We start from the raw sequence: 72,089 nt of genomic DNA on the forward strand, positions 1-72,089 counted from the left end.
CGGGCCTTATGTGACATCAATGGGAGGAGAGGCCTTTGGTCCTATGGAGGCTTGATGCCCCAGTGTCGGGGGATGCTAGAGCAGTGACACGGGATTAGAGCACCCTTATAGAGGCAAAGGGAAGGGGAGAGAGAATTGGGGGGGGGGGGGGCGTGGAGGAAAGGGGGATATTATTGGAAATGTAAAAGAATAAAATGATTAATAAAAGGTAAGGGAAAATAAAGAAGGGGAGGGGGGAGGGGTATGTTTGCCCGGAAACCGGGAAAGGGACTAACACTCGAAATGTATATAAGAAATACTCAAGTTAATAAAAAAAAAAAAAAAGGGTAAGGGAAAAAACCTGTTCTCTAGAACCTACTTTAATGAAAACTACCTGTCTAAATCAGAAGTTCTCAACTTGAACATGTTGGCTACAACTCCTTTTGGCAAACCACCATCTCGAAAAACATTTACATTATGATTCATAACTGACAAAGTTATAATTATAAAGTAGAAACAAAAATTATAATTAAGGGTCACCACAATGTAAGGAACTGTATTAAAGGGTCGCAGCATTAGGGACGTTGAGAACCACTTGTCTAAAGTCTGTTTGGAAAGAGCATGAGTATAATATTTTAATGTGGACATCCATGCCGGAGGTTTTCCGTGGCCATCTCTGGCCTCACTAGTGGCGTGGGTTTGGATGAGGGGGAAGAGAACTCAGGCAGGATGGGGGAATAGCTTTCACTGCCGCTGCCGCTAGTCCTTCTCCTTTCTATCACTTCAGTTGCTTGGGCAGGGCTGAGCCAGCAGGGGACTGACTAGGAAGGGGTGCAGGAGGGATCCTGGCAGTGATTTGAGGAGAGCAGATCTCTTCCCCAAGTGGTGGTGTTACAGCTCTTATGACAGAAGCCCTCAGACGATAAATAATTCCTGCACACTTTTAATCCTGAACGTGATTCTTAAATACAGTTTCTGGATGGGTCAGTGTCTGACAGCAGGTTCTTCCTATTGGTTTGGCCTGAGAGCTTGAGAGGACCTCATCTACATATTCAGGGGCGTGGTCCCGTTTCTACAACTGATCTGTCTTGAGCCTCCACGATATGTGGTCACATCCTCCCCTGTGTGAAGGAGGGATTTGGGGCATTGTCCTACATGACTGGTCTGTCTCAAACCTCTCTACAGAGGTTTTTGGGGGCGAGGTGCAGCTACATGCAGCCTTGATCTCCTGGGCGACTGGGAATGCGACTGCCATCCCTTTTAGGATCTCCAGGGACTCAACCTATCTCAACCAGGAACCTTTCATAGCCTGTCACCCCACATTTTAAAGCACAGAAAATTGTTTTAAAATACCAAGGTTGTTGGCATTTTCCCATCTAGAACATCAGTAACACAGCACAAGTGAGAGAGAAAATAAGCTAAATCACCAAACCCTGCTGACGTACCCAAACAAGTGTGGAGGAATAAACACTTCTCACACACATTGTTTCAGGGACTTAGGGCTGATCATGCCTAAAGCTTATTATAGAAAATATCTAGAATCTTGGCCTGATATTAGTAAATGTTTTGTTTCTGTTGCCCCTGATGGTGGTGGTAGCAGTGATGGAGGAGGTGATGATGAAGGCGATGTGTGTAAGCCAAGGGTTGATGTGCTTCAGACAAGGTCTTTCACAGGAGCTTCCTGATTAGTTACACTGGCTGTCCAGCAAGTCAGCACAGTATAGTTACTTCTAATACAGTTGAAATTAATTCACCATTTTTAATCTAACAAAGGATTAAACTTTGCTCCATGTTCCCAAATCCTTGAAGAGTAGTAAACATTGCTCTGCCATGAAACACGTTCATGAACCCCGAAAAACCAGTCAGAAGCCAAATCAACGCAATCGCGTAAGGTTCTATATTCCTAGCCCAAGCTTGGGCTCCTTGCCTCCGGGCCACAGGACAGTATGGTGGACAAGAGTCCTAAACACTCACAGGCAAGGTTTTATAGAAAGCAGCAAGGGCGAGGTGAGTGTTTCTATCTGACAAGCACACACATACACTGGAGAGCTACTGTGGTCTTTAGCATAATTGGCTGGTGCTGGGAGCCAAACGGTAAACTTCTAATTTCTTCCTAATTTGTGGTTGTTAGGCAGTAGTGGGCTTGTAACCTGGATACTGGTGCTAGATACAGGTTTGTTGGAGGAGATTAACCCGGAGACCCAAGTCTTAGCCTAGGAACTGGAGCTAGGCTCAGGTTTTGTTGGAGGGGAACTTGGAAACTTAGAGAGAAGACAACTTGGTTTCCCAGTACCCATAGTGGACAGCTCAAAATGTAAGACTCGAGAAAAGCCCTCTGAGCCCTACGTTTGGGATGTCCTACTCACAGAGACACAGAGACTGAGATGGATGTAACAAGCAAGAGGTTTAATAATCCAGTACATTGGGGTGACCCTGTAACCAGGACAGAGGTGACCCTGATTACAAGACCCACACCCTTTATACTGTTTCAGGGTATAGGCTCTAGGTTACACTATGAGCTGATTGTTTCTCATTGGTGGGCCTTCCACCTTTTGAATTCATTGATGGCTGCCTATTGTTCTTTGAATTCATTGGAGGCCCTTGGTAGGGAAATATCTTTGGCACACAGAGTGGGTGGTGACAGAGGGGGTGGTAAAGGGTCCCTGCTAAGGGGCGGTTAGCTCATTTCCTGGAACAGGGTGTTATCCTAAATTCTACCTGGTATTTGCCTAAGGTGGCCTTTGTCCTTAAGTTTGAATCTTACAGCAACTGGCTATAAGTCCAGCTTTATAGAGATCTGACAGCTCTGGCTTCAAAAGCACGTTCACCCATATGGACAGGCCAATACGTACACACACACTCACACACACACACACACACACACACACACAAACACACACACACTCACACACACACACACACCACGTACACTTTAAAGCAATGGAAAAAAATCTATTCTAAGAAGAAAACTGGAAAACTAATAAATAACCATAACAAAGAATCAAAAGATTTATATATTTATACGTAGCACAAATGTTGACCCCTGTCCTATCTAAAGAAAGACCACTAAGCAAAGAATAAAGTTGCCCTTAAAGTTCTGAGAAGTCTTACTAATACTTTTCAATTCAGAAACCAACTGACTTGTGTTTATAAAAAGATGGGAGAAGGAATATGTCTGATGGATGTGTGGTGAGGTGTGGGGTAAGGGAAGTGCCTCCACAGACCTATGTTGAGGTATCCCTTCCCCCAGAGGGACCAGCCACAGGACAATATAGTAAAGAGTGGAGTTTATTTAGGGCATAGGGAGGGGAGTTGAGAAGTTAGTAGAACCAGAGAAAGGCTGGGAGAAAGAGCAGAGTACAGAGTAGTGGAGAAGTAGAGGCCAGCCATGAGCACGTGGAGAAAGGGGGGAGGGGAATGGTGAGAGAGGGGGAAGGGACAAGAGGACAGATCAGGAGCAGGAAGGCAAGAGCAAGAGAGAATGGCGGGGTCAAGCAGCCCCTTTTATAGTGAGTCAGACACACCTGCCTGTTGCCAGGTAACTTAGACAACATGTGTGCAAGGGGTTGTGTAAGGGGAAAGACTCCGAGAATAATAATAATTTAAAAAATCATTGAGGGCTCTAGGTCCCTGGGTTCAGCTTGAGAAGGATAACACACAACCTTTGACCTTCCCCAGCCCTGAGCTAAGCACAGCATCTGCACCCACAAGAGTGAAAGCCCCTGATGCTTACACTTATGCCACTTATTTTTTTCACGATACTTTTCTTTACATCATGTACTTAATAGTAAGCAGGTATTTTATTATAATGATATTTAAATATAAGCTCATAACTGTAAATATTTATGAAATACAGGCCTAATGATGTCATATTATTAAGCAGTTATTGATTGGCATGGATATTGACATTCTGGTACAATATTCTAGGCAGTTAAGACCCAAAGAAGTTCATTTCTCTCTAATGACTAACCTTGTTTCATCGTTTTTAAAAGTCCCTTAAAAGTTTCCAGTTGACATACTCTCTCTGTGTTGTTTTTGTTGTTATTGAAGACCAGCCATAGTCCATGGACATCTAATAGAATCTATGAAATTATTTCAATCTTCTTGTATCTGTTGAGGCCTATTTTATATGGTCAGTTTTGGAGAAGGTATCATGAGGTGCTGGAAAGAAGATATATCCTTTTGTTTTAGGATGGAATGTTCTATCAATATCTGTTAAGTCCATTTGGTTCATAACTTCTGTTAGTTTCACTGTGTCACTATTCAGTTTCTGTTTCCATGATCTGCCCATTGATGAGAGTGGGGTGTTGAAGTCTCCCACTATTATTGTGTGAGGTGCAATATATGCTTTGAGCTTTACTAAGGTTTCTTTTATGAATGTAGATGCCCTTACATTTGGAGCATAGATATTTAGGATTGAGAGTTCATCTTGGTGGATTTTTCCCTTGATGAATATGAGGTGTCCTTCCTTATCCTTTTTGATAACTTTTGGTTGAAAGTCAATTTTATTCTACATTAGAACGGCTACTCCTGCTTGTCTCTTGGAACCATTTGCTTGGAACATTTTATTCCAGCCTTTAACTGTGAGGTAGTGTCTGTTTTTGTCACTGAAGTGTGCTTCCTGTAAGCAGCAAAATGCTAGGTCCTCTTTAATTTTTCCAGTCTGTTAGTCTATGCCTTTTTATTAGGGACTTGAGTCCACTGATAATTGAGAGATATTAAGGAACAGTGATTGTTGTTTCCTGTTATTTTGGGGTTAGAGGTGGAATTATGTTTGTGTGTCTCTCTTCTTTTGGGTTTGTTGCAAGGAGATTACTTTCTTGCTTTTCCTAGGGTCTAGTTTCCCTCCTTGTGTTGGAGATTACCATCTATTATCCTTTGTATGGCTGGATTTATGGAAAGATATTATGTAAATTTTGTTTTGTTGGTAATATTTTGGTTTCTCCATCTATGGGAATTGAGAGTTTTGCTGGGTATAGTAGCCTGGGCTGGCATTTGTGTTCTCTTATGGTCTGAATGACATCTGTCTAGGATTTTCTATTTTTCATGGTCTCTGTTGAAAAATCTGGTATAATTCTGATAGGTCTGCCTTTATACGTTACTGGCCTTTTCCCCTTACTGCTTTTAATGTTCTTTCTTTGTTTTGTGCATTTGGTGTTTTGACTATTATGTGACGGGAGGAATTTCTTTTCTGGTCCAGTCTATTTGGAGTTCTGTAGGCTTTTGTATGTTTGTGGGCATCTCTTTCTTTAGGTTAGGGAAGTTTTCTTCTATAATTTTATTGAAGATATTTATTAGCCCTTTAAGTTGGGAATCTTTGCTCTCTTCTATACCTATTATCCTTAGGTATATGTCTTCTCATTGTGTCCTGAATTTCCTGGATATTTGGGATTAGGAGCTTTTTGCATTTTGAATTTTCTTTGACTTGTTTTGTCAATGTTTTTTATGGTATCTTCTGCACCTGAGATTTCTTCTATCTCTTGTATTCTGTTGGCGATGCTTACATCTATGATTCTTGATCTCTTCCTAGGTTTTCTATCTCCAGGGTTGTCTCCCTTCATGATTTCTTTATTGTTTCTACTTCCATTTTTAGATCCTGGGTGATTTTCCTTTACCTGTTTGGTTGTGTTTTCCTGTATTTCTTTTAGGGGATTATTCATCTCCTTCTTAAAGTCCTCTATCATTATCATGATATATGATTTTTACTCTGAATCTTGCTTTTTAGGTATGATAGGGTATCCAGGACTTGCTGTAGTGGGCGAACTGAGTTCTGCTGATGCCAAGTAGCCCTGGTTTCTGTTGATTATATGCTTGTGCTTTCCTCTCACCATCTGGTTATCTCTAGTGCCTGCTCTAGTCTCTGACTGGAGCCTGTCTTTCTTGTGATCCTGGTTGTGTCAGAACTCCTCAGAGTCCAGGTGTCTTTGTGATCCTATTATTCTGGGATCCTGAGTGTGTCAGAGCTCCTGGGAGTCACGCTGCCTCTGAGATACTGAATTCCTATTGTGACCAAACTCCTGAGGTCCTGTTGTATCCGAGCTCCTAGGAGTCAAGCTTTCTCATGGTGCTGCAGAAGTGGGTGGTGTTAGGAGGCCAGAGCCTTGGTTTTACTCTGGGAACAGATACAAACTGGAAGGAATCCGCTCCTCTGGGTGGGCAGGGATTTGTGTTTCCCTGGTTCCTATGTGGGTCCCAGTTATGCTTGGTGTTGGGGAAGATGTTGTGGCCGCAACTGTGACCTTGAATGTGCCAGAGCCCCAATGCTCATGGGTGTGTCCAAGCTTCTGGAGTTGAGCTTCCTCTGTGATCCTGTGCTCCTGTGCTCCTGTGCTCCTGTGCTCCTGTGCTCCTGTGATCCTGGCCCTGTTAGCACACCTGTAGTCCTGTGATCCTGGGTATGTTAGAGTACCTGGCTTCCTCTGGGTGTTTGGGAATAGGTGCGGGACCAGCGCCAATCTGCTCATGGCACAAGTTCAGACCAGAAGGATCACATTCTCTCAAAATGACCCGTTTTTTCTCAGCAATCCTATTACTACAAACTTTTACTACAAATTAACTAAGCACTTTTTAGTTAATTGAAAAGGGAATTGGAAGTAAAACCCAACCTTTCAGACCTATTCTGAGGATATTTTATAATTACAAGATTAAGTTAATTAAATCAACATGATTTTGAAAATTACCTTCACAAAGACAGCTTCGATGTCCACACACTGCAGTTAATCAGAAGAAATGATGTCATTTCTTTTAAGTGAAAAAATATAAGAAATCCCTAAAATTAATGCTTTGAATGAAGACAAATTATTTTATATTGTGTATAAGAAACAGAAAAAGAGTATCATGTGCTAAATTGAAAGCAAGTAACTTTCGACTTGAAGGAAGAAGAGTGACAAATCAGATAGCCGATAGAGCTTTAGATAGACAAAGCCATTAACAGATTCCACAGGGAAGTTGACTCTAACCTCTTAAGAGTTTCTATAGAAATATTGCTACAACAAGAAGCATTGTATAAATAGTTTCCAAAAGCAAATGCTACTATTGACCCCGAATCTTTAGGATTTAATCTTACCTATGAGTCAAAGAAAAAATACTAGACTTTTGGATTAAACAATGCAAACGTTTGATGTTTTTTATTTCCTAACATATCTTTTCTAACATAAAATGCCAGAAGATGGGTAAAAGCTTGGAAAATGAATTGTTTGACTAGTTAAGAATTCTGTGGAATCTGTCAGCAAAGTAGTAAACTACAGAACTGCAAATGGTCCCTCCTTCAGAAACACTGAGAAGGCCAATCCTTCTAAACAATTTACTGGGAGCTTCAAAAACAAAGATTTACAGGACTCAGGGAAACCCCAAACCAAGAAGAAACCATCTCCAAAATGATAGCAGTGCAAGGTGGTATTTAACTGCCTCAAGCCCTCCCCTGTCCAGTTACCTTCTTGGCTTTCCACAATGCTAGTCCAGTTCTCTTTTTCCTGGGAGTCAGTAGAACAAAACATATTGTTATAGCTTAAACATAAACAGTCCTTTGCAAGCTCTTGTGTTGGCCTTGTGGCCTCCAGGATACTGGTGCTATTTTGGGAAAGTTGGTGTAGACTTCAACCATGGGATTTATCTGGAAGAACTAAATTACTGCAACTATGCCCAGGAAGGTTGCCCCTCAGCCCTGTGCCGTCTCTTTCATATGGGCTGTGAGGTAAATAATTTCTCCACATGGCTCCACTGTAATGAAGCTCTGTCCAAGGGCGGGGCCAAGCAACCATAAACTGGGTCTTCTGAAAACACAAAAACCAAAAAAGATCACCCCTCCATTAAAGTGTTCTGCTAGAATTTGTTCACAGTAATGAGAAAAGCTAATGAATACAAATACCTCATTTGAATTAAGTGTGTGTGTGCGTGCGTGCGTGTGTGTGTGTGTGTGTGTGTGTGTGTGTGTGTGTGTGTGTCTGTTTGTCAGTCAGTTTGTCTGTCTGTCTGTCTGTCTGTCTGATTTCAGGCCATCAAGAAAATCTCTGTCCAAGCAGTTGGTGAGTGTAAGCTGAAGCTACTATTGTGGTTTGAGCATAAAATGCCCCCATATACTCATGTCTTTAAATATTCAGTCCCCAACTGTGGGTGGTATTTAAAGAGATTACAGAGGAAGCTCGAAGACTTTGATATCTTATAACCTGGTCTCACTGCTGCTTGCTGTCTACCTCCTGAGTGAGGGTACAATGTGAACAGCCAGCTTCCTGTTCCAGCCTTCATGCCTTCCCAACCATTATGGACTCTATTTTCTTGGATCTGTAAGCCAAAATGAATCTTTTATCTCTAGAGTTGTTTTTATAAGGTACTTATCACATCAACATAAAAGAAATTAATTACAGCAACAGACAGCAATGAGAACATACAGAAACAATAATCATCTCATTAGTTGAGAAGTCTCAAAATAGATGTTCTACTACTTGTGACGTTTAAAAACAAAAATATGACATTGCCTCAGAACAGGGAAAAGTCTGATTATCATAACCATGTTATGATTATCAAATATTAAACTTCTAACAATAATAACAACCGTAACACAAGCCATATAAAGAATTCGAAAATAAGAACCACTCAAAAAAGCAGAATAAATTATACAAACATCAAATTCATCAAAGACTTTTGAAAGATTGACCTACATACACACAAAATACTGAGAATAAATAAATTGATAAAAATTTGAGAAAATGATATCTGAATCAATTCAGAATATTACAAAGAAACAGAAGGATTTTTTTTAGATAATACAATTTTTAGAACCTAAAACTACAAGTGAAATAAAAAATTCAGTAGAAAGCTTCAATCGGGTCAGGGTTAAGTAAAAAGAGAACATAAGAACCTAAAGACTGATGAATTGAATTTGTAAGCTGAGAGCATGATCTCTTTCTCTTTCTTGCTTAGACTATTGACTTCTTAGTAACATGTTGAAGATACGTCATTCTCCAGTTCCAGGGATGGATGTCGTCATGGCTGAACTGTGGCTCCACTTGCTCTGCTATGTCTCTGTTTTAGCTCCTAAGTGACTATGTTTGAAAACAGGGAGTTTAGGGAGAAAAGTAGTATTAAGTCCCATTATAAATGTAGGGTCTTAGTTCTGAAGGACTTGTAGGTACCCCGGAATAAGCCACATGAAGCCACACTAGTGGCCTGCAAAGCAGTGAGGACAATTATTATCACTGGTTACTCAGTCTGCTGTGAGTTGTCATGGCAATCCAAGGTAGCTCTTGATTAGAATCTGGAGCAGGAACTTAGGTACATTATTTATAAGTTTGTGAATATCCACTAGGAGCAAGTTAGTCCCATGGTAGAAACCTCACCTTTTGCTTCTCTGTGAACCCCAAATATTCTGTGACTCAATATTCTCAAAATAAAGAGCATGAGAGAGGACAGATGACTGCATGGGTAATGATGCTACCACCAAAGCTGACCACCTAAGGTCTGTACCTGATGTCCACAGAGTAAAAGAGGAATACTAACTCCCAAGAATCGTCCTCTGACTTACACACACACACACACACACACACACACACACACACACACACTTGCAAATAAATGATAATTGTATTAAATAAAAGAGAGAATAAATAAGTAAAAACCAAAGACAAAATTATAAAAACCATGAAAAGAAGACCAATATACTGTAATCCTATGAGCTCAGAATTAACAATATGAAAAGGACTTTATGAATTCAATTCTATCAAAATAAACAATCTACAAATGTGAGATTCATGCTCTGGTAAACACTTTACAGTTCTTTGGGTAATAGTCAGACTTGTCATATCACATATGGCCACATGAATTGTATGTACAAATGCTCACAGAGAGAATGAAGAATTTGGAAGGTGAAGCCAAAGGCGCATTCCAGAGTTTTAAATCATCCTTGTCCACAGAGCAATTACAAAGAAAGATGGGGGAAGAGAGAGAGAAAGAAAGAGAAAACAGACAACAAATTGCAGGCAGACAGGCATCCATTACCATTAATAAGCACTGGAAGTGTTACACGTAGAGAGAGCCACAGACGAGGAAGCAGTTCCAAAGGAGTATACACTGCATGAGGGTTGAGTATGGCTAGATGGGTCTTGGCATAAAGTGAGCTGGCTGCTGTCAGTAACGGAGCCTGTAACGAAAGGGCATGGATTTTCTTTGCACAATAATAAAAGTGTTAATAATAAGAAACAGCTGTACTATCTTTTGACTATGATGAAGACTGTCCTTTACACATTACATACAGATGATTTGTATGGATGTGGGAAGTGTGTCACTGTGCCTGTTACACATACACATTCGTCGGTGCATAAATGTTAGAATTGTACTCATGACCAATAATAAAATGCTCTCATGTGTTGAAGTAAATGAAGAATGAGAAATGAAGGCTCAAAGATGGGACTGAAATAAATAACATAGCAATATAATACACAAAAGCCAGGTATGTCGATAATTACTTTGCAATAGTGAATGTAAATACACTATTAAAACATAAATGTTTATACTTTCACCATCTGCTCTATGCAAGAGAAAACTGGGATAAAGGGCAAGAAGGGTACCACACAAACATCCAGCAAAGGAAATCTGATGTTATCGAGCAAATGAGAATCTAATATAAAACATGCCACACAAAGAGATTTCGTGAAAATAAAATTTTCAAATAAAAGCAAAGGTAAGAAAACTCCAAATTTGGATGAAATTTTCAAAAATTTGAGGTGGTAAATTTATAATCAGTATGGAGTTTTTACTTCATCTTTTGCTCCTTTACCCATGGTAACCCAGCACAGGAACATAATTAGCAGCAACAAAAGGAAGTTGCTACGCGCGTCGGCCCCTCTCCACCAGCCATCTTGATGTGCTGCAGGGGATGGAGGGGCTGGCCTTCTTTCTAGTCAACTGAAAACATCCCGGCATGGATTGTAACTGACAGCCAACTGTGTTTGCTAAGCAAGAACTGAAGCAGGTGATTCCTCCCACACTTCCGGTTGACCTTCTCTCTGCCCACCCCCCCTCCCAAGTCACTGGGAACCAGCAGTCTTTCCTTCCACAGTTTGATGTCTTGGTTTCAGTGAGAAAAGCAGCCTGGCAAGCTCTAATTCCATCAGCAGGTGGCAGGATTTTGTGCTCTTGTGGCTTTTCTTATGAGTACAAATATCCCACATTTTCTTTCTCTGTACCTGTGTGTAACTGAAGGAACAAAATATTTGGTGAGAAAAAAAAAAGAAAGCCTAATGTTTGAACAACTTAATTAACCAAATTGAAGGTAGGGGTCTATGTAAAACTACTTCCTAGAGCAACTTCAGAAAATACCGTTATAGTGACTATATTAACATCACTGATTTCAGGCATTATATAACCATTGTTTATTGATGAAGGGTAACTTATTTATTGAACAGAAGTATTATAGTGCAAATCAAAGAATCTTTCCAGAAAGGTAGATTGAGGCCTGGTATGGGATTTCTTCTGCCCACCCTCCCTCAGTGCCCACTCTGAGCAGCCAAGTTTTAATCTGCAAAATGAATACAGACGTAGAGGAGAATTCAATAATTAACTATCCAACATGTGCCAAATAATGCTGGTATTCCGTCTGCCATTCATGTTCCAAGCAATACAGACTCCATTTTTATGTGACGTCTCCCTTAGATAAAACAGTTAAAACAAGAACATGATAAACTCATAGCATAAATGTATTGTATGTCTGAAAGAAACAGTGCTGTCTCAGTGAGTTATTTCCATGATGGATTTCACATATGAAAGGTCAGACTTTTTCTCTCCTCTTCTGCCTTCAGATGACAGCTTTAAAATAAATAAACTGAACAAGCAGGGACAGGACTTATAGCTTAGTAAATACCTGCTAGCAGATGAGTAAACCTGAATTCAACTGAGCACAAGAAGAAACCAACTCTAAAAACTCCATGCTCTCAGAAATAGAGGAAGAGACTGTGGTGACCATAGTGTCCAGTTTTCACTACACCACTTTCTGCTCCCGGCCAGTCTCACACTTCCAGTCACCTGTTCAGGAACTCTTAGGATTCTCAATGGAACACACACACACACACACACACACACACACACACACACACACACACACACACCACAGGCTTATTTTTAAAATGTCTTGGCTACTCAGCAGGCTGGGCAGTTCTAATTCTCCGTCCAATTCCCTGGGCCTATTTGGGGAAGTGACCACTGGTTGACTCTCTCCTGGAGCTCCTTCATCCAACCCTCTCCCATCACATCATTGAGATCTTCACCCCCCCAACCTAGCCCACACAACTCTAAGGGCCCCACCCTGCCTCCCTTTGCCCAGCTATTGGCCACTGGCATCTTTATTGATCTATCAAAAACCAATTGGGGACAAGAACCTTTAGCATTTGGACGAGCAGATTCCCGATTGAATCAAATCATTAGAACCAATCTCCAACATGTGACAGAGCCTAAGTGACCCCTAATGACATCTCAACTTTCTACTTATGCCTGGGTGTCCAACTTGTTCTTTGAAGTAGGAAATGTAATTTGCCTCTAATCATTAAACTTTGGTGAAGAAAGTCGATGAGATGGACCAAAGGCCTACAGCATAAGCCCAAGGACCTGAGCTCCATCCCTGCAGGTGGAAGGCAAGAACCTATTTCACAGAGCTGTCCTCTGACCTCCTTAAATACTCAGTAACACACATGCCCTCACCCAAGCATATCACACACACACACACACACACACACACACACACACACACACACACAAATAACTAAAATAGCAATAATAAAATACCTTCTAAGTATATGAAAAATAAAAGCATGGCTGAGATGTCTCTCCTTTGGCTAAGACTCCATATGGCAGAGTAGAGACAGCAGGAGTTACACTGAGGAAAGTAGCATGTCAAAGCCTCTATGTGGCTTGTGAGACATGAGGGCACCCCCCCACAGTGACAACAGGCAACAAAAACAGGCACCACTGGGTGTGGTGACAGCATCCGAAGTCCCAGCATGTGGGAGGCTGAAAAAGGAGGATCACAAGTTCAAGGCTAACTTGGACCATGTCTCTAAAACAACAAGAAGCTAGAACTGGGAAATCTACAAGGAAATGAAGTCTGCCAGCAACCTGAGTGAGTCTTTCTTCTTCGGGCCTCTGGGTGAGAGTGCAGTGCAGTATGGCAGCTTCCTGGTATCTCCAGCTGCATTTTGTGGGGTGGGGGTGGGTGGATCATAGAATCCTGATTATAAATCTGGGCTCCTTAAATCCATAAAGTTCTTGGCCATTTGTAAGACATCAATAGAAAAGGGTCATAGAAGATTCCTCCTCAGATAAAACAATTTACACAAGGAAATGTAACAGAAATGACAAAGTAACGAGAGAAACACTAAGTCACAAGGGCCGATACCTCAGAGTGTGACAACGGAAACATTTCTTTCAGGGAAAGCTCACATTTGCTATGTAGAACTTAAAGAGTTCATATGTGAAGAGACATCTATCACACATACACCAAGATATCCTGGCATATGAGCAAAGCTCCTCGTTAAATGAAGAAGGGGGTAACTACATTAACCGTGAACTAAGAAGCAGCTGACATGATCAATAGATAAACTGATCTAATAATGGCATAATAATCAGCCATGTTCTCTAATTAAGAAACAATGGACACTCATCATCATTATCGCTCATCGTAATGAATGTCTCTCACACAACCATGAAGAATTTTAAGAGCAGTCTCATAGGCTGCAGGCTTCTGCTGTCTTGAATTCCTGTTGTCTGCTGTTGAAAAAAATATAAATGTATATGGCTGGCAAATTACTGCAAGCACAAGTATTTCTATCTCTTACCTTTCTTACCACAGAGAAGACTGTAGATCTATGGATTCAGAAGTGCGTAGAATCTTAGAATATAAAACAAGAGGAAACATGTGGTCTTTGCTTCAGAGAGGGGCGCCAAGTGTCAGTGTAAGACATTGGCTCAGGGTAGAGACAAAACGCTGAAAGGTAACATAGGCCAGCTGGAGGGTAAATGGCTCTACAGATCCAGGCTGTAGAGACATGTTGAAGGACAAGCTAGAGCCCCACTATTGGAAGATGACCAAGATGCCAAATGTTGGTATTGGCAGTGAGGTTCTCTAAAACACTTGCTGGCACATGCCTTCTTGGATAGTCAGTTACAAAGGAGCCTCCCTGTGATGCGCACATGAAGACCTCTGGCAATCATCAAAGCCCAGCTGCGAGCTCAAGATCTAGCTCAAGAAAGCACAGAAAATCAGATGAGGGAAGGAGCAGAAAGAAAATTAGAAGAAATGGAGTAGCCCAGGGAGCTAAAGAAAAAACAGTGAGACCATGGGAAAGCAAGAAGATGAAAAAAAGAATGGAGGGAGAAAATGCAAGAGAGCAGGCACCCCTTACTGAACCAAAGCAAGATCCCAGACGCTGGGTGGACACAGGATACAAGCCCAGACATCCCACTGGGATCCCCACCCCCACCCCATTCCAGCTCACATATGCTGCCTTTAGAAATAGGGACACGCCAAGCAAAGCATTTCCTCTCCCTTCCAGGAATGAAACTTAAAATTTAAAACTGGCTTTAGTTACTCTCCTCACTGCTATATCTTTAGCATTGAAAACTATCCTTAGCATGTGGTAACTGACCAAGAATTATCACTAACTGAATGAATAAATTAATGAATGGTCATATTTTAAACAAGAGACTACGTAGGTAGATCTAGTACTTACATAGGTCACCTGACAAGTCACAAAGTATTTCCACACATGGACACAAAAAAAATCAGAGCATTATTTGTACTCAAACTTGAACCTTGCTCTTGGCTTGGCCTAAGTACACACACACACACACACACACACACACACACACACACACACACTGAATGTGGGGACCAAGCAGACAAAAGCTCTCTTAGAAAACATCAGGTGTCTTCCTGCCAGGGAGTGCCACAAGAATTTGCTGAGTAAACACTCCATTCTATAAGTGTCACAACCACAATAGGGGTGGGACCCCCCACTGTCTCCTCTACAGGGCCAAAGACACCTCCCTGCCGGAGCTTGAATGTGTGTCTTACTTACTAGCCAATAGATTCAAAGGTCAATGTGCTTAGCCAATAAGTTTAAACTGTAACCTTGCTTGTACTCCTAAAACAGTATAAAAAGTGTGTGCCTTTGTCCCTGGGGGTCACCTCTGCCCCGATTGCAGAATGACCCTAGTGCACTAGACTAGTAAACCTCTTGCTTATTATATCGATCTCCGTCTCTGTGTCTCTGTGTGTGGGACATCCTGTACACAGGACTCAGTGGGCTTTTCTCAAGTCTTACAACAACACACACACACACACACACACACCATGTGTGTGTGTTAGGATTATTTTATTTTTTTATTTACATATATATATATGTATATGCAGATGCCTATGCAGTACATAAGAACACATAAACACTGGATCTGAATAGGATATCATGAGGTACCCACTAGGGGTCTAGCAACTAAACTCAGATTCTTTAGAAGAGCATTAAGTGCTCTTAACCACTGTGCCATCTCTCCAGCCCCTACAGGTGCATCTGTGTGTGCTTTCTTGTCCCTCTCTCTGGGTCTTTATTCTTATGCTGTCTTAAAGTCTCCTGAAGACAGTGGCTTTAACCTGCTGTTACATGATTGCTGTGCATGCTCAGTTATGGAGTGGAAGTTAATCTAATCAGCAGTTAGAAATAATGATTGGTTTAATTGTTATTTTTTAAAAAATATGAATACAAGTTGATTGCAGATTCGACTTTTAAGCATTTGTAAAATGAGTGAAAGTTTGTAAAAGTATTTTATTCGCCTGGTGTGATTGTCATTTTGGAGCCTTCCTGCTGGACAAGCTCACTCTTTCTAGCTCTTTCTGAACTCTGCTGGCTGGTTCAACTCAGCTGTTCTGACTCAAACTCCAGAGCTGACTGTTTCAATTTAGCTCCTCATGGAATTGCTCTGCCTGGCCTCAAACTAACTCTGGCCATCTGTTCTCATCTGACTCCTTCTTATTCTCTGACTTCAGCTGCCTCTGCTGATCTGTGCTCAACTACATGAACTCAGGACAAACTCCCAGCTCTGACTCCCAACTGCCTCAACTCTCAACTCTGTCTCTCTGTCTCTCTGTCTCTCTGTCTCTCTGTCTCTCTGTCTCTCTGTCTCTCTGTCTCTCTCTCTCTCTCTCTCTCTCTCTCTCTCTCTCTCTCTCTCCCTCCCTCCCCCACCCTGTGCTGCTCTTAAGAAGTGTCTCTTTCCTATCTGTCCCCATGAGACATCTTATTTCTGACTCACGTTGTCTAATCTTTCTCTGATTTGTCACTTTGTCTGCCCCTCAATTAGACATCACTATCAAGCACTGCTCCTTCTACGAACTAAACTTACCTACATTGTTTGGCATTAAAGGTGTGTGTATACTAAAGGCATATCTGTATTCCACCCAGAGGAGTTAAAAAGTCCTCTACAAAAATTAAAACTGGTTAAAGTATTGGATTGACAGTGACAGAAGTAAGAATTTATCCAATTTTGTGGAGATGTGCACTCTCAAAAATATAAGCATACGAATTTACTGTAATGGGATTATGTTCCTATTTCCCTTTTGCCTAAATATTTTTGAGTATAGAGACAAAGTAAGTTGGGAAAGTAAAGGTGTATTTGACATCATGGGTTGTCACTGGAGACATGATTTGAAGCCCAGGTTAACATATGAGATCTAGGTCCTGGAGCTGCAGAGCATGCCCAGTAAGTATTCCCTACTCTCACAGAAGACCCTGATTCTGTTCTCAGCACCCACACAGCAGCTCATAACCATCTACGACTCCAGTTCCCAGGAATCTTGTGCCCTCTTCTGGTTTCCGTAGACTCTTGCATGCACCTGGTACACAGAAATACAATCAGGCTCACATACAAAGAAAAGAAAATAATTTTAAAATAAATAAAATAAAGCCCAGATCTTCTGAATGACAAGACTTTTCAGGTTTGACAAGACCAAGCAGACAAGGTCCTCTTTTGGAGAGTAACATGGCTTTGACCATCTGAACTTATACATAGTCACATTCAATCCCTGAAATGCGCTTCTGACTTTGGTTCAGAGATGTACTGTGCACTTCACTAAGTTACAAGCACAAGGCAGAAGTGTTACTAAGACAGGAAAAAATGTATCATTGTCCCTGTGCTCTCTCTTTCTTGGGCCTTTTATGCTCGGCATTTCCTCAGGTAAACTTATGTTATTATATGTCTGTTTTAACTTGTCTATGATGATTCATATTTTTTAAAAAACAACCCAGCAGAGCAGGAGTAATTTTTAAGACTGTCTTTAGCTTCCAGCACATCGCATCATATCAGAAAGACTGCATGATTCAGTAGGATAATTTCAGCTATAACATAGCTCTCTAACCAGTAACTCTGTATCACTTTAGAGTTACAGATTACATACATAAAGGCATCTGAATCATTAAGGGTGAAATTGAAATCTATCTTTTACCAAAATTAGTGAGCCTGTATTTATATCACACAGCACATTTAGCATAACGAAAGAAAAGTAGTAAAACATCTATGTAAACAGCGTCAGAATCTAAGAACAAAATGTTCCCTAACGGAACATAGGCTGATGAAAATATTGTCTCAGAGACCTGACAGATGCTTTCTTCTAGGGCTAGAAAGATGGCTCAGTAGGTAAGAGTGCTTGCAATTCTTACAGAGGACCAGAGTTCAGTTCCCAGTATCCATGTTGAGTGGCTCACAACCAGTTCACAACTCACTTTATATGAGTGTACACACACACACACACACACACACACACACACACACACACACACACAAGTAAACCATACATGGAAATGCTTTCTCCCCACAAAGGTTGTGTTCCTCACAGGAGACAAGGATTGTAAAAGAAAGAGAATGCAGGTTTCTCTGCTAAAGTTCAATATTTGGGGTCCCAAAGTAGATATAGGTGCTTCTGCTTGAGAAAGTATGTGTAACCACACCAGTGTGTGAGTGACATCAATGTGCTCATCCTGTCTGGTTCTTGAGACTAGGGGAGACCTGAGTCATTGAAGGGTATGACCCACACTCCCTTGCAGATACTTGTAAAGAAGCTGTGGGGAAGAGGAAGCCAAGTAAAGACAGCACACCAGCCTCTCCTGACTGGAGAACTCAAGAGGAACTAGGCTCACCAGAAAGCAAACCAGAAAACACACGGGGAAGCGGCCTTCCTCTCACATCCCTAGTTCCTAATGGCTTTGTGTGGAGTAGGAAGAATGCCAGTTTATTCCGTGTCACAAAAATGCAGCCCCTTTCTTCTCCTATTAGTAAATCCCTACACCAGAGATAAAGGGGGCTGGAGCTATGCTCAGCCATGAAGAACAATAACTCATCATCCAGTTCAGGTTTTTACTGGTCATCACTGCAGTCAGTCCATATTGTAAGTTTTTCTAGGCGGTCCTCATTGCCTAGAAAATTGCCTTAAAAATTCCTGGTCCCAGTACATATGGTGTTGACAATTGTCCAGTGACCTGTTCTGTAGCACAGTCACTGGTATACAAAGGTACTGTGGAGATCCATTGGAAATGGAATTATAGGCAGTTGTCAGTGGTCATGTGGGTGCTGGGAACTGAATTTGGGTTCTCTGCGAGATCCACAAGTGCTTTTAATTGCTGATCCCTTTTGCTAGCCCCCTTTTTGATAGGGTCATTAGGTGGAACGGATGGGTTCACCAACAGGAGGAGATAGAGGCACTCAGCACTTTTCTAGTGAATCTAGGATTCATGTACTGAAGTCTTAAGTCTGCAGACTTGATCCCTCTTGGGTGTAAAGTCATGAGCACCACTGCACTGGCTGGTTTTATGTGTCGACTTGACACAGGCTGGAGTTATCACAGAGAAAGGAGCCTCTCTTGAGGAAAGGCCTCCATGAGAGATCCAGTTATAAGGCATTTTCTCAGTGATCAAGGGTGGGAGGGCACATTGTGGGTAGTGTCATCTCTGGGCTGGTAGTCTTGGGTTCTATAAGAAAGCAAGATGAGCAAGCCAGTAAGTAACATCCCTCCATGGCCTCTGCATCAGCTCCTGCTTCCTGACCTGCTTGAGTTCCAGTCCTGACTTCCTTTGGTGATGAACAGCACTGTGGAAGTGTAAGCTGAATAAATCCTTTTCTCTTCAGAAAAAACAACAAAAAAATCAAAAACAAAAACAAAAAACAAAGGTACTGTGGATTATTTTAGCTTCCATGCAAGTCTGGAACTCAGTGTTTCAAGTCTGCAGTGTTCTCTCACCTTTGATCCTTTACTCTTTACCCCCAGCAAAGACGGGAAACCAACTTGGCATTGCTGCCTTACATTCCTCATCAAGAAGTGCTATTTCACACATTCGACAATTGTTTGTTTTTATTTGACAAGTTTCAAAAGCAATTTAATTGTCTAATTAAAGTTGTTTATAACATTGGAAAATAAACTCCAATTGCTCCGTAGACAGTTAACAGCTTCCTTATAAATGTAAGAAAAAGATGGTCTGTACATTTACATAAAAACCCAGGGGAGGGAAGGAAAGTGTTGAAGAGGAGAGCTGTTTTTCTTACACACTAAAATAGCACAATTTTCACCTATACATGTGAGAAGAGAAGAATATATGATGCTGTGAACAAAAAAAAAATTGACAATTTCAAAAGTCTAGCAAAAAAATAACCCTCGGGGTAAAATAAAAACAGGAAAAGTTTAACAATCGATTCAGAATCTTAGATGTACACGTAGTTTGCCCAGTACAACAATTCTGCCCCATCCAAAGACTCTCCACAAGTAACCTAAACTGGCCTCAAGCTTCTCACTTAACTATGGAGAACCTTGAAGTCCCTTGAGCCTCTGCTCCCTGCCACTCAAGTGCTGAGGCTACAGCATGTTGTCACCATGCAGAGCTTGGACTCAAATCCTTTACTTTGTCTATACCAGGCTGAGTTGCAGCCCCCTTGCAGCCCCCTTTCCTGATTTCATATTCCAAATAAGAAGAGTTCTGAAAAATGTCTTGCCTGCCTAGATCCGAAATTTCTGTTTCTTCTGATGTGATAAGTCTCAGCTCACAAAACAAACTGATAAAAATAAAAATAAAAACCAAGTCACGCTGAAGGATGATTGAGTTTCTGGAAGGTTTGCCAGCTCAGTGATTCTGCTATGGGGCTTTCAAGCAGCTTTGGCAGACACGAAAAGGAGGGCTGGGTTTCTGGACCACTGCCAGAGCTATGTTCACATAAAGTGTGAGTGGGTTCTGGAAACGAAGCTTCGATTCTGAGACAATCACTCTGAAGGTAACAATACTTTCCCCACAGTCTCCCAGCACCACGAAGGCTCTGAATTTAAAGGATAAGACCAATTGGTGGCATCTGCCTATAATTCTAATATCCAGAGACTGCAACAGGAGGACTGTGAGTTTGAAGCCATATAGTATGTAGAGGTAATCACATCCCCCAAAATAAAATAAAAGAAAGGAAAAGAAAAGAAGAGAGAGAAAAGTAGAAGAGTGGTGGAGCATGTAATTTCAGTGGCTGTCAACACTAGGTTTGAGAAAACCACATCCTTTCTGTAAACTGCAGTCCAGGAAGCTGTAGACCCCAGAGGTGTAGTGGGTAGAGGACTGAATCTGGTAGTTGGCTTCTGATGCTTGGATGTACAAATTTTTATATATCCTGCAAAGTAAATCTACTCTTCCATGTGGCTCTCTCTATCTTCCTCCACTAAAACTGTAATATGTATTTGTAAAGTTAAACAAATTACTCCAGCAGGCAGGAACTGTCATGTTTAGGTGTGGCACATCCCACAGTAACCTGGCAGAAGGGAGTCTGCTCCTTTAAGAGCCTGATTTCCTGTTACAGGATAAGCCACACCAGCCTTACTCTCAATCCTTGCCATTTTCCTCTTTGTTTCCATTGCATTGTAAATGTCACTCTGATGTGTACTTTGGTTACAAATAAACACTAGTGTCAGAAGGTGCTGAAACAGAAAATTGCTACACATTGTATACAATTTCGAAATTGTGTTTCCAAATTCCATTAAAGGATTTGATATTGAAATCAGAAGGAAGCGGGTCCTAGTTCCTCAGCTTTGCAAAAGCTTTAATGTAATCTATGGTAAGTTTGTTCTGTTCTGATATACTCGTCCTTAGTGTTCTGTTGGTTCTTAAACCATGCTTAGAAGGATATGATGTTGATACAACTTAACTGTTTTCAGACTAATAGTTTCACTTGTCTTTTGTTAGGAAAATATCTTCATGGCAGGGTGTTTCCTTTACAGACCCTAGTTCACTCCAGTACTATAGCTTGAGCTTTCTGGTCCTCTCTTTTAACACTTGTGCTCTTTGAAAAGTGGTCTGCAACAAATTGCTTTAACAATACAAATTGGTAGGGGGAAGACTGTAAAATGGAGGGAAGTTCATTATATGTGCATAAGCTCCTGGACAGGCAATGTGGGTATACTGTAGCAGCACCCGGAGATACACCCCTTGCACACTGCAAGGGTCATGACCCTGTGACAGAGTAGGAACTGAAGCACACTGCTCCTGCCCCACTTTGCACAGCACATGCCCCCCAGAAAAGATTAGAATTTCACAGATGGTTTCTCCCAAATATGTAACAATTTCATACTAGACTACAGTCAGAATATCACATGTCAAGCCAGCATAACTCAAGACCATTTTGTATAAGTAGTGAGTCTGTTTTACAGTATCATGGTTTCAAACTTCTGGAATGTCTGTTAAGGCCATGTCTAATCGCAACCTGGTGGCATTATCTCTTTGTACATGTTTCTGCCAATGTAAGAAATTTGGGCTCCAAATTGTTTAAAAAGTCGAGTCCCTCTTCTTCCTGCTTTTCACTGCAGCAACCTACAGAACCGGCTGGAGATCCCCTGCCTTCGTAGTTATAGGTGAGGACATAGTCTTGAGATGGGATGTGGTCTTCGTTCTGATTACACACATGCAATTTCTGTAAAGTCCAAAAAAGAGGATTGTATTATTTTTTTAAAACAACTTCAATATATGAACAGAAAATTTATTTTATTTACCTTTTATGTTTAATTTTTTAACCAGTGTGTCCTCTAGGAGTCCTACACACAAAAAATGCACATGATTGGTCTATATTACAGCCATATCATAAATCAGTATAGTTTGCATTTTTAATAATTCATCAGAATAAAAATAGATCTACAGATGTTATATTTAAGTACATTTCAGTCATCATTAAATATCCCCAAATGTTATGTCTATAGTTGAGGTCAGTTCACAAAATGAAGACAATATGCCAAGTGGTTGGAATTTGAAGGTGGATACCAAATGGTCCTAGTTTGAAGTAACTTTAGTTTACTAGCGTGTGCTACTTTAAGTCAACCTCTCCTCCAATATCGCTTTGTTATTTTGGGAAACTAAAGATGGATAGAGCAATGCATGGAAATATACTGTTTATGACCGCCATTCGTAAGGGTACAATGACCATGAGCTAATCCTCTAGTGTGTGCAGCAAAGAAGTACATATAAAAATGCATTCCAATGTGGCCGAAAGCCAGAGATACACCCCCCAAAATCAATAAAATTAAAAGCATCCATTTAACTCACAATGCTGAAACTATACTTATGCTCCGAAGCTGCCTCTGCCTTACCCTGTCTTCCTTACCCTCAGTGCTATGTCCTGCTGGCCTGTCTTCCAATCTTCAAGGTTCCCTATGCTGACCTGCACAGACTTTCCCTAACCCTCAGCTCATGGCCAGCTGCTACCAACTGTTATAACTATGACTGTGCTGGCTTCTCCTCCCATTACCAGTTATGACACTGGAGGACGTTCCTAAGTGAGGGCCTGGAGCAGAATTAATTCTCATAATCTCACATGAATGCCATCTTCAAATATAAAACATGTAAACACTTGAGTGTCACAATATATAAATAAAAAAGTTAATAATATGGGCATGCAGTGATTTGGAGCCCTCTTCTAGAATATTACTCATGTTCTGTCCTTCACAGAACTAACTGTGTCTGGTAGAATATTTGCTAGAATCCATCAGTTCCCTCTGATTCACACGTGAATCATTGAGCAAGAATGTTTAAACAGGACCCCTACCTTACCCTGCCTGACATACAAATCACATATGAGATTTTATTTACACACACACACACACACACACACACACACACACACACACACACACACCAGTGGAATTAGAGTCTTCTAGAATGAAACAAAGGCATTTGTATTTTTAAAAGCTTTCCAACACTGTTGATTTAGACTGAGACCCACTTACTGAATCCTTTCTTCCACAGCAATGCCTCTCTCTATATGAGCCTCTCTCTATATGAGCCTCTCTCTATATGAGCCTCTCTCTATATGAGCCTCTCTCTATATGAGCCTCTCTCTATATGAGCCTCTCTCTATATGAGCCTCTCTCTATATGAGCCTCTCTCTATATGAGCCTCTCTCTATATGAGCGCCTCTCTCTATATGAGCCTCTCTCTATATGAGCCTCTCTCTATATGAGCGTCTCTCTCTATATGAGCCTCTCTCTATATGAGTGTCTCTCTCTCTATAAGCCTCTCTATATGAGCCTCTCTCTATATGAGCCTCTCTTTATATGAGCCTCTCTTTATATGAGCCTCTCTCTATATGAGCCTCTCTCTATATGAGCATCTCTCTCTATATGAGCCTCTCTCTATATGAACCTCTCTCTATATGAGCACCTCTCTCTATATGAACCTCTATCTATATGAGCACCTCTCTCTATATGAGCCTCTCTCTATATGAGCGTCTCTCTCTATATGAGCCTCTCTTTATATGAACCTCTCTCTATATGAGCCTCTCTCTATATGAGTATCTCTCTCTATATGAGCCTCTCTCTATATGAACCTCTCTCTATATGAGCACCTCTCTCTATATGAGCCTCTCTCTATATGAGCGTCTCTCTCTATATGAGCCTCTCTCTATATGAGCGTCTCTCTCTATATGAGCCTCTCTTTATATGAACCTCTCTCTATATGAGCCTCTCTCTATATGAGCATCTCTCTCTATATGAGCCTCTCTCTATATGAACCTCTCTCTATATGAGCACCTCTCTCTATATGAACCTCTATCTATATGAGCACCTCTCTCTATATGAGCCTCTCTCTATATGAGCGTCTCTCTCTATATGAGCCTCTCTCTATATACGAGCGTCTCTCTCTCTATGAGCCTCTCTCTCTATGAGCCTCTCTCTCTATGAGACTCCGCACAGCTGCACAGTATGCCTTACGTATTGAAAACAATCCACATGATGGTGAGCTCTATATTTCAAAATTACTAAGAATAAATTTCAAATGTCCCTGTGAACTGGGTCATTTTGCTGTTCCACATTGCACACATAGGTGATCCCTCACCACACCCTATAAATGTGTGCACTCATCCACTTAAAGCAAAGTAGAAAATTACACTGAGTAAATGAATGAATGCATGGCTTAAGTAAAGGGTGCAGATCTCTGAACTGAAGCTGTACTCAGTAAAGTGCGCCAGTCTTCAACCCAAAGCTGCACTCAGAGGTTTATGTTTTCATAGCAAAATACAAATTTGACTTGGGAAATGCGTGTTTCTGAGGAACTAGAATTGTTCTTCACATTCTTTTCTTATCAATGGAGTTTTTATGGTAGACATACACCTAAAAATGACCATTCAGGGCAGATATTAGAAGCCTCTGGATCTCATAAGGATCTAGAAACCAAATGAATGAGACAGAGGAATCAAAATATTTAAAACTTAAAGACTGTGAGAAAACCAAAGCATTTTTTTAAATGCCTAACAAGAGAAGACACATAACACAGCGTGGCAAAGCAGTTTCTGGGAATGCACGTTAATATCTGACACCCAAGAGAACTCACTTCGCCGAGTCGGGGCTGAGTGAAGCTGTGCCACTCTGAGTACGTGTATCTGCAGTTGTCGGTTTCCATGTGTCCTCCCCTGCAGGAGTCCAGGGTGTGGTGATGCCCAGCAACACGGCAGGAGTCCAAGGTCTGGTGGCCTTTCATCATCTCGATGGTCTCCTGCCCACCGTTCCTCATTCCTGACCCCATTGTGCCACAGAAGCCTTGGCTGGAGTTGTTGGCAGTGTGGGTGGTGAATCCATTGGCAGAGCACTGCATTATAACAAAACAAGACCTCAGTAGGGGTCAAAGAACCTCAAATGTTACAGAAAGCAATCAGAGTTATTAGTGCTGTAAAACATTCACAAAAGCCTGAATTAATGCTACCAAAAAAAGCAGAAACATTAGACCTGAAGAGTTAATCTGTTCTATGAAGTTCTCTAAGAACAGACTGAAGACATAATTTATAAAATTGCAGCCCTTTACAAATGTAAATTCACTCCTACCAACTTCACAGGGATGAATTTTAAAACTAGAGAGATAATTATTCACTAGAGAAATGACTTACCACTCTGTCGTCCCCGGGTGCTTCGGTATTTGATATAATTAAGTTTTGCTGTGCTAAATCTTCAGGAAAATGTTTTCCTTTTTGAGCAGTAACAACCCCACATACTAAAGTTAGCAGTACCGCTAAATAAAAATAAGAAGAAATGCACTTTTAAAAGATCATAATTTATCAAACATACAATAAAGCAACCATCCTTTATTACTTATTCCTTGGGCCAAAGAAGGAGAGTAAGAACATTAACTATGATTTCTCTTGAATTATCCTGGTCATTCAAAACTCACAGGCATAATTTGAAATATGCAGTAATCAAAACTGAATTTTGAAAATATTTCTAACAGAAGAAATCATCCCCTTCCTGTGAAAGTCTTTATATCATGAGTTCAATTGAAGATCTTAAAAGTCACTAGTGTTTATTTAAGTCAAAAATTAATGATATTTACTGATTCCCCAGCATATCATTTTGCTGGGGAATTTTTATAAATTTTTATAAATTTATTTATAAAAAAATAAATAAATTTTTAAAATCCCTTTTTTCCCCTTAGATCAGATTGTCTTCAATAAACAAAATTAAGCAAATTTTGTATCTTATCTAGATTTCCATCCTACATCATAAGAATAGGAGGTTTAAGATAATATGATCACCAAAGCAACAGTAATAACAGCTATTTACTGTGGTCCAGAAGACCCTCTAGTTCACTGACAAACCATGGCTCCAATTCCAGCCCAACACATGCTTTTGTGTGGCCCATGACCTAAGATTTCTAAGCCCTTAAATTGTTGAAAGAAAATAATTATGAATAATTCATGATATTACATAAATTACATAAATTACAGCTTGGTCCTGGTCTACACAGCGCATTCCAAAACAGTCAGGACTACACGGTGAGACTTTGTTTCAAAAAACAAAACAACGACCAAAACAACCAACCAACCAAACAAACAAACAAACAGGGAAACAAGAATAAAAAGTACAGGACATTCAATGTTTAACATGCAGATTTGACAGGCTGAGGTGACACTGATCATTCATATCTCATTCAGATATGCTTAGTGATGGCCCTGTTACAGATATCTCGGACTTCAGGCCACCCAAATGGCTCTGATACGCATACCACCTGTCCCTTGAAGGATCACTGTGCCTCCTCTCCCCACCTCTCCTCTTCTGGCTTCATTTCCTGAACCTTCTCCCTTCAATCACTCCATCTAGACACCTGTGTCTCCAGACCATTGTTTGACTTCTTCAGACCTAATCTTACCATATAAAACCTGTCTCCTTGGGTATGCCACATGGCTGACTCCTCATGTAGGCATGACCTAGTGATCTAGCCATGTGTTAGAATGTGTGGCCAACACTGATGCTCTAACACATGCACAGCAACTTGGTCACTCTACTTACTACAAGTTAACTTCATTCTCCTGTCAAAATAAAACATTTTGGTGATCGTTGAGGTTTTTTGGTTCTATTTTGTTGTTTGGTTTTTTTCTTTTTATTTCTCTATTTTGTTCTACAATGAATCCCATCTAGTACCATTTTCTGAGTTTCAGTGGGTGTTAAAGATAGGTGTATTTTGTTGGGCCAGTGAAAAATGATAAATGAGTATTAGAAACTTAGAATGTACTAGTCTAAGAATTCCACGTCGATTAACTCAGTTGCACCCCCCAAAGAGTAGCTTGTCTCAATAAATGAAAAAAAGGGGGACAGAAATAAGTAAGCGAGAGACTTTAACAATTCTGTCCAAGCACGCAACCTGTTTCAGAAAGGATTGTGGTCCCTCATATAGGGACCTTGACTCTTCAAGTAGAACTCAGCTACCACCGAATACAGCGGTGACCTGTAAAAGGCACGAACTGCTAATGAGCGCTTGTCTGTATTTGCTTCCCAAGATCCTTTTTGATACTCTGGTCTTTTATTCCTCATTTTATCTTCAAGCGAATGAGAATACTTACAGAATAGCAGAGCGATGCCCAGCAAGATGGCAAGGATTGCCCACTTCCCCAGGGTGATCCCCGCTCTTCTTGATCTGAGCAGACACTGGCTGGGGTGAGTACAATCGCACAGGTTAACTCTCAAGATCTTGGTCGCAGATTGGCCTGCTCTGTCTGTTACAGTTACAGGAACGGAGTATATCTGAACATCCGCGGTTTTCTGATAGGACAGGCGGGCAGCTGTATCTTTGAAGAAAATAAAAAGAAATTATTTTAATTGATTGATTGATTTTGTATGGACATGTGTACACACTAGTGTGGTTAAACATAGAGGTCCCATAAGAACCTCAGACATCGTGCCTCAGGAACTGACCACCTTGATTTTTGGATCTCTCATTGCCTAGAACTTGAAGATTAAGCTAATCTGCCTGCCACCAAGCCCAGAGATCCACCCCTCTTCTGCCCAACCACCAGTACTAGGATTACAAACAGGTACTACTCTATCCTGATGTTTTCATGTGGGTTCTGAGGACGGAACTCATGCTTGCACAGACAGCATTTTATTGACTGAACTCTCGCTAGCCCAATGCTATTTGTAACGAGTGCTTATTCTTTCCTCGGAATCTATTCCACCACTCTTGCCAGGAAACAAACAAACAAAACTACCAAATTCAAAAAATGCAAAGGGAGCTGTCTTCAATCCCCTCAACCCTTTCCAGAAATTCACATTTCCTTAGACATATTTCTCCTTGTAATTCTATGAAAGAAAGCCTTAAAAAGTAAATCTGGATCCAGGTAAGGAATGCACACCTAAGTTCCTAGTACTTGAGACTAAGAGAGCTATAGGACAGTGAATTTGGAGCTAGCCTGAGCTACTTAGTGAGACCCTATTTCAAAATGTCAAAATAATAATAATAATAATAATAATAATAATAATAATAATAATAATAATAAACATTACTAATCTGGTATTGAAATGACCTAGTAGCATTCTAGCAATCTCTTTATCCCCATGATCTATACAGAATGAGAACTGGCTCTCAATGTCTGGGTCAAATTTTTCTTTAATTCCAGCTCATATGCTGTTAAGGAATCAATACTTGCAGATACACAGAGAATGTTTTCAGTTTCCATGCTGTAAGCTGTAGGGCGAGCTTTCTTAATTGTTTCCTTAATTGTTGATTGGCTAAATAAAGATGGCAGAAGCTAATTTCTGGGTAAAAGCAAAGGCAGGATTTCTGGGCACAAGAGAAGGGGGGAGAGGAGTGGGAGTCAGACCAAGCAGCAGGCAGACTGGGAGCTGCAGACATACAGGTTTCTCAGGGCACAGATAGTTCGTCATCTCCACAGTTGTGCCTGCAGAGGCCAAGGAGGGTGGGGTAAGATATTCTTTGCCCAGCCTTTTGAGTTATCTGGTCAGTTTTAAAATATTAAAGTCTCCAGTGTTTTCCTCTCATGGGGCTAAAGGGAGCTGGGTGAGACCAGGTGGCCATTATGACACTGGGCAATCAGCAGGTGGAGACCAGCCACAGGGTAGGATGGCCTGTGGAATGTGAGCAGTAACTTCAGGGTAAGCATCTGAGCTGAGGTGCTGCCTGCCTGACTCATCCCTATACATAGATTCAGGGCCTGCAACTTAATTGACCAGTAGTAAGCAATACATCCATTTTATGTTAGCATGAAACATACACACAGTGAAGGTACTTTTTCTAGGCAGAAATAACAGCACGCACAAAGTTTAGTAGAACGAAAGAACATGGTATTAGGAGCTGGAAAGATAGCTCTGTTGTTGAAAACACTGTTCTTCCTGAGGGCAGGGCTCAGTTCCCAGCACCCACACTGGACAGTTCATAACTGCCTGTAACTCCAGTTTCAGGGAATCTCACACCGTCTTCTAGCATCTGTGAATATGCACACACACACACACACACACACACAAACATAAACATACTACAGAGAGACGCATACACATGCATATACAACTCACACACATACATACACAGAGATACATGCATTGGAAAAAAGCTAATTTAACATCCTAAACTTTTGCATCGGACTTTGTGTAAATTAATATGTAAATCCTCCGATAGTTATTCTGCTGTTTCAAATCGCATGAGTTGTGATGTTTCTGGAATACCATTAACTTGGTTGAGGGTCCAGATTCTGTTGACTTCTGGAGAAGAGCTTGCCAAGGCGAACTGGAAGGGAGGGCCGTGAATAGGTTCATCAGGATCCACAGCTGAAATGTCTGTATAACCCATCCTTGGCTTGCAGATGACAATGTCATCTTGAATTATCTCTGGTGCGTTGTCATTCATATCCTCAATGTTCACTGCAAGCGTCCCTGTGCATGATCTACCCTCTGAGAAGGGAAAGGGACAAGGCTCAGTGCTGGTCTCAGATTCTTGTCTTAGAGTCATCTCTCCAACGTAAAAAGGTCTTAATCTCTATGTTGACACACACGCAAATACGTAGTTTTAAATCTAGGTCCTACACGTGAAAAAACATGTCGAATTTGTCTTTCTGAGTCTAGCCTTTTTCTTCTCAACATAGTGAATTCCAGTTGTGCCCACTTCCTGCAAGTGTTACTATTTACTTTTTTTTACAGAGACATGAAATCCCATCGTACGTATATAGCACGTTTTCTTTATCCGTGATGGCCATCTAAGCTAGGTTTCTTTCCCGGCTCCTGTGACTACCGCACATTGTCACATGGGGACATGGGTTGCTGACTGGTACAGATAGAATCAATATTTCCTGACATATAATCTCCAGTTATTAGATGAATGGGGAATAAGAATATACATGAGTAAAAGCTACAGATTGTCGAAGATGGTTCCTGCTGATGCTAATATCATAGCCAAGTCTCAACAAGCCCTTTGTCAGAATTGCTATAAATGATAGGAATAAATGCTGAATTGAATGCTCTTTTTCCTTGGGCTCGTGGATGTTAATGAGTCATAATGAAGTGGTTATAGAAATATTATTCTAGTCCCAAGTTGCATCAAACCCATAGGGAGGTTTTAATATATTACATAAAGGCTCCACAACCAAAGATTCTAATTCAATGAGTACAAGATAATATAACACATTGAAATTATTGCTGGTTAAAATAAAGCCAGAGGAAAGGAAATTTACTTTAAAAACTCAAATCCAAGTTTAGAAGGATTTAGTAATCAGCTGAATGAGTCAGAGAGAGATGGGGATACTAACCTACTCACAAAACCTTCCACCTAAAACTTTTCCTGCCTACAAGATGTGTAGGAATAAAGATGGGACAGGAATTGAGGGAATGACGAAGCAATGACTGACCCAACTTGATATCTATCCCATGAAAAAGAGTCAGCCCCTGACACTATTTGATATTCTGATATACTTGCAGACAGGAGCCTAGCATAACTGTCGTCTGAGAGGTTTCACCCAGCAGCTGATGGAAACAGATGCAGAGACCCACAGCCAAACATTAGGCAGAACTCTGGGAATTATAAGGGAAAGAGGGAGAAAATACCAAAGGAGCCAGAGAGGTCAAAGGACTGTACAAAAAAAATCTACAGAATCAATGAATCAATTAGCCTGCACCCATAGCTCACAGAAGATGAACCATCAACCAAAGAGCATTTATGAGACAGACCTAGTCTCCCCACACATGTTACAGACGTGCGGCTTGGTCTTCATGTGGGAACCCTAATAACTTTTATCTGCCTTGGGGTCCCTTTCCCTTAAGTGGACTGTATTGTCCTGCCTAATCACACTGCAACTTGATACACCGAGGCAGGTTGATATCCTTGGAAAGCCATGCCTTCCCTGAGGAAGGGGGAAATGAATGGGGAGGAGGGGATGTGAGAGGGAGGGACAAGGAGGAGATGAGGGAGAGGAAGCTGTGATCAGCATGTAAAGTAAATTAAGTAAAAATTAATTAACTAAAATTAATTGCTTGGTTGAAAATTAATTAATTAATGGGGGAAGCCTCCAGGTAAAGTAACACAAACTTTCATGAAGAGTCTGAGGAGACCACTGCATCGAGTCTCATGGTTATGTTTGATCATTGTCCTTTACCACAAAGCTGTGCAAGAACTAAGTTCCTGCAGATGGACTAGAAACATAAGTAGGATATGTGCTATTTAGCTGAACGTGATGGCTCACACTTATAAACCCAACACAGGGACGTCTAAGGCAGGAGAATTGCCACAACTTAAAGACCAGCCTGAGTTAGGTAGTAGGCTTGAGCCATCTTGGGCTACAGAATAAGGCTCTATGTCAACAACAAAAACATCTTTCTGAACATGGAGTGCAACCCTGTAGCACTCAGTATGCTGAGGCAAGAGGATCAGGAATGACAAAGTTCACACTTGGCTATATGGTGAATTTAAAAACAGCTTTGGCTGCACAAACAAACCAAAGCAACAGAACAAAAACAAAGCCAGAAATAATTGGTATCTTCTCACCAAAGTCATCTACTCAGACAACAAGAGAGATACTAATCTTGAGGTAATTTTCAAGAATTGTGTATATTTACCATAATATTAATTTGCCATAAGAATAATTACAATTTATTTTTCCATTCTATTATAACATACTAAATTAATACTTTATATTAATTACCTTGGTCAATTGCCATGACTGTAATATTGTATAGGTCATTTCTTGGAGCCATGATTTCTCTGTCCAGGATTTTTGATATGGTGAGTGATCCTGAAACTTCTTCAATGCTGACCCAGTCTTTAGGATCCTGCAATTTTTTGTACCTATTAATAAAATGAAAATTTATAAGTCTTTGGTGTCATAACACTCCTCAAATTCTGTTACCTGTTTCAATTATGACAACTGCATTAGCACATGGCTGCAGAGACCTATGTACCTTAAACCATTGCTATTCTTGGTTTCGGGGTCATAGGCCTTGTAGCCATTGATCTTAGACCCAATTGCTGAGTTCTCTTTGATCCGTACAATCTGCTCACGGGGCTTGCATTCCGGCCCCTCATTCTGATCCCTCACTTGGACTGTAACCATGGCCCGATTCATGGTGGGTATTCGGCTTGCAACATCTCTAATGAATGGAGCTTCGTTGTTCACACCGATCTCTAGGGTCACTTGACGATTTTCTTCATAATCCAGTGGCTTTAAAATAGAGGATATACATGTCAGCTCAGTACACAGCACATTTGATAGTTCAAGTAACCAGTCACATGTATCCGTATGGACAGGACTGCATAATAAATTCACACTCACATTTCATTAACAATGACTTCCCTCCCTTGATGGAGCTGTGATCCTGTGCTAACCAGCTTTGGCCAAGGCTCACCTCATCAGTGAAAACATGCTTTATCAAGCCAGATAAGTCAAATTTGAAATAAGAAGAGCATGGCCACAGGACATGAGTCTGGAAGGGCAGTATGCGACAGTAAAGGCTCTGCATTGGGTGGATAGTGCTCTGGCCGAAAGGACAGGGCTTCCTGCCCTGGGAAGGAAGGGTACACATTCAGCTACAGTTTCATGTGGAGCACAAGCAACAGGTCTTACTTATGTGGGCCACAGCATGTTACTTCTCTTTGACTCAATCTCCTTATTGAGAAGCTGGAAGTGATATTAGACATAATCATCTGGGTTAAGAAAGTCAAATAAATACTCGAATTCAATGCTGTTGTTTTTTTTTTCTACTCTCTTTTAAAACACAAGAACGTGGGAATATGAATTGTGCGTGTGTGCATGTATATGTGTATGAGTGCATGCAAGTGTTGCATTATATAAGTGTTCAGGTGCACACACATGCAGGTTTGGAAACAGAGATGGCTTGTTTGGAGGTTCTAGCAGGGGAGCGCAGCTACTCGTATACCCTTGACCGAAGACCGGTCCTCCTCTATTCGGGGCTGAACTTCTAGAGTCTGCATCTATCACTCTTCATATTGTTTTGAGATAAGATCTCGAACTGAACCAAAGTTCACAGTTGTATCAAGGCTGGCTAACCAGCAAGCTCTTCCCATCCCCATGCCCCAGTCCTGCTGCTGTAGGCAGCCTCAGTCATGCCAGAGTTTTACACAGGGGATTCAGACTCAGTTCCTCATGCTTGAAAATGAAACAATCTTACTCACTGAGCCAGCTGAGCAGCACCTGTACACTTTACAAAACAAGGATCAAATTAATAATGAGTCTTAACAGCAACGGTACCAAAAAAGGGAGCTGTAGGCAAATCTCAGTTGCAGATAAGAACGTAGACCCTAGACACAAATTAGAGAAACGAAACTCAGGGGAACTACTGTAATAAACCAGGTTCAAGGGTGGGCGTGGCCTAGGTGAGTGGTTTCCGGTGATGGCTGCACACTAAAGCATTGTGGGGAATCTCCATGGATTCCTAAGGTTCACTTCATAATCATTAAATCAGAATTTTCACTGCTACATTCTGATATCACAGTGTTAATTTTCTTCCTTGAATACATATTAAAGTCCGCTTTAGAAATAGATGCATGAGTCTTGCCTCAACATTTTAAAATAGATTTTATGACCCTATGGTGTGTGTGCAAGAGAGAGAGAGAGAGAGAGAGAGAGAGAGAGAGAGAGAGAGAGAGAGAGAGACCTTTGAAATGTCAAATGAGATTGAGATGCTGGCAGTGCTTACTGATTCCTTTAGAAGAACCCAGTTGCCAAGGAAGAAGCAGGTCATTTCACTAATTACTTTTAGCTTTAAACTAAGCTATGAATAGTTTAATTATTAAAATCAGCCAAATTGAAGTAAAGAATGCACTTATTGATTAAAAGTAATAAACAGTCTATTCTCAGGTAAGCATTTGATATGCCTGGTATTTGGCAAATACAATTTACCGCCAGTGTTGGTTTGCTAGAGGGTGTAGACATGAGCCTGTAACCGGGCTCTATCAGAAGAGACTGCAAACAGTCGCCATGATGTGAAAACACTCTGCTAAAATGAGCTTCCTGAGGCATGGTGTCATGGAAAGGTCACCGGCACGGGAATTTTATAAGCCAGATTTTCATTCCAGGATGGATGATTGCTTTTGACCTTTCAGGAACGGATTTTCCTCTATCACCCTCAATCTGCTTATTATCATTTTTATATAGTGACAATTTATGTAAGTTGAGGTCATTAATTCCTTATGCTAAAAAAGAAGAAACATCTATGGTTAAATTATATACAATCTCTTCCACTGACTGTTACATACAATAGCCACAGTTCATAACTACTGATCATTTTTAAATACTAAATTATTTCCTATACATAGAAATATAATTCTGTTAGATATATGTATAGAATAGTTCATACCTATTGGTTATTTTTAAATACTAAATGTATTCACTATCTGTAGGATTATAGATTATAAGTGAAATTGTCATGTTATAAGTAATGGAAATGGGAGAAAATAATGGGAGAAAAATTTTTAGTCTACATATCTGGAATTCAATGAAAGTGAGCCAGTGAAGCAGAAACATGCTGAAATCGATGTCTGATACTGAGACTGCATATCTGACTATCCACATTTGCAGAGAATGTTCTAGGCCTTGATATACAATCCCTCAGAGCTCTCACAGAAGAAAGCAACTAAACCCAGAAAGGTTCGCACTGTATTCTCATCAGTAGCTAAGTGACCTGTACTCAGTGACTAGATGATTACCTGCCCACAGGACAGTTACCTTTTATTCTAGGATAGAAATATAAGAACAAATGTTCTTGTCAAACAAAGACCTTCCTGCACTTAAAACTCGAGACCAAGAGTACAGCATACATCAAATAACCATATGAACAATAAAAATAGATCTATTCGGAGATGTCTTTTATAATACTGTGTTCACCTTAGGTACTTTCTGTTAGGATTAAAATTCAAATAGGTATATCACCTAGAGAGAACAAGAAGCATGTGGGGCTTCTAATTTACATTGAGACTAGGCCCAAGAGAAGGTAAGTCTCAAATGGAAACAGTAGCATTAAAAATAATGTATCCCTTATAAACATAGACCCAAGCTCAGGAATGTAAGTTGCAAAAACAGTGACTTGTGCAGAATTATACTAAGAATTTAAGTAAAGCTCACTAAGTCTGGGAGGGATGTCACTGAAAATACAGGAATCATCATGGTTCACCAGTATTCTGGCATACACTAGGAGACAAGAAAGATGGCGGTCACGTGGGCACAGGCACATTGACGCGTTCTCTTTCTTGCTGGCTACTGTAGAGTTCTGATGAAGCTGTCAAACTGACAAAACCACTAAGTGACATGCGGTTCTCACTCATTTCCCATTTACCTTCACGACACACAGAACACCCTCATTTGTCGCTGGGTCTGTCGTGATTTTGAACCAGCCGTTTTCATTTCCTTTTAAGATGGTGAAATTTGCCTTCCAGTTGGCACTGTTAACCATGTCCTTATCATCTACAGGTATGCGCAAGATCTCAACATTATATGTATTTTCCTCCACAGAAGTTTCATACTGGAAGAAAAGGCAGTCACTTAAAAATTTGCTTGTAATAGAAAACTTTTCACAAAGTAAAATGTTTCTTAATTTCCAAAAGAACCTGTTTTCATAGAGTTTACATAAATTACCTAAAAGCATGATCACAGATAGTCTTGTTTCATGAGAATTTAAGATAAAGAATATTTCTACAAATGTAGACGAATGTTATTACCTTTCAACAAGAGGTAGGTCACATGAATACTAAATTAAGAAACAGTGGCTATGTATAGATGTATATATTATATATTTGAACTGCATTTTATTCATAAATGAGCACATGACTCAAAGTATGCCAAAATCTTTGTAAGCCCAAATTAATAAACAGAAATAGCTGGGAAAAAAGATAGATTAGGGTTTTCTAAACTTACAGCATTTTGTCTGAATGTGGGAGCATTGTCATTGGAATCTTGCACTGTTATGATACAAGTTGATGTGCTGATGAGTCCAAAGAATTGGCCATTCATGTCCTGGACTTTCAAGATCAGTTTGTACTTGTCTACAACCTGAGAGTAAAAGAAGTATTTAATCGGCTCAGACACCTGTTTAAACTCATAAATGGATGCTTTTCACATTCTGGTATTTTTTAGATTTATTTATTTTATGTATTCAGACACACCAAAAGAGGGCATCAGATCCCATTACAGATGGTCGTGAGCCACCATGTGGTTGCTGGGATTTGAACTCAGAACCTCTGGAAGAGGAGTCAGTGCTCTTAACCACTGAACCATCTCTCCAACCATGTTCTTCACATTCTTTTGTTTGTTTTTATTAATTTATATATTTAGGTATACTCTTAAAATTTTGTAGGTAAAGGTAATTTGGAAAAGACATACTGAGAATTTAGACATGTCCAAACAGGAAACAGGAAAGCCAGAGATAGACAACGAAGTAATGACATTTAAGTTTTATAATACTCTTCAGCAAATGTAAGCATCATCTAGAACAGCGGTTCTCAACCTTCTTAATGCTCTGACTCTTTAATACAGCTCATTATGTGGTAATACTCAATCATAAAGCCTTTTTCATTGCTACTTCATAACTGTGATTTTGCCACTGTTATGAGTCATTATAGAAATATTTTTGGGTTTGTCAAGGGGTTGCAACCCACAGGTCGATAATGACTGCTCTAGAGTAAGCAAACTGGGCATCACGACTAACAGGTAGTGAACCCCCACACTATACAGGTGGTTCAAACCTAAGCAGCAGAAACAAAGGCAAAAGAGAAATGGAGATGAAATGTACTTGGCAATGAGAGTAGGGTACGACTGATAACCAAGTATCCACTTAAGAAAATAAGATGTGATTGAATATGACGTACGGGGGCGAGCTAGGCAGGTAGCCTTCTGCCACCAGCCATCATTGAAAGCCCAGAACGAGGAAGGAAGAAACAAAGGAAGAAAGAAAACCACATCTTGTAATCTTTAATTATTTCATATTGGTTAGTATCATCTCTCTTAATCTGCAGAATGGGGGAGAACCTTGCTTTCAATTAATTACCGCATCCATTTTATATATTAGAAAGGTATAAAAAAATCCATATTATTCCTTACACTTTCTCATTGTGGCTGTGATGATTAATCTCCATTGTCAACCTGACGGGATTTAGAATCAACATGGAAACAATCATTCAGGTAGGTCAGTGTGTGGTCAGGACTGAGATGGAAAGAGCCAACCAAAATGTGGGCAGCTCCACAGGCTAGGTTTTGGAATTTATAACAAGGAGAAGAGAAGATGAGCTAGCAAGTGGAATTCATCCGTCTCTTCCCGCCGAGAGCACAATTGTGACCAGCGGCCTGTGGGCCTGCCATCATGGTTTCCCTGTGCCAATGGACTACACACCCTTGAATAGGGGCCAAAATAAACCCTTTATTCCTTACACTGATTTTATCAGGTATTTTGTTACAAGAATAGGAGAGCAACTAATACTGTTATTATTTTCCATGTTCTACCAATGCTACAAAAAATTAAATAATGGTAACTAAAACTTTTCTACTAATTTGTAGTCCTTTCTCTAGATTCCCACATTCTTTCTTCTTCCCTTTGGAGTTGCAATCCACTGATTTTTTTTCCATAGCGTTTGTCCTTGTCATAGCAGTCACTCTATTCTAGCTGTAGTGGGGATAGGGGAAGTGTCCCAATGAAGTTACTTTGAATATATATATGGTTCATCTTCTTCAGTTAATAATACTTGACTCTGAGTTAAATAAGCTGACCGAACAAACAAAATATTAACAACCAAAGACCGAAGACTTCTTAAAATAATTTGACTTGGGCCAGTCAATCAATTTCTCTAACCATCATACTTCTCACATATCGATTGGATATGTATTAAACCTTCCTAATCAATCGAGTAAATAAGATTAAACACCAAGTAACATTCAAATGAAGAAACTGAGTACAATCACCACACACATGGCTGTATACTATTACTAATTAATTTAACTCTATCCCAACTAATACTTCCCTTTGTAAAAACTGCACACAGCTAGACTAACTGAATAGGTGTAAGGACAAAAAAGTTAAACCCTTTTGTCCTTCATGGCGACTGAGCCTTTACTACTCTGGAACCAACTAGCCTTACCCGCTAAAAGGGAAAGAAATAACACACAGTCATTTTCCTAAGAAATACATTGTACCCTTCCGTACAAGCACCAATTAAACTGTATTCCTATTCCGTAGGGTTTCTTTCATACAGAAATAGAAATATTTAAAAACCGGAAGCGTCCCAGGAATTCTAATTCTCGTGTACTTCAAATAGAGTAAGAGAATAGCGAGTTACAGTAAGTGGGAAGGGGCTTAAACCCACAGTGAAACGACTTTCTGCAGTTTGCACACTACCTCTCTGTCCATGTAGTGAGAGACAGTGGTGATGACGCCGGTGTCAGGGTGCACAGAAAAGAGCCCTGGGGACGGCGGACTCTGCTCCAAGATGCTGTACTTGAGGCGCGTGTGCATCGTATCGGGTTCATCTTTGTCCGTAGCACACACCGTTCCCACCACGGTACCTATGCGTTTACAGAGCAAATGTGAACGTCCAGAACAGCACGATGGGTTTGCTGTATATACTTTTCAACCTGACACATGACAGGAGGAGCCTAATTTGAAATGTGATTCTTGACAAGTAAATCACAAGTTTTGACTCAGGAAAAAGACTCCTAGGAAGAATCCAAACACTCTGGCATTGAAAGTCACAGATTAAAATATTTGCTGGTAAATTATGAAAACCTAAATGTCAATCAATAGTAATTCCAGAACAGGGTGTGGACTGTGGTTATATTCTCAGCACTAAAAGATTGAGGCAGGAGAAATAGGAATTTGAGATCAACTTGGGCTGTAGAGCACGACCCACTTCAAAAACGAAGTTAAAATTATAATATATGATTATGTATTCTCACATACGGCAACAGTAAGCCAGCTAGAAGCAAAAACCATTTGTCTTAAATTAATTCAATTTTTATTAGGCTTTCAATTAATATATACATTAAGACTCAGTATAGTTATGTAAATGAACAAATTGATTTTTAAAATTTAGTTTATTTGTTTATTGGGGGACCTGTCAGATCACACATGTAGAAGCTAGAGGATGATTTTCAGGAATCAGCTTCTACCCTAGAGATCCTGGGAATCAACTCAGGCGATCAGGCTTAGCCGCAAGCCCCTTCCTCTGCTGAGCTTTATCGTATGCCCCCAGGGTGATTCTTTTTAGTTCCCTCTTTCTTTCATCCCCCCGTCATTTGCACATACTTATTTTGTCTCTTTCTCGCTCACTTCCTTGCTATGTCTACTCTGACTTCATCTCTTTTGATTTATTTTCCTTTAAGATCCTCCCAACATTAATAGATCTGAACCTAAGGTAGGAGGCTGTGCTTCAAACAAGCTAATGAAAATCTAAGTGTTTTCTCCTGGTTCTCAAGGGGAAACTGAAACCAATTATCCCTCTTAGAAACCAGAAAAGTGTGACAGGGCCATAGAATCATGGAGCTGAGAACAGAATGGTTCCTCTGACACACTGACAAGTGAGAGAACTCAGAGCAAGTGGCACTGCCCCTCCGAGAGACTTAATAAGAAAATGCAGAATAAGGAAATGCAGGTATAGCACAGTAGGGATATAAGCAATGACCAGAAATCTTAGCAGAAAAACATATTAGCCATCTTTCATGCCAGAGCCCCATCTCACCTTGGTGGTGGTGGTGGTGGTAATGGTGGTGGTGTGTGTGTATCCGTGTGTCTGCCTGTCTGTGTGTATACATATATGGATATACATGTATGCATGTATGTATGTATGTATGTTCAATTCTCAGAAACAAGCAATGGAGTCTGTGTGGTCTAAATTTTTCTAAATTATATGTAATGGAGTAGTTCAAAAAATAGAAATTTAAAACTAACTTAAAAGCTATATCCTCAGGGGTTTGGGATTTAGCTCAGTGGTAGAGCGCTTGCCTAGGAAGCGCAAGGCCCTGGGTTCGGTCCCCAGCTCCGAAAAAAAGAACCAAAAAAAAAAAAAAAAAAGCTATATCCTCAGCCTGTGTCATGTAACACTTCTCCACAGCCTCGCTGAAATATCTAAATTACATGTGTTTTTACTGTTCATTCTACCTTGTGATTCTTCTCTGGAGAAACAGGATATGGTAAAGTCACACCATGAGAAAATAAAGTGAAATGCAAATTACAAACAGCGTGCAAATCCTGACTAATAGCTACATCTCATGATGGGCAATTGGTGTCATACTAAACGTGGCAGAAGTTCCTGTAGTCCCTTGTAAGAGATTTGCTGATTACAATAGATGGGAATTGATTAGTGTCTTCTGATAAGTAAATTCTGGATCTGTGTGCCCCATGATAGACGGGCCATGAACACAAAATCCCCAACTGTGTGAGTGAGGTTTGTTGATAGAGTCTTGGGACTTGAAGATGACAGTGGAAATTGTACTCTAGTCTACACACACACACACACGAACAAACACACACAAATGCAAACAAAAACAAACAATAAAACTCCCATTGTCTCAAAATTATACACAAAAATAGAAACAACCTTACCAAGTCTACTGCTTTCTGGAACTTCAAAATTGTAAATTGCTTCTGTAAAAAGAGGGTAATTGTCATTTTCATCCTCTACTTTGATGGGCAGGGGGAGAGGTAAATCTGCTGAGTAGCCATCTGCAGTGGATGCATAGGCAATCAACTGTGGGAGAGAGAAAAGCAACATCAGTCAACAGCACGGCACAGGGGAGATGAGACGCCCCATAACCTTCCCTGCAAGTCCTTCAGGAGTCAGCTACCTCAAGTCCTTCAGGAGTCAGCTACCTCAAGTCCTTCAGGAGTCAGCTACCTCAAGTCCTTCAGGAGTCAGCTACCTCAAGTCCTTCAGCAGTCAGCTACCTCAAGTCCTTCAGCAGTCAGCTACCTCAAGTCCTTCAGCAGTCAGCTACCTCAAGTCCTTCAGGAGTCAGCTACCTCAAGTCTTTCAGGAGTCAGCTACCTCAAGTCCTTCAGAAGTCAGCTACCTCGAGTCCTTCAGCAGTCAGCTACCTCAAGTCCTTCAGCAGTCAGCTACCTCAAGTCCTTCAGGAGTCAGCTACCTCATCACTGCTCCACACTGAGAGCCTTACAGCAACTGGTGTTTAGTACTGGGAGAAAACCGCTCTACTTGAGATAAAGAACAGGTTGGAATGTAGGAAAGTTGGAGATGAATTTCCATATGCATTATTAGGGGGCACTGGTTGTTTTTGGGACTCAGATTATAGTCTTTAGTATCTGACATCAGTAAGTTTCATTGGGGAATGGTCATCCCATGGCCGTAGGGAAAAAAAATCCTTCTACATGATATATAAAGTAAAACCTCTCAGTCTTGTCATTTTGGGACTCTTATTGTATGCTTCATAGACTGTGGATTTAAATAGTTCTTATTCCAAAACACATTTACTAATACCCTCCCTGCTCATTAATCAAAGGAAATGTAACACCAGACAGAATTTCTTTCTGCTCAGTGTGTAATCACACCAGGTTGAACAATCTTTAAGCAAAGGCAAAGAATGCCATGTGAGGACACCAGTCAGGTTGGTTCCTCAGCATCTCTTTCGTCTTCTAGAAACAGACCCCTTCTTTCCAGTGGGCAGTCTTCTTGCTGAGCCTCAAGCTTGGCTCAGGACAGCAGAGCACATGCTCTTCTATAATGGAAACCATCTAAACCTGGTTCCCCACCAACTGTACACTTATGTGGTCTTGGCTTCCCGTATTTATTCCTTTAGCTATCAGACATAATCAGAGAATGACATATGCGGGGGGTTGGGGGGGAGGCAAAAAATCAAGCTAGAGGAGTGGAGGAAGATCACCTGTGGACCCGTCCTGAAGAACTGAAAATGTGTAGTGACCAGAGAAAGTGTCTGGCAAGTTAACCCAAACTCCTAAAACTGTTCTGAGTTTTATGTTCAAATACAATTGAATGTCTTTGTCTCATTTCAGAATTGCCTAACTTAACATAACATAACTTGACATAAAGGTCTGTCAAGCATTCCAACACACAGTGCACGCTATTCTCCTTAGACTTTAAGATGCCCTCTAAGAACAGAATGCAGGAAAAAAAGAGGAGGCGAGGACTCAGAAGACAGACAGTTCATTAATATAGAGCCATATTTATCAGCCAAACACCTACATCAAAAACATCATATTCTTCACGATCCACAGGCCGAGTACAATAAAGATTCCCAGTGTCTCTCTCAATGAAAAACAAATTCAGTGGTTCTTGGTCAACTCCACGCCCGCTTATTGAGTAGAAGATATTGTAGTTCTGAGCTGAATCAGACTGAACCTGAAAGAGAAATACACAGAGGTATACACTTAATGTTTTATATGTATGTATCAGGTATGGGTATGTATGAATGTATGTTTGTATGTATTTTACATGTTTCATCTTAACAACATTTCAGTAGAAAAGAGCAATGTAACTTAGAGTTGTTCAGAGTAAGGCCATGGAACACATATGGAAGCTGGAGAATAACACACCGAAGTTAACTCTCTCCTTTCACAATGTGGATCGCAGGGATAGGACTCAAACACCAGGCTTCGTCCGTGGCAAGCGCCTTTACCACTGATCCATCTGATAGACCCTATCCTGCCTTTTTCCTTATAGCTGAGCCTACAAAGCTGGGAAGCAGGGTACAGCTCTCTCTCACTTGCAGCTAGGAATGGCTACATGAGGTCCAGTCAATGGGACATACACAAAAATGATATGAACAATAAAAATAATATAATGATCAAATATACTAATAAAATAATAATATAAATCATTATGTTGTGATACATCATGTAAACAAAATAATCAATATCCATGAAGATTAGGTTGTGCTCTAGAAGTTGAAGCACACATTCACACTTTTAACATAGGAATAAGCCATTTTAACTATAAAAAGGTGGTCAAGCTAAGCCGGCAGTGCTAACATATATGGAACTCAGGAAGGAGGATCATGTGATTAAGACCAGCCTGGGACACATATTGAGACCTCATACCCCTTGAGCTCTTGGTGCTGTCTTCACACACTAAATCCGATTTTCTGGAGAATGCTTTCACAGGACAAGACTGAGCTAATCCCCCTTGCTAAAGCTGGTACTTTCTAGAATTATAGTGAATTGTAGTTATACCAGGACTTGATTTCTTTTTAGGTCCAGTGCACATGGCACTGTCTACACTAGGTAGTAGATGATATAGGTGTCTGGTAACCATCTCCCAAATGAATGAAATAGAACCATGTGAAGCCAGTAGGTTTCTTACACCATTAGCACTTCAGTTGTTTTCTTACTTTATTCTTTTATATTTTATGAATAACTTTAGTCATGTCTTCTTATTTTCTTAATGCTTAAACATTTACTAAAGCTGAATAAAACAGACTCTCCACTCAGAAGGACCACAATCAGAAGGAAAAAAAACTACCTGTTGAAGAAACAATGGGAAGGGACCCAAGGAATTTTCTTGCATTGAACACGGAATGGGTGCCCATCTCCTCTTGGCTCTTCTGAGGACAGTTTCATTAGTGTGTCTTTTCATCATTACCTGAATTTAAAGGAGAAAATAAAACAATACAGTCATCTGAACCACAGAAGAAAATGCACATCCCTCATTTTCCATGTACACACTTCATCCTATAGAGTAACCACTACCTACCGCCAGGCATCTGATCTTTTATGTTAACTAAAATTAATTTAAATAGAAACATCTATCCTTTTATTGCGCTAGCTACATGCTAAACATCATAGCCATTAACATTGCATCAGTGTACCAGACACTAGAGATTACAGAACACTCTAGAATGTTTCTATCACTGCAAAAAGTTCCACCAGATGTTCTAGAAATGACTATTTTATATCATGTTGTAGCAAAAGGAGACCTTTATTTTCATGATCATTATTAATGACTATTTTATTAAACATTCAATAAAGTGTCAAGCAGTCATTTAATTAGCCTTACCACTAGCTCATTTGCATAGATTAGATATAGGCCAATTGAAATCTTGCACCATTTTGGGACTACATTCATAATGCTGTTTCTCATGAGTGTGTGTTTGCACTAATAAAAATTCTAAAGGCTGTGATAAATAGGTCCCATACAGGAACACAACTGTCACTAGCTAGAAACCAAACCAGACAAAAGCTTCGCAGATGGGGGATATCATTTACATTTGACACCAGAGAAACCAAAGCCAGCATTTGACTGCTATTGAGAAAGATTAAGAAATGAAAGACCAAGTGAAGCAAGAAAACGGAGGGAGAAGGGAAGAAAAATAATAGGGACAAAACAGGACAAGAGAAGAGGAAGGGAGGTTGGGGATTTAGCTAATTGGTAGAGAGCTTGCCTAGCAAGTGCAAAGCCGTGGGTTCAGTCCCCAGCTCCCAGAAAAAAGAAAAAAGGCGGGGATAGGGAGGAGAGGGGACAGAAAGGGGAAGAGGATGGGAGGAGAGGGGAGGGGAAGAGAAAGATGCTATTTCTCTACTGCTCCACTTTGCTATTTTTAAGAAAAGAATTTTGCTGGAAAGACTCCCCATGCTTGAGAATGTCCAATGTGCTTTGCATACCTCCTTCTGGCGCTCCAGGATTACAGTGATCTCTTTCTGTTTCCGCATCTTTGAATCAGAAAGCTGAATGGTAAATGATCTTTTCTCATCAGACAACACAACAGCTCTGGTAGGATAAACTGACCCGTCATCTAGAACTCTGAAGTCAGGATCGCTTGGCATGATACCATCAGCCGAGCTGAGACACTCCTTCAAACTAACTGCCAGCAAAAATTTTCCAGTTGCAGGTGGAGATGTATGCATAAAGAAAACATATATGTTAAAATAATGTTCACCATCATAAAAACCAAGTACTTTGCACTTGAGGAATGCCTTAATAGTCCTCTTTCATTCTTAAAAATAGCAATTTTATTTTAATTAAATTGTTCTTGACTGTATATTTCTATTGAACAAGTTGTTTTAAAAATTAGTATGCTGCTAGTAGGCTTAGGAAAATGATCTTCCACTAAAGAGGTGGACAAATGACTCTCATGACAAAGGTGAGACACACGCCCTCACATGCACCTGAGTAAACACAGTGAAACTTTCCTCAACAATACACTGAGAATGTCTCAAGATGCACCTGCCTTTTAGTCAGAGGATACACATAGATGCATAGAGATCAAAGGAACATATGAGCTGACAGTCAAGTAAGAAAAACTGGTCTCTGAATTCTTCCCATAGTGCTTTTCAAACATTCCATTCCCACAAACACAACTTCTGTGGCCCTCTAGAGGAACATATGTGGCATCTTCCCTATCTGGGAATTTTGCCTCTTAATAAAAGGTAATGATATTTAAGTATCAAAGATCAATTTTTTCCCATCCCATTCTCCATTTGCCTTTATGGAAACCAAACTTATGATGCTCAAACAATGACCTCACCTAAGGTCTCCTTTGCTTTCTGTATATCTTTGCTTTAGCTAAAATCTGTTACGGGTGGGTGGGCTTAACAAAATGATTAATGGTTTACCAGAAGGCAGTGAACATTTAAAGGGCTCTAACAATATATTTCTCTCCTCTTTATATTTTCAACTGAATGATTCCTTCTGGCTTATTCTTCCAGGAACACCATATCTTTCCTTATCTCTTTCTTTTCTTGTTTCCCACAGTAGAAAAAGTGAAATTAACTTGATGAAATTAGCTGAGACAGTTTTGTCAGAAATTGAAAAGACAATATATCTTGGACAAGTATTTTTTTTAAATCATAGTGGTTTCCTCTAATTTCTTCACACCATATATATGCAAAGTTATTCAGTTGCTAGAAGAAAGTAAAATTCAGGCAGGTTCTCAGGTCTCCAATTTAAAATTGCTGACTATTTACAGTTCCTAGGAGAAGGCATTGTTTTGCTTCTGATAATGGTATAATACTTCTCCGGGCAATCAAGATGACTTAGTGAGTAAAGATGCTTGCAACCAAGACCGACACCATGAGTTTGATCCCTGGTGCTCACCGAGTGAAAGGAAATAACAAAATTCCACAGGTTGTCTTCTGATCTACACACATACACACACACACACTCACACGCACCACAGCACAAGTGTGCAAACACACAAACATAAACTAAACCTAGGTTTAAAGTAAAAGAATATCAATGTGTTTCTCTTTAATACACATCTATACTTCTGCAATATCCAAACCCCAGGATACTAAAAGTATGATATTTTTAAAGTGTTAAAAGATTAATGACTACAAAATCAGGGCTTGAAAACTCACAGTAAAATTAAGCACTTAATTCAACAGCTACAAGACAAAATGTATATTTGAAATACTACTGAATTGTCTCTATTTCCAGGACCAGCTGCAGGGTGCCTAGACACCCCACGTTCACTCCTGGCAAACTAAGAACATTATAAGTCTGTTTCAAAGAGGATGTTCAGGAAGTTCTCACCTCTTCCGATGATCTTGTCTGCCTCTAGTGTTGAAGGTACATAAAAGGTCACATCTTTACAGGCTTCACCAACAAAACTGAAGACCTAGAAAATTTTAAATGTCACATTAGTTCATCTTAGAATAGGAAAGAAATTACAGGACCATTTCAGTACATGAAGAACAGGCAACTGACAAGCTCCTACCTGCAATTTATAAAAACGGCCTCAGTGTTTTGGTGACAGACTAGCGTGGGCTTAACAAAGAGTGTCTGTGTTCAACTGACAACTAACTTCAGCAAGTGAGGAAGACTAAATATTCTTCTCGGTTATTGGAAATAAGACAATCATACCTGCCCCTGCCACTTCTATCAGAGCGTCTAACCTGGGCACTTACACAAGAAAATTAATTGATGTAGATATACGAATTGATTAGAAAAGAAGAAATAAAACTGAATTCATAGAAATATATACAAAATTCATGTATATATACAAAAACAAGGATTACACAATTTTCGCTCTAGCAACAAAACAAGCAAATGAGTTAAGAAAGGATGTAGAAAATAAAATGTACATACAAAAGTGGGTGGCTTGGGTCACCAAGACAGCTCAGTGGGTGTCCGAACCACCAACATGCAGGCCACCAAAGCTGAAGATCTGAGTTCAATACCCACAACCCACTTGGTGAGAGGAGAGAACTGACACCCATCAACATTTTCGTTGACCTTCACAAACATACCATGCTACACACACACATACACGTATGCACACACCAAATAAACAAATACTATAAGTAGGTTGCATTCCTATAAACTAGCAATAGAGGAGAGAGAGAGAGAGAGAGAGAGAGAGAGAGAGAGAGAGAGAGAGAGAGAGAGCGCACTTTGGAATACATTTGCCAAAGAAATACAAGATCAGACCTGTTTGGAGGGTTGAAATAACCTTTCACAGGGGTCCCCAAAACCATAAGAAAATACAGATATTTGCATTACAATTAGTAACAGTAACCAAACTACAGCTATGGAGTAACAACAAAAATAATTTTATGGTTGGGGTCACCGCAACATGAGGAAGTGTATTAAAAAGTCACAACATTTAGAAGGTTGAAAACCACAGATCTGGTTGGAAGGAACCTTAACCGAGCTCATTCACCATCATATCTACAACTGTTAATTTTATGGTACCCTGATAATGGTGAAGGAGGATTTGATCCACAAAGCCCCCATGCAATAAGTGACGTTTCACTCAAAGTTTATGTAACATGCTCTGCTGATCACAAAGATTCTTCATCTTCTGCTATCTAAATAAACAGACTCGATCTGATCTAAAACATGGATAAACCCATCAACATTACACCCATCAGATACAGTAGAGGCAGTGTTTATATATGATTTCATTCTAAGCAGTATTCCCAAGAGGCAACTATGTAGAGAGACTGAGAGAGTGCTGATTGCCTACACAGCGGGAAGAAAGAGGAAGTGACTAGAAATGAGCTCAAGGCTTCTTGGCAAAGTTGTGGAAATGCTCCAGAGCTAAAACATGGTCATCACTGTATACTCTACATTTTCTGAAATTCTCTGAATTGTGAGCTTCAGAGCATGCAGTTTTGTTTCAGACAAGACCACAGCAAGTCTGTTAGAAATAAAACAAGTTACACCATTGTTCTTGTCATCTTTCTACACTTCCATCTCTACCTCTTTCAGATCAGCCAACTCATATACACAACCTAGAGAAAATATTGAAATAACCATGAGGAGGGATTTTCTGCCCTAATGTAATCAAATAGGCCAGTATACAGATTTAAGAGTTAACTCGTGTTAATGTAACAGTGTGTATAGACATAAAAGATCAAAAGCCGCATTCTAACATTGACATTTTTAATATAATTTTATCATTCCTCTATATTCATGGTTATTTATATTGGTTTCAGTTTTCTGTTCTAAGACAATAAGCTGAGCATCCCTTAAAGGTGTCAGGGATTAAAACATGTAAATATGATCCCGTCAGACAAAGCACTGTGCTCTTAGAACATCCTTACGTCTCACTGGCCATTGGTGAATTCTTTCCAAGCCTTCCTGTTTGTGGAGCTGGAACACTGATGTGCATGCCTCAGACTTTCTTACAATCCTTTTGGTTCCTTTTTAACATATTAATCTGATGACTGTCTCATTTGCATCCTAAGATTTATTTTTCACCTAGGGCGCCATTTGCCTTGTATTGCAGCACTCAGTTCTCCTCTTCCTCTTCAATACTGCTCAAGGCGTTTACTTTGCAGCCCTGGCTGCCCTGAAATTCACTGTTGACAAGATTCTCTTCACACTAACAGAGATGGACCGGCCTCTGCTTCCACAATGCTGGAACTAAAGCCATGCGGTAGTCCACTCAGCTTGGTTTAGTGCTTTTTAATTGTGGGTTTTCTTAGCTGCAAGAGTACTATTTGACACAGTTTCTGGCATTTTCTGATATAAATGCTTACAGTTTTAAGATAAACAATTTTGTTATTTCTCTTGCATTTGCAAACAATTACATTAATAATTCCTTCTGGTTTAGGCTTAACATGACCATTAGCGATTAGGAGCTATTAAGCTCCTAATCTGTCATAAGCATGTATACAACATTTTCTCCTAAAATTGTACAAACCACTTCTAACTTACAAGCCTCCATCTATGTGGGGTATATCCTCATCTCCTGCTGCAGAGACTGGCACAGATGGCGCCTTCCCAATGACTCTCCCTTCTCAGCTCATGGTGTTACATGACACTAAGCCAACTGTGTACTAACCCTACATGCAGACCCTTCTCGGCTTTCTGCCGGGCTCTCTCCACACACATCCATCTCCCCTCCACTGCCCTACCATTTTAGTCAGTACAGCTTCATATCCAACTTTGGTATCTGTGATGGAAGCCCCGGAACCTTTACCACCTTCCTTTAAAGAAAGCAGTTTTAGCTTCCAACTCTTTCGAAGGACCTTTAGGATCAGCAGACCATGTTTCATAAACTTTAAATGAAACTTCTCTTATAATTTTAAAAGACTTTCCCATGGTAGGACTCCTAAGCACGATGGTCACAGTGCTCCCATTAGTCTGTGAGTTATACTACGCCATTTGAAGAAGCATCCGGAGTTTGCTGGGAAGTTCTTTCAGGGTTTGTAGGGGTTGTTGTTGCTCGTGTTGTTGTTGTCTTTATTTACTACCTTTTGCCATTTGAAATGAAGTTTCTTGTAGCTCCAATTAGCCTGGAATCCACTTTGTAACCCAGAATGATCTTCCCTCTCTATACCCAGTGTCCTGAGATTGCAGGTGAGAAGCACCACGTCATCTAGCTAGGATAATTTTACAGACATCAATGACACTACCACCGAAAATAGGATTCTTCTTCATCTGCATTATCTGTCTGTTGTCAACCTATATGGAAGGAACTTGCTGACTTTAGTTACAATACTGTGGTTGCCTGATCCTCCGCAAAGCTGGTCCTATGTCTGGAACAACATCCATTGGAATTATTCCCTTTCACTCCTTCCCGTGCCCCTACTACCATTTTCTTTATATATCTTATGTTTATTTGGGCTTCCAGTAGAACATGCAAAAGAAACAACTCCAGTAATCGAGTGTCTTTGTTTCTAAGCCTAGAGAGAATGTTCACCATTTTACTGTAACTTATGAGGCTTTTTAACTTTTATTCACTACATTCAACCATTCATTATTTTCTTTTTAAACTTTTAAAAATTAGTTGTATAAATGTGTGTCTGTATGTGTGTGTGTGCGTGCGTGTGTGTGTGTGTGTGTGTGTGTGTGTGTGTGTGTGTGTGTGTAAATTCCCATGGAGCCCAGAAGAGGTCATCAGATTTTCTAGAACAAGACAGTTAATTGCAAATCAGGAAAAATGGTCCCTAGAAACCTTATTTGGATCCTCTGCAACAGCAGTACATGCTCTTAACCATCAAGCTATATCTCTCCTACCCCAATTCATTTTTATTAAGTATAATTTCATTAAGTTAAGAAAGTCCATTCTCATGTAACAAAATTGTTAAGCATTCCTTTAAATAATACATTTACACTGGCCACTTCGCTTATTTTGAAATGGTACAGTTTTATTCTGCTAACAACACATCATTAGCCCATTAAAGAGCAATGATCGATTTCCCCCTTTCCTGAGGCAATCCTTTTTTTTAAAAAAAAAAAAATCTATGAAGAGGAGATTTTATTCTAAACATAGATGCATCAAACACTGGCATAACAATAGAAAAGTCATCTCTTGGAAAATAAACAGAAGTAACTGAGTTGAATGGCATGACATTAAATGGCCCTAACAGACACCCACAGAACATGCTATGCAAGCACTTCAGAACGCACATTCTTCTCAGCAGAGCATCCGTGGAGCATCCATGAAACACACCGAGGTTTATGGAGACTGGACAACGTTCTACTGAGCAAGGAATTAGCCATATTAGGAATTAAGAAGGTAAATTTAAAATCTCTAGGATGGAATGAAAATAAAAATACAACATGCTAGATATTTTGTATAAAATTAAAGCAATAGCAGGAAAGAAGCCAATAGCTATAGGTACCTATATTGAAAACAGTCACAAAGACCTCAAGTAACTTAACGATGCCTTTTAGGGCAAGGCAATCCTTCTTGAGACATAGCTTTTAGCTACACTGTGGGTTTTGCTGGTTGCTATGTATTTCATAGTTTCCCATACATGATGTCTATGATGATGTCAGACTATTTTCTCTCTTCACAGGGTCCTCATTAACAGGGCTAAGCAGAGTCCACGTCTTTTCTCAGAATTCTGTTCTGTGTCCATTCTGTATAATTCTGAGAGAACTCTATTCTTACTAGTCTGCCCAAGGTGAAGGAGAACAGAGTGTTTGGGTCCCTCCACGCTGGACTACTGGAATTCAGTGTCCAGAGCACATGTGGTGAAAGGAAAGAGGAAGAAACGGGAGGGAAGGAAGGAAGGTAATACATTTTAAAGTACAACATACAAAAAAAGTTACTTATAAAATCGATTAATTGATTGACAACTTGAATTTAAAGAAAAACCTTTAAAAGAAGTGATCTCAAGAGTAACCTCAAATATCTGATTTGGGAAAAGAGTTTAAATATCCTTAAAACATTTGTTTTTTGGTTTTTTTTTTACAGTATATATTTTTTACTTGTGAAGTGATTGTCCAACTCTCAGAAATATCATTAAATTCTGATTTAAAGATATAATGTCAGATCGATAGAGACTAAAGAAGCTGTCTGCAATTGTTTCATTTTTGAACAGTTCCGTTTTGTGAGCGCAACACAGAAAATAGACTTCCTCGATGCACCTTTCCCTACCGAAGACAAAAGCAGCTACCAAATGGGATTGGGTGTGGCTCAGCTGTACAGCGTGTGTTCCACAGGCCTGCACTCCCTAGCCAGAGACACAGAAGGAAAATGGCGACTAATGCCTTGTCTGAGCCGAGCCAGTGATTGACACTGAAGTTTAAACCTTTCCTTTCTCCTGTGGACACTGCTCCTCTACAGAACAGAAACACTAGCATTCGAATTCTTACTGCCTCAAGGATAAATGCTGTGACCTACCACTCTGCGGTCACAGTAATTAGATGATTCTAAGACATTTTCTTCCAACAGAACTCTTTTTAAGACGGGAATTCAGGTTCAGTGAGAAGTGTGACTAACCACAGGTCTCCAGGGATGCCTTATATGGAGGACATCGGGTATGAAGAATACAACAGGCTTAAGAAATGTGCATAGCCTTGTATTTATTCCATTGTCAAAAGTTGCTCTGAGACACAGTCATTTCAAGATGACGATCAACAATCTCTTTTAAAACGTGACAATTAACAAGTATGAGGCCCGGGGTTCACTGGGAAAGCATGGAAAAGGCTAGCTGAAAATGAATCAGTCTACATACATGTTAAAAGTCTGTTTTTTTTTTCTTTCTTTTATTGGAGTGTAGAATCTGACTATGCAGCCTCAGAGGCCTAAAGTTTGCTGTGTAGACCAGGCTTTGTAGACTAGCCATCTTCTCAAGTCTGCCTAGAGGGTGCTGTCATTAAGGACACATGCTGCTATGCCTGACTTAAACTCTGGCTTCCATATAACGAGGCTTTAAACTAAAACTGTGTTTCCTTTACTTACTTTGTTTTAATCGTCTTTCATTCACGAGTCAATAAATAACCTAAGAAGATGGAAAGCATGTTTATCAACATCTGGTGCAAATACGTTTATACACACCAGGGAAGGAAAGTAGAGAATCAGAGGGGTGTGCTAAAAAAGGAGTCCTTTAAGGAAAATGGCAGACTATCTCCACACACATACCACTTATCAATTACAGAAGCTAATGAGACTTCAAACACAGACTCAATGTGGAGAACAGCCCGAGACGTAAGGGTTAATAATCCCATTACCTGAGACATGCAGAAAACAGTTCATCTGATGTTTCCTGATAATCTCTTGTCACTTTAGAAGGGGAAGACACTCTAAAAGTAATGCTTAAGAACCTTCATTAGTAGTGAGATAGTTGGTTTTCTCTTGTTTTGTTTTCCTAATTTGCCTCCTCCTCCCTGGCTGTACTGGGGTGGGGGTGGGGGTAGTTCAGAGTCTGGGTGGGAAACGATGCAGAAGCCTGACAGTTGGAAAGATTCCTCCACAGGCCAACAGCTGCGGAGACGACTGCTGGAGAGGTGCAGAGTCTTGACTTGAGCTAGACTTGCATTGAAAAGTCCTCCATAAAGCAGGTCACACTGTCGTTGAAGTTCCATGATTACCCTTTATGGAATTAAAGATGTTTCTAAAATTCCCCTGTTAATATTATGCTCAAAGGCTGCTGAGTCAAAAAAAAAAAAAATGCCAGTCACGAAATTTAACAGTTTTGTAAGCTGGAAGCCTCTGTTGAGACAAACGACCAATCTGTGTACAGGCTCTGATTTCAGAGTCTGAGTTCAAACTCTGGGCAACCCCTTTGTTTCTTTGTTTCTTTTGTTCATATATTACAACCTGAACACAGTTTCCCCTCCCTCCTCACCTCACTTCTCCCTTAGATCCACTCCTGTTTCTCTTCAGAAAAGAGCAGGGCTCACAGGGATCTCAACTAAATACAGCAATCAAGTTACAATAAGACGGGGCATGCAACTCATATAAGGCTAAAGAAGGCAACCCCGTAGGAAGAAAAGGGTTCCCAAAGCAGGCAAAAGTCAGAAACATCCCCCATACCCACGGCCATCCCGTTTTAATAACCCTGAGAGAGCACGCCATGGAGCTTCATTGATTCACTTGTTTTGACTTGCATGCACCTTCCAGCCTGGATACAAGGGGACCCCAATCCACAGTCCCCTTGCTAATAGTGCCTTGTCTTCTTTGACCTCCCAACTAATAACCTAAGTCCTGAGAACAAAACACAGAGTCTGTTCTCAGTTCCTAATTCCTTACTCAATGAAAATGTAAAATACCAACGTCATATTTTTAAATGAAAATGTTGGACATTCATCTGTACGTATCTATTCTGGAAGAATATAGCATTTGAGGGTCTCATTTACAGTCACTCAAAACCCCAACTCTTAGTGTTTCAGGGCAGATTACTGGGCATATTTATAATTTTTCTGGCTCACAGATGTGTTTCAGATCATGAATATCAGTCTGATTTAAAGAGGGGATAAACTTGGGACCACCTGCCAGTTAACCCAGAACCAGCTAAGGTGGTTCCTCTGTGTAATGCCAGACAGAGAAGGTGGACATCAGAGGATCAGGGGGGCAAAGCCATCCTTAGCTACATAGCTAGTTCCAGGTTAGTCTGAGCTACTTTCAAATAAACAAGGTTCTGAATAGCACAGTGGACCAACTCCCTAGTCAGATAGGACCTTCTGGCTCCCTGAACCTCTTGCCTGTCTTTGGAGCCTCAAAGTGGTAATGTCCTCAGCCATTTCGTGTGTGTCACTCATGCTATCTTGGACAGGTCTGAAGTTTTATAGGTTGCCATGTTGTCAGAATTCCTAATTTTCCACATCTGCTCTTCATGGCTCTAGAAAACTGTCCTTAACGTCTTTTCCAGGAAGATCACAAGCTCGTCTCTGGGTTTGGAGAACACAGGAGATTCGATGATACGTTCTACATAGGAGCAGTGCCTCCACAGAGCCCGGCTGAAAACCCCAATCACATCTTTCCGTCAGCCTATCAATTCTGCGACTCTAGTCCCATTGTCTCCTCATGGACCTCCGGTGCAACCCTTCAGCAGCCTTCCCACACACCAAGCTCTCTGGCACACAGGGCATAGGTGAGCAAGCAGGCGTGGGGATGGCAGCTTGGCCAGCCTTTAAAGTAATCTTTTAAGTGGGGCATAGCTGAGAACACCATTTCTCAGAGACAGCCCCAAGACAACATCCAGAGACACAGCTTTAGCGCTGGGCTCAATACACATCCAGGGAAAGGAAGTCACTTGAGTTTCACCACATTAACCCTGTACTAAGTCGAGGCTCCTAAATACCCTCCCCCAAAACACACACACACACACACACACACACACACACACACACACACACACAGAGAGAGAGAGAGAGAGAGAGAGAGAGAGAGAGAGAGAGAGAGAGAGAGCTTCCTTGCTTTCAACTCACACCAGTGTGCAGAAGCTAGAGGACAACTCCTAATTCAGAAATCACCTCAAATAACTTTTCGCCTCTCATTCCTCCATACCGACCTTGAACCACGCAAGAAATGAACAGACACTCAACCCATTGCTTATAGCCATACTGAGCCACTGGCAGAGACCAAGGAGGATCCACCTTTTCCCCTTCCCCATCTAGGTCCCCATTCTATAGCACTCGCGAGAAGCTCACCCAGAGGGTCAGCAGGAACTTCGTGAATGGTGCCCTGTACGGCAGGCCCCGGAGCTCAGGGACCGCCATCGCCATCGCCATCGTTCGGTGCTGCCTCAGGAGGACGCAGGCGGGCACCAAGTAAGGACTCTAAGAGCCAGGGCACAGGAGGTTTTCCACAGCAGCTTGTCTAGAAGTCGTTCTGGCCTCTCTCAAGCTTCTTTGCCTAGAAGCATGCTCTCGCCTGAAACTGGATTGGACTAAGGAGACGCTCAGTGGCCCCTCCTAGTTATTTCTCAAGTTTTATCACCTCCGGGGCCGCCTTGGAGCTGCCTGAGCCTGCCCTGAGCTCCCAGCGGCAGCCAGGGAGCTCACTCCCCGGGAAAGCGGTCCCTGGTCCACCCTTTGCCAGCTCTCCCACACCCCTTTTTTGCCCCGCGGGGTTGCCGCCCAACCCTACCCGCGTCCCTTTCGCTGACACTGTGCTGAGCATCCCCACTACCGAACCCGGAGCCGCCTGTTCTGACTCTGCCCTGAGTGCCAGAAACACACACCTGATCTGATCATAGGATCCTCCCATCCAGTCCACTGCTGTGTAAAATCTGGGCAACCTCTTCACACGTTGAAACAAAACCCAGGTAGTCTCTCCAAACCTCATTAACATGTTAAAGTAAACCACTAAAGGAAAATTGTCCCGAATACCATAGATTATCCGTGCCAGATATTAAAATCAGAGAAAAAAAGTGCTTACCTGACCATTTATTCACACCCAAACCACACACAAAACAAAAACTTTGTGCTTTAATTACAATATTTGTGGCCTTGAAGGAGGCGGGGGTGGGGGTGAGAGAGGGAAGAGGGAGAAAGGGGTGGGGAGAGACTTGTTTTTGCGTGTTCGCTTATTGGTCAATTGGGTTTTTCTTTTTCTTTTTCCCTTTTTCCTTTTCAGTGTGATTGTACTAAGATAAGAACTTTCAAATATGGTCACAGGAAAATCTCCCAGCGTTCTGTAAAATGGGGTTTGCAGTTTCACCATCATTCAACGGATGTTTATAGGGGTCCAAAGTCATCAGGTCTAAGGGCTGGAGAAAGTTTCTGCCCAAAGTGACTTGGAGTTTAGGTGGGAAGACCCTTGGCCACTGGCTTATCACAGTAAGGGCCCTTAGAGCTCTGCTAGCAGAATTCAGGAAGAAATCGATGTCAAATGTGTTGCAAATCTTCAAAGCCCATTCAAAACCCTTGGTCAGAAGCCTGGCTCAGTGCACAGTAATGTAGAAGGCATGTGACTGCCTTCACTCACCCTCACTTGACTAAGTCTGAGAGTATCCTTATCTAACCCACATGTCCTGCCAACGTGTGAGGCTTCCCTGAGCTCTCAAGACTCAGACATGCCCAAAATTTAGTCTCCTTCCTGACCTGTGGAAGACACCATCAGCTCAAGTCTGTGTGGAAGGCCTTTCTGGTCTCAGGGACATTTTAAATCTCTTCCCCTCTGGAGATTTACAGCTCCTGTTCTCAAATCTCCTCACTTGGGAAAACCTCAGGGAATGCTTTCTTGTCTTCCCCAAGCTCAGCCAGTCTGATCCAGAGTGGAACTGGCTTTTCTGCTGTACAGGGAGGAAGGACAGGCCAGCACAGAGCTGTCCCACTCAGGATTCTTCATCCTGCTGAAGGGCTGAAGAGTTCAGACACTTTAGAGCAGGGCTGTCTGTCCTATGAGGAAGCAAAGACGCTTGAGACAAGAACAGAGAACGGTGGAGAGTTAGGAGTGCTGTGGAAAGAGCAAAGGCAGCAAGACCGGGTGTGAGAAGCACTGAAGAGACTTAGCTAGCTTCTTACATGGTGGAGGCAGAAAAGGGTTATTGGTTCAGAACTGGGTGGGAAGGCCTGTGGCTGTTAGTCAGGCTAGGATGACTGTCTCATGACAAGCCATACGGAGAAGCTAGAGTTTGTCTGAGAAGAAATGACAATTCATTCAATTTCAGCATAAATGGAAGGGGCTACAAAGGGCTTATAAAGGGCTCTCAGGACCATTATCCATGGAACTATTCCTTCATCTGATTCCCCCTTAATCATTATGAAATATGTGTGTTTCTGTGCGTAGAAAACCTGTTTATGCATTCTACTCTATTGTAAATGTTCCTATATTTTTAATGACCTCAACTAGATCATAGATTAACTGGAGTCTTCCCCCTTATGGCTGCCTCCCAGATGGCTAAAACTTCAGCAAGGCCGTTGGGCTGTCTGGCACACAGTATTGATAAGCCTACCGATAGGACAGTTACTTTTAGTTTCCTCCTTAAAAAAGTAGCACTGGTTCAAGTCTATTTCATAAGTGCTAAGAAAGCTTGTGAGCAATACATCCAACCTGCACTGTAAACGTTTATGTGCAGCACGTGTAAGGACGTCATGATGGCAGAATGTCGCATTAGTAATTAGCTTAGCAGTCCCCGTTCTATGCACACATTACTCTTAATATCTACCCAGAGGCAATGTGCATTTGTAATTCAGGGAAACATCCTTCCGTGCATTCAACTGCATACATTTTTACATAAATTCTATTTTAAAACATATTTGGAATGTCTGTTTAAAATATGAGTTTTGGCTTGAATGTAGTTAGAATTGGGCATTATCTGTAATAAAAATCAACTTTAAACCATCATGAGACATGAGAAAGCAGGAAGCAGTGTTCTAACGTGTCTCTTACTATTCTGACTGTCACAAGAGGAAATCACTTGGAAATCACTACTAAAGGCCTAATGAGCCAGGTGGGAACGTGAATTACTACCCCTACCCATTCTTAGTTTTAAAGATAAGAAAAATAACAAAGAAGAATCAAGCATGGGAAGAGGTTTGAGTTGAACACGCAAAGCTGTAACAGTCCAGGTGGATTAGAGTACAGTCCACAGGTGGATTAGAGTACATCCACAGGTGGGTTAGAGTACAGTCCACAGGTGGATTAGAGTACAGTCCACAGGTGGATTAGAGTACAGTCCACAGGTGGATTAGAGTACAGTCCACAGGTGGATTGGAGTACAGTCCACAGGTGGATTAGAGTACAGTCCACAGGTGGATTAGAGTACAGTCCACAGGTGGATTAGAGTACAGTCCACAGGTGGGTTAGAGTACAGTCCATAGGTGGATTGGAGTACAGTCCACAGGTGGATTAGAGTACAGTCCACAGGTGGATTAGAGTACAGTTCACAGGTGGGTTAGAGTACAGTCCACAGGTGAATTAGAGTACAGTCCAGGTGGATTAGAGTACAGTCCACAGAAAGCAAGCCTGAAATCGTCGGAGGAGTTTCCAAACTGAACGCTGTGACTTACACCCAGATTCTCAGCATGCCGAAGAGGTAACAGGAATACCGTGTCATTGAGACGTCCATGGCTGGACAGTAAGTTCCCTCCCAAAACAGGCTACTTATCCAAAGCCTAGCATCTCAAGGAAGAGGGTGAAGAATCAGAGGGAGCGGGTAAGATGCCTGGGCCTGGGAAGAGCCTCTAGCAATGGCAAAAGGTAACTAATCTCAGGAGGTAGAGGCTGACCCCTGATCCACTGATCTAGCCTCGCTTCTGCAACCTAGCACCAACCGGTCTAGCACACCCACTCAACCTCCGTGTCTGTGGTCAGGGATGTAGCAAGTGTGGGTCACCTCAAACACCTCTGGAATGCTGTGCCAGGGCAGCACGATGCCTGAAAGAAACCTGTCAACAAGAAGTTGAAACACAGTTTTGGTGAAGAGCAAGCAGATAACAGCCTTGAAAAATCGTTCCAGTGACACAAAATAAATTAATTCTGCTGTGGGATTTTACCTTACAACCACTTTTTTGGGATAGTGAGTTGCAATGTCACTAGAGGACATCTGCAAATCTCCCAGGACACCATACAAATGACAAGCTCGACTTGGAGGATTCACTCAAAAAGGTGCTAGAAGCTAGTACCAAATGGAATCTTCATTCAAGATCTTCTGCCCAGTGTAAGAGCCGTCCACAGTTCCTTGTCTGCCTCCCTTCCTAATTTTCCAGCTTTTACTCTGTTCCACAGAAGTATTCCAGGCAGCCCGCGGGGAACCTCAGGTCTAGACCAAAATGGCCGTCTCTCCTAAGAACAGAGGTGTTTCTCCTACAGATCTGTTATGGCTACCTGCAAGTTTCACTTCTTATCCTAGGATTCATTTCTGAGTGATTAATAGTAGTTTTATCCACTGTTGTCCACAGAAAACCCATCTATTAAGAGTATTGCCCTTCCACTTAGCATTAGCAACCATCACACAAAAGTCTGACACTTATTCATTGCCCAGATTCACCACCATGCAGTCTCAGGAATGATGACAGTAAGTCCAATTCATGAATTCATGAAGGGTGTGCCAAGCTTGGAATTCTGCCAGCCTCCCTTTACTAACATGTGAGTCAAGAACTCTTTCTCTCCTTCCAGTGGAGTATAGAGGCTCTTCACAATTACTCTCTTCAGCAAACAGTCCTTGTAAGGAGTCAGGGCAGTGGCCTAGCGACTTCCCACTAGTCTGGTAGGAAGGATAATTTCCACTAAGAAAACAAAAGCCCATTGTGTCAATGATGATGTCTTACAGCCTTGAGCAAAAGCTTGTACAAAGAGGAACTGATAGTGGTGTGTGTGTGTGTGCGTGTGTGTGTGTGTGTGTGTGTGTGTGTGTGTGTAGTGTATGTACTGCTGTGCATGATGAAGATCAGAAGAAGATAGATGTTGGATATTCTACTTTATCAAATTCTTCCTTATTCCCTACAGACAGAATTTTCACTGAACCTGGAGTTAGGCCACCCTCTCACCACAAACACACACACACACACACACACACACACACACACACACCACACACACCCCAAAGGATTTTTACATGAGTTCTGAAGGGTTGAAGTCAAGTCCTCATGTTTGCACAGCAAGTGCTTTTGCTGGCTAAACCATCTTTCCAGCTCATGTAATGAGTATAAAAATCCCATTTGAGATGCCCTCTAAGTCTTCCACTATATTTCTTTCAGAGGGAAGAATCCTGTTACTGGTTGACGCTCCACTTTTTTCTGGACGCTTCAGTGTCCTTTGGAGCTCACTGTAAGCTTCTGCCTGTACATAGGGTATTTCCCAAGCATGAACGTTAAGGTGTGAGTAGGCTGACTTCCAGATCTCATGTATCATTATCCTGGCGTCATACTTGAATCACTGCCCCATCAGTCTCGAGTTTCCCAGAACCTGAGGACCATCCCTCAACATCTGCCTAGGCCAGTGGCACAGTCCCCAGCTCAGAGGCTTGTCACCTAGGTCAGGAGGAAAAAGGAGCTTCCCACAAGTTTCTTATGTGGAGTCCATGCTTTTTTTTAACATCCATCCCTTCATATTTTGCTTTAGTAAAAATTGTGGGTAAGATTTATTTAAGAATTAATTGTACATGACTTTATTAAAAATTGCGAATTGGTTTATTTTAAAATCCATGATTTTTTAAATCCTTTTTGTTTGTTCATATTCTTTTTTGCTGTGCTATTTGCTCTAGGATGCTTGGCTCTGTTTTCCTCAGAGGCACAGTCTTACTAGGCAGCCCAGGCTTGTCTGCAACTCACTGTTTATCTCATGACTGAACACACACTGATTCTCTTCCCTTAGCCTTCCAAATACTGGGGTTTCAGGTGTGTACCACCAAGACTGGCTGAGATTGTAAAATCTTTGTAGTATACTCTGACAATTTCATAGATGAATACAGTGTGTTTAGATCAGACCTGCATCCTGCTCTTCCTCTCCGATTCTCCAGGGACACGCCCTACATCTGTTTCCCGACTTCATCAGTGTAAGAATACAACAGACTCCCATTCCCTCATAAATCCAATCCTGTGATGCTATATGAGAATTTAAAGAGGAGAGACAATGGAGAGACGGCTCCATGGTTAAAAATATTTACTGTTCTTGAAGAGGATAGGGGTTCAGTTCTCAGCATCCACAACTGTCTGAACTCCAGATTCAGATTCAACTCTCTCTTCTGGTTTCTGTGGGCATCAGGTACAAACTTGGTGAACACGACCACCACGAATATACATGAAGTAACTACATAAGTAAGAGTTTTCAAAATATGGGGAATGGGGTAGCAACCTTCCTAGTAGCTGTGTTTGAGCTTACCAGAAAGGATGTCCGTTCACACTTTCCAGTGAGAACTCGGCATTGATATATTCAGCACAGTCGACTGTTTCTCACCACTTCCAACTTCTTCTGTGGATGGACATCAGATAAAAGCTTCATACTTGGTTATGCTTGTTTTAAATTTAGAGTCTTTAGTCAGGAGGTCGTAATAGTCTACTAATTTATGCCCTCCATTGTTTCAATAGTAATTTAAAATAATTCTCTCAATAAACGATCCCAAACTCAGAAACTGACATCAGCCAGAGCTGCCTTTCTTTCAGCTCTGGACAGACCTATGCTTTTGTCGGACAAAAGCTATCTGGACAGATTCTCAATCCTCTGGGGATGGGCATCTCACTTCTATGCTGTGCTCTGCCTGCATCTGCCCCAGTCTTCAGTGCTAGAATGCTTACAGTGCTGGTACTGAGGCTCAGGGTTAGAGTGCTTTCTTATTCACATGGCTCCTGTCACCTGTCCTAGCTGCCTTCAAATGGACTAGGTGACTAAGTGTTCAGGCTATGATCACATCCTCTTTTGTCCTTTATGGTGACCCACCTTTCTGAACCATTCTGAAGGTAACAGACACCAGTGCCTACCAGCCTCAGTTCCTCCTATCTTATCTTTTCTTACTTGGGCTTTCTCTCTCTCTTCCTGGAGGATTTTTGAAAGGGATAAGACACTGTGGTCTCAGTACACAGACAAGTTAAATGTACTTTTCCCCCTCCACATTCCCTTCTTATAATGTAAATAATTCCCTAGAATGTCATCCTATGAGAGCAGCCCTCTGACTGATCCACTAGCAACTTCTCAAACACTTCTATTCACAAGAGGAAAAATTGTGTTAAGACAGTTAACCAGAAGGGTACCAGGTGTCTCTGGCCTATTCCTCCCCTAGGTGACTTCTAGTTTTGAGCAAATGGGGACAACATTCTTAAGTTCTCAATACCTTTGTGTATTTGATTATTGTTGGAACAAGATTGAAGGTAATTTTTTTTGGCAATCACAGAATACTAAAAAATGAAGATGCTTCTCCAATACTACGAATCTCAGGTTTCCGGATTGTGAGGCTTTCCAAGCCTCATCGGCTTGGCTACTTTAATGAAGTTTTAATCCATCCATTTATTCATTTGTCACAGTTGCCTTAATCTAGGCTCCATGTTTGTCAAAATCCTGGCTGCTTCATATTACAAGAGCAAAGAACTCTGGGAAAGATTTTTTTCTTTGCCATTTGATGCAATTATTGTCATCAATACACCGAAATTAGATTCAAAGTTATCTCTGTCAGTTGATCAAAGAATGACACTCCTAGCCATTCAATTCTCTTTATGAGTTGTAATGAATATAATAAAATTCAGACCCTAAATGTAGGGTTCAGTCCATTCTGACAAATGTATGCACTGGGTCACCACTCACAATGATAAATGGGACAGTTTCTTCCTTCTCACCAACAGGAACTCTAGCCTGGGGTGACAATCTTCTTCCTTCACCCGCAGTCACTGAGTTTCCTAGAGTTCCTCATAAAGGGAGCCCTGCACTGGAGCTGTGATCTATCAATGCTTCTGTTTTCATCTGTCGGAAATCACTTCTATATTCTTTAGTGCCTTAAACAAGGGCTTCCCATCCCATAGGTCCTAAGGAACCAGTGCATGGCCTAATAATCTGTCTCTCCCTGGGGACCACCACCAAAGATTCAGTCAGTGTTTAGCTAGAGCTTCTATTATTTCAAGGTTCAGTGTAATCCTGGCTTGAAGCTTAATAATGTGTCAGCTGGCCTCAGGCTCCTAATGCCCATCAGACGGAGACCCAGTGGACTTTGTGTGTGTGTGTTTGTTCGTTCGTTCGTTTGTTTGAGACAGGGTCTCCTCAAGTAGTTGAAGCTGGTCTCAAACTCATTTCCCTGCTTCTGCCTCCTGAGTGCTAGTAATAGAGGCATCATCACAATGAACGGCTCATGAGGAGCCTTTCTGAGGCAGCAAACAGTGTATCTACCACGCTTTGTTCAGAAGAGCAAGGAAGATACCTGAAACGGAAGTGACTGACTTTGCCCTCAGTATCAGAAGTGATTGTCATTTCTATGAATTTTATTAACTAGAAGTCATTAGGCAATTCTTCATCCAGGAAAGCATATCCAGGAAATGACAGTTACACAAGGCTGTGAACACCAGCAGAAACTACTGAACACCATCGTAGAAGCTCACCACCTGCCATGGGCATGCGTGATCATGTCTGCTCTTGTCAGATAATATGTTTGAGACCCAAGTGTGTCAGCAGCTTATTTTTCTCCATGTACACAGAATTACATTTTATGAATTTGTTAAAAGATGCTAAACATTTTCTTTTCATGTTGTATTGAGCCATGAACATTATACACATTTCCTTCTGTGTGCATAAGCCTTATTTCTGTTCTTTATTTTTATGTCTCCACCATCTGAATTACCCGACCACAGAGCAGATGCTCCATTTGACTTCATTAGAAATTAGCCAGTCCGCACCACCATCAGGGAGTCTAATTCTTCTCTGTCCCTCTCAGCATTGTTCTCCTGGACTGAGAGTTCCAGCCATGAGCATCTTGTGACTTAAATTGCATTCCCCTGATGAAATCTTTTTCTTTGTGCTTGTGTTTGGGTTGCTGTAATGACTAACAGTGTTGAGCAATGTTTCAGGTACTTGTTTATCAGTTGTAAGTTCCATAGGCTTCCTTTTCAGTATGTTAACATTTTACGATGTTAATATCTGGCAAATATTACCTGGCATGTAATTATGTACAACATGTAATAATAACATCAAATATATAATATTTAGTTAAAAATTTTGTACACTTTCAACTAGCGTTCTTTCTTATTTGTTGTAAACCTAACCCAATTCTTTCTTTCCATAGGAACTGCTTTTGTTGTTGTTGTTGTTGTTGTTGTTGTTGTTGTTGTTGTTGTTGCTGTTGTTGTTGTTGTTCTATGGTTGAGTTTATGGTAGGAAGATAGTCACAAAAGCACCTTGCGAGTAAAGGACCATCTTAACATTTCTTTTTAGATGGAAGCTGGGGATATATCCCCGTTGGCTTGCTGTGAAAACATGAAGACCAAAGTTGATAGGCCAAAAAAGAGGTGCTAAGTTCTTGTCATGTCTTCTTGAAGACTGCAGAGACTCATGATGAATTTAAAGGTTTTGCGGACATTCTCTGGCCATTGAATGATGTGAACAAAAAAACGCAAGACATATCATAGGACTCGTGGAGATCATGGGGAGATTAGTGCATATGTTAGTTACTAATGTCATACTGAGATAGTCTCGAGGAGGCTAATGACTCCTGCACCATCAGAGGAGGTTGGACAGAAAAAGGAGATGATCCTGGGGTGATAAAAACACTTAGGCCTCGAGCTCTCTGCTCCCAGACCCGGTGAGAGAGAGACCCAACCGCCTGGTCAGGTGGGCACTCCTGAGGCTGCAGAGCGGAAGAGACCACCAACACTGCTCACCCCTGCCCACATCCCTGGCCCAAGAGGAAACTGTATAAGGCCTCTGGGCTCCCGTGGGGGAGGGCCCAGGAGCAGCAGGACACCTGCCTGAGACACCACCGGACCCTGAAAGAAACAGACCGGATAAACAGTTCTCTGCACCCAAATCCCGTGGGAGGGAGAGCTAAACCTTCAGAGAGGCAGACAAGCCTGGGAAACCAGAAGAGACTGCTCCCTGCACACACATCTCGGACGCCAGAGGAAAAAGCCAAAGACCATCTGGAACCCTGGTGCACTGAAGCTCCCTGAAGGGGCGGCACAGGTCTTCCTGGTTGCTGCCGCTGCAGAGAGCCCCTGGGCAGCACCCCACGAGCGAACTCGAGCCTCGGGACCACAGGTAAGACCAAATTTTCTGCTGCAAGAAAGCTGCCTGGTGAACTCAAGACACAGGCCCACAGGAACAGCTGAAGACCTGTAGAAAGGAAAAACTACACACCCGAAAGCAGAACACTCTGTCCCCATAACTGACTGAAAGAGAGGAAAACAGGTCTACAGCACTCCTGACACACAGGCTTATAGGACAGTCTAGCCACTGTCAGAAATAGCAGAACAAAGTAACACTAGAGATAATCTGATGGCGAGAGGCAAGCGCAGGAACCCAAGCAACAGAAACCAAGACTACATGCCATCATCGGAGCCCAATTCTCCCACCAAAACAAACATGGAATATCCAAACACACCAGAAAAGCAAGATCTAGTTTCAAAATCATATTTGATCATGATGCTGGAGGACTTCAAGAAAGACATGAACACACTTAGGGAAACACAGGAAAACATTAATAAACAAGTAGAAGCCTACAGAGAGGAATCGCAAAAATCCCTGAAAGAATTCCAGGAAAACACAATCAAACAGTTGAAGGAATTAAAAATGGAAATAGAAGCAATCAAGAAAGAACACATGGAAACAACCCTGGATATAGAAAACCAAAAGAAGAGACAAGGAGCTGTAGATACAAGCTTCACCAACAGAATACAAGAGATGGAAGAGAGAATCTCAGGAGCAGAAGATTCCATAGAAATCATTGACTCAACTGTCAAAGATAATGTAAAGCGGAAAAAGCTACTGGTCCAAAACATACAGGAAATCGAGGACTCAATGAGAAGATCAAACCTAAGGATAATAGGTATAGAAGAGAGTGAAGACTCCCAGCTCAAAGGACCAGTAAATATCTTCAACAAAATCATAGAAGAAAACTTCCCTAACCTAAAAAAAGAGATACCCATAGACATACATGAAGCCTACAGAGCTCCAAATAGATTGGACCAGAAAAGAAACACCTCCCGTCACATAATTGTCAAAACACCAAACGCACAAGATAAAGAAAGAATATTAAAAGCAGTAAGGGAAAAAGGTCAAGTAACATATAAAGGGAGACCTATCAGAATCACACCAGACTTCTCGCCAGAAACTATGAAGGCCAGAAGATCCTGGACTGATGTCATACAGACCCTAAGAGAACACAAATGCCAGCCCAGGTTACTGTATCCAGCAAAACTCTCAATTAACATTGATGGAGAAACCAAGATATTCCATGACAAAACCAAATTTACACAATATCTTTCTACAAATCCAGCACTACAAAGGATAATAAATGGTAAAGCCCAACATAAGGAGGCAAGCTATACCCTAGAAGAAGCAAGAAACTAATTGTCTTGGCAACAAAACAAAGAGAATGAAAGCACACAAACAACCTCACATCAAAATATGAATATAAAGGGAAACAATAATCACTATTCCTTAATATCTCTCAATATCAATGGCCTCAACTCCCCAATAAAACGACATAGATTAACAAACTGGATACGCAACGAGGACCCTGCATTCTGCTGCCTACAGGAAACACACCTCAGAGACAAAGACAGACACTACCTCAGAGTGAAAGGCTGGAAAACAACTTTCCAAGCAAATGGTCAGAAGAAGCAAGCTGGAGTAGCCATTCTAATATCAAATAAAATCAATTTCCAACTAAAAGTCATCAAAAAAGATAAGGAAGGACACTTCATATTCATCAAAGGAAAAATCCACCAAGATGAACTCTCAATCCTAAATATCTATGCCCCAAATACAAGGGCACCTACATACGTAAAAGAAATCTTACTAAAGCTCAAAACACACATTGCACCTCACACAATAATAGTGGGAGATTTCAACACCCCACTCTCATCAATGGACAGATCATGGAAACAGAAATTAAACAGTGATGTCGACAGACTAAGAGAAGTCATGAGCCAAATGGACTTAACAGATATTTATAGAACATTCTATCCTAAAGCAAAAGGATATACCTTCTTCTCAGCTCCTCATGGTACTTTCTCCAAAATTGACCATATAATTGGTCAAAAAACGGGCCTCAACAGGTACAGAAAGATAGAAATAATCCCATGCGTGCTATCGGACCACCACGGCCTAAAACTGGTCTTCAATAACAATAAGGGAAGAATGCCCACATATACGCGGAAATTGAACAATGCTCTACTCAATGATAACCTGGTCAAGGAAGAAATAAAGAAAGAAATTAAAAACTTTTTAGAATTTAATGAAAATGAAGATACAACATACTCAAACTTATGGGACACAATGAAAGCTGTGCTAAGAGGAAAACTCATAGCGCTGAGTGCCTGCAGAAAGAAACAGGAAAGAGCATATGTCAGCAGCTTGACAGCACACCTAAAAGCTCTAGAACAAAAAGAAGCAAATACACCCAGGAGGAGTAGAAGGCAGGAAATAATCAAACTCAGAGCTGAAATCAACCAAGTAGAAACAAAAAGGACCATAGAAAGAATCAACAGAACCAAAAGTTGGTTCTTTGAAAAAATCAACAAGATAGATAAACCCTTAGCCAGACTAACGAGAGGACACAGAGAGTGCGTCCAAATTAACAAAATCAGAAATGAAAAGGGAGACATAACTACAGATTCAGAGGAAATTCAAAAAATCATCAGATCTTACTATAAAAACCTATATTCAACAAAATTTGAAAATCTTCAGGAAATGGACAATTTCCTAGACAGATACCAGGTATCGAAGTTAAATCAGGAACAGATAAACCAGTTAAACAACCCCATAACTCCTAAGGAAATAGAAGCAGTCATTAAAGGTCTCCCAACCAAAAAGAGCCCAGGTCCAGACAGGTTTAGTGCAGAATTCTATCAAACCTTCATAGAAGACCTCATACCAATATTATCCAAACTATTCCACAAAATTGAAACAGATGGAGCCCTACCGAATTCCTTCTACGAAGCCACAATTACTCTTATACCTAAACCACACAAAGACACAACAAAGAAAGAGAACTTCAGACCAATTTCCCTTATGAATATCGACACAAAAATACTCAATAAAATTCTGGCAAACCGAATTCAAGAGCACATCAAAACAATCATCCACCATGATCAAGTAGGCTTCATCCCAGGCATGCAGGGATGGTTTAATATACGGAAAACCATCAACGTGATCCATTATATAAACAAACTGAAAGAACAGAACCACATGATCATTTCATTAGATGCTGAGAAAGCATTTGACAAAATTCAACACCCCTTCATGATAAAAGTCCTGGAAAGAATAGGAACTCAAGGCCCATACCTAAACATAGTAAAAGCCATATACAGCAAACCAGTTGCTAACATTAAACTAAATGGAGAGAAACTTGAAGCAATCCCACTAAAATCAGGGACTAGACAAGGCTGCCCACTCTCTCCCTACTTATTCAATATAGTTCTTGAAGTTCTAGCCAGAGCAATCAGACAACAAAAGGAGATCAAAGGGATACAGATCGGAAAAGAAGAGGTCAAAATATCACTATTTGCAGATGACATGATAGTATATTTAAGTGATCCCAAAAGTTCCACCAGAGAACTACTAAAGCTGATAAACAACTTCAGCAAAGTGGCTGGGAATAAAATTAACTCAAATAAATCAGTTGCCTTCCTCTATACAAAAGAGAAACAAGCCGAGAAAGAAATTAGGGAAACGACACCCTTCATAATAGACCCAAATAATATAAAGTACCTCGGTGTGACTTTAACCAAGCAAGTAAAAGATCTGTACAATAAGAACTTCAAGACACTGAGGAAAGAAATTGAAGAAGACCTCAGAAGATGGAAAGATCTCCCATGCTCATGGATTGGCAGGATTAATATAGTATAAATGGCCATTTTACCAAAAGCAATCTACAGATTCAATGCAATCCCCATCAAAATACCAATCCAATTCTTCAAAGAGTTAGACAGAACAATTTGCAAATTCATCTGGAATAACAAAAAACCCAGGATAGCTAAAGCTATCCTCAACAATAAAAGGACTTCAGGGGGAATCACTATCCCTGAACTCAAGCAGTATTACAGAGCAATAGTGATAAAAACTGCATGGTATTGGTACAGAGACAGACAGATAGACCAATGGAATAGAATTGAAGACCCAGAAATGAACCCACACACCTATGGTCACTTGATTTTTGACAAAGGAGCCAAAACCATCCAATGGAAAAAAGATAGCATTTTCAGCAAATGGTGCTGGTTCAACTGGAGAGCAACATGTAGAAGAATGCAGATCGATCCATGCTTATCACCCTGTACAAAGCTTAAGTCCAAGTGGATCAAGGACCTCCACATCAAACCAGACACACTCAAACTAATAGAAGAAAAACTAGGGAAACATCTGGAACACATGGGCACTGGAAAAAATTTCCTGAACAAAACACCAATGGCTTATGCTCTAAGATCAAGAATCGACAAATGGGATCTCATAAAACTGCAAAGCTTCTGTAAGGCAAAGGACACTGTGGTTAGGACAAAACGGCAACCAACAGATTGGGAAAAGATCTTTACCAATCCTACAACAGATAGAGGCCTTATATCCAAAATATACAAAGAACTCAAGAAGTTAGACCGCAGGGAAACAAATAACCCTATTAAAAATGGGGTTCAGAGCTAAACAAAGAATTCACAGCTGAGGAATGCCAAATGGCTGAGAAACACCTAAAGAAATGTTCAACATCTTTAGTCATAAGGGAAATGCAAATCAAAACAACCCTGAGATTTCACCTCACACCAGTGCGATTGGCTAAGATCAAAAACTCAGGTGACAGCAGATGCTGGCGAGGATGTGGAGAAAGAGGAACACTCCTCCATTGTTGGTGGGATTGCAGACTGGTACAACCATTCTGGAAATCAGTCTGGAGGTTCCTCAGAAAATTGGACATTGAACTGCCTGAGGATCCAGCTATACCTCTCTTGGGCATATACCCAAAAGATGCCTCAACATATAAAAGAGACACATGCTCCACTATGTTCATCGCAGCCTTATTTATAATAGCCAGAAAATGGAAAGAACCCAGATGCCCTTCAACAGAGGAATGGATACAGAAAATGTGGTACATCTACACAATGGAATATTACTCAGCTATCAAAAACAACGAGTTTATGAAATTCGTAGGCAAATGGTTGGAACTGGAAAATATCATCCTGAGTGAGCTAACCCAATCACAGAAAGACATACATGGTATGCACTCATTAATAAGTGGCTATTAGCCCAAATGCTTGAATTACCCTAGATCCCTAGAACTAAAGAAACTCAAGACGGATGATCAAAATGTGAATGCTTCACTCCTTCTTTAAATGAGGAAAAAGAATACCCTTGGCAGGGAAGGGAGAGGCAAAGATTAAAACAGAGACTTAAGGAACACCCATTCAGAGCCTGCCCCACATGTGGCCCATACATATACAGCCACCCAATTAGACAAGATGGATGAAGCAAAGAAGTGCAGACCGACAGGAGCCGGATGTAGATCGCTCCTGAGAGACACAGCCAGAATACAGCAAATACAGAGGCGAATGCCAGCAGCAAACCACTGAACTGAGAATAGGTCCTCTATTGAAGGAATCAGAGAATGAACTGGAAGAGCTTGAAGGGGCTCGAGACCCCATATGTACAACAATGTCAAGCAACCAGAGCTTCCAGGGACTAAGCCACTACCTAAAGACTATACATGGACTGACCCTGGACTCTGACCTCATAGGTAGCAATGAATATCCTAGTAAGAGCACCAGTGGAAGGGGAAGCCCTTGGTCCTGCTAAGACTGAACCCCCAGTGAACTAGTCTATGGGGGGAGGGCGGCAATGGGGGGAGGGTTGGGAGGGGAACACCCATAAGGAAGAGGAGGGGGGAGGGGGATGTTTGCCCGGAAACCGGGAAAGGGAATAACACTCGAAATGTATATAAGAAATACTCAAGTTAATAAAAAAAAAAACACTTAGGCCTCAGAATAACTCAGCAAAAATGCAAATAAAAATGTTTAAGATTTATTTATTTATTCTGAGTACACTATAAATGTCTTCAGACACACCAGAAGAGGGTATCAGATCCCATTACTGAGGGCTGTGAGCCACCATATGGTTGTTGAGAACTGAACTCAGAACCTCTGGAAGAGCAGTCAGTGCTCTTAACTGCTAAGCCATCCCTCCAGCCCTGAAAATAAAAAATTTAAAACTCTATCCACCTAAATGAAATGTATCATCACAAAAGGCACCCGAGTCTGAACATGACTAGAATATGTAGGAATTTGGGCTGTTGCTGAGCCAAGGCAAAAGTCTGTTTCTCTCATAATTGAAGCTTTAAGTTTAGGGAACCATCACCAAGAAAAGTACTTCTAAGTACTGCCTATGTTTACGTATCTCGTGGGAGACTGTAATAAACAACAGTACCCAGCCCCAATTGAAAGCCTTCCTCAGTTCAAATACATGAGCATCTTGGGGAAAGGATTGAATTTTGCATTGCTTGTACTATTTGTCAGATTCCCAAGAATGTTCTCCTGTGCAGGTGGAGGATGATTCTTGTTTTAGAAACACAGTCCTCAACCTATGACTCCTTACTCAGCAATATTCATAGAAATCTGAGAACCCCTTGCTTACCTAGAAACATTATGATTGGGAACCCG

General features: G+C 40.9%; 1 protein-coding gene across 2 annotated transcripts; it reads right to left on the bottom strand.

The window, feature by feature from the left end:
- Window positions 1–19,339: 19,339 nt before the first annotated feature.
- Dsc3 (desmocollin 3) lies at window positions 19,340–56,029 on the bottom strand. Of its 2 annotated transcripts, XM_087593009.1 has the most exons (17): window positions 55,521–56,029; window positions 46,719–46,803; window positions 44,849–45,048; window positions 43,710–43,829; window positions 42,435–42,590; window positions 40,820–40,964; window positions 38,618–38,784; window positions 36,148–36,282; window positions 35,570–35,755; window positions 32,180–32,439; window positions 31,924–32,066; window positions 29,459–29,683; window positions 27,343–27,567; window positions 25,396–25,517; window positions 24,846–25,100; window positions 22,019–22,060; window positions 19,340–21,939 (listed from the first exon to the last, which is right to left on the bottom strand). In XM_087593009.1, exons 1-16 carry the CDS (start codon window positions 55,599–55,601, stop codon window positions 22,052–22,054), a joined length of 2,514 nt encoding a protein of 837 aa, XP_087449135.1. In that variant the 5' UTR covers window positions 55,602–56,029; the 3' UTR covers window positions 19,340–21,939; window positions 22,019–22,051.
- Between the last annotated feature and the right edge of the window lie 16,060 nt (window positions 56,030–72,089).

This window comes from Rattus norvegicus, chromosome 18 (genome assembly GCF_021556685.1).
Source record: "Rattus norvegicus strain SHRSP/BbbUtx chromosome 18, alternate assembly SHRSP_T2T, whole genome shotgun sequence".
Classification (NCBI taxonomy): Eukaryota; Metazoa; Chordata; class Mammalia; order Rodentia; family Muridae; genus Rattus; species Rattus norvegicus.

Coding starts and splice junctions, on each gene's coding strand:
- Dsc3 (XM_087593009.1), bottom strand. CDS start 55,601: ATGGCGATGGCGATGGCGGTCCCTGAGCTCCGGGGCCTGCCGTACAGG. Junction 45,049..46,718: donor AGACAAGATCATCGGAAGAG/GTGAGAACTTCC, acceptor TTTTGCTGGCAG/TTAGTTTGAAGGAGTGTCTC. Junction 29,684..31,923: donor AGTCATGGCAATTGACCAAG/GTAATTAATATA, acceptor TTCCCTTCTCAG/AGGGTAGATCATGCACAGGG.